Source organism: Medicago sativa, chromosome 4 (assembly GCF_051527215.1).
Source record: "Medicago sativa cultivar Bolivia chromosome 4, Bolivia_mono, whole genome shotgun sequence".
In the NCBI taxonomy this organism is placed as follows: Eukaryota; Viridiplantae; Streptophyta; class Magnoliopsida; order Fabales; family Fabaceae; genus Medicago; species Medicago sativa.
In genome coordinates, this window is record NC_140752.1 from 33,642,699 (window position 1) to 33,714,787 (window position 72,089).

Below are 72,089 nucleotides of genomic sequence, written 5' to 3' on the forward strand. Positions count from 1 at the left end.
CAAATTTTTATCCTAATCTGAATAGATTTGGAATGAGAAAACAATCATGTGAAATCTATAAAAATTGTTGCATACATTAAACTTTGGTTGACTAACTTAATGAATATCAATTTTATTTACCTTTGCAAGAAAACCTGCCCCTTGTTTTAATTAATTTGTGATTGACTAAATTTAATGTTTATTTTAACTTACCATGCTTTTTCAACCAACCGTACTACAAACAAAAATAAACGATATTCAGTAACTCAAATTCATAAAGTACATCGATATAATATAAATTTAAAGTCTGTAAAAACAAAAAGGAAGAAACTAAGAACAAACTCACAACAACTATGTTAATAGTATAAAACGACATAGTACATATGCCGACAAACATAACTATATTTCAGTCCCTGGAATATTCATGTCTCTGAATCTGCAACGTTGATGATGCCAAAGTCATTGATTGAATTTACACTTGATCAAAACTAATCTTTCAATCTAAATCAAATAAAAAAAAAAGTAAGTCGAGAAATAAAAAACACACAGCACATAGACGGGAAATCAAAACAAACAAAGGTGTGCTAAGACAACAAAATCACAAAACAAACGATAGAAGACTAAAAATATGTCGACATCACTTAGTTAACTAAAAGAGAAGGAAAAAGAATTTGGAGGGGGTGATTCCAGGACAAAATTGACACCAAATCACCTATCTTCAGTAGATCAATAATACAAATGATGACAACTAGAGTTTAGGAAGGAGAAAATATATAGAAAGAGAGGAAAAAAATTGAGTTTTACAAACATAATTACAATATTTCATTTTAATCCCTCCTTTTAAAAATTAAGTTTAACGAACATAATTATAATATGTTTTTCGGAAACAAGATTCCCAAAACAACACATTATTTTTTTCCAATAAACCAAAGTGAGTTTAAATACTAAAAAGAGACTGAGAAATCCCAACATTGTTGTCATCTCATGAAACCCTTACACTGCCACTCACTCATAATATATTAAAAAAAGAAAAATCTATACCGGGGGGGCAAATCCCTCTAAATTAAAATATCGAAAGCAAGATAAAAACTAAAAGAAAACTGCCTTAAAAAATGGAGTTGCTCATCCACCTTTCAGTTATGGAGGGAGATCGATAGATCGGGTGTGGTATGTTGCCTTGCTGATTTTCTTTTTCTGACTATTTGTAAGATAAGGCGTAAATGGCACCTCAACATTTTTCCCTTGAATCAACATATATTGAACAAGATTAATTTCCTTTCATAGAGTCGGATCAATTAGCTCCTCTGAATGTCTAAGAATAATAGTATTCGAATATGTTTCTTAAGCCGCCACCAAAGCATATTCAATGAAACAATCCTTCATCATAACAGGACAATGAAGGAGAGTAACCACATCGACATGTGTGTCTATACCAGGTGAAACCATCACAATTTTTGACTCTAACATGAATTATTCTGTTGATCTACAAGTTCCAAAATGAAAGGGTACAGCTTATCACCATTTTGTCCAATCAATCCAGATGTATCCATTATTGCATCAATGACACTTGATAATGAAAGGTGAAAAGATGTGTTTAACTTTGGGGCTTTCTCAACACGAGCCTTCTGAGGGGCATCATGCTTCTTCAATAATTCAGTATGCCTCTCTATGCCTTGGTGAAATGATGGTGATGTAGGCGAGCTATGTGTACTAACATGATCGGTATTAGACACAACATGTTATAGATTGGATGCAATATGTTTGTTGTTAGTAATAACAAGCACTTGAAATGCTTAGGAGGACCCAACACCATCTGTATTTTGTTTTCCAACATATTTTTCGCTTAGACATGTTTGGAAAAAATTAGGTTTTCATACCACGATCAAGCAGTAACATCGTGACCAATGATTTGACAATGTGAACAATAATCAGGGAGCCATACATAAAAAAAATTTAACTTGAAAGCAAATTCCTCCCACTCAACCATAATTTCTTCAAATATACGGTGTGAAAAATAAATGCCAACTAAACACGAGTGTCATGACCAAAAATTCATTCTTTTTGTTGCAGTATCAATAATCATACGTGTACCTATTGCGCTAGCAATTTCAGTAATCAATGGTATTATGTTTTTGCGTGTGTGTGCATGTGTATGTGTGTGTATGGACATAAATACATATAATGAATTGTTATTGGAAAATGCTAATGTGAACGACACCAATTGTCGTTCAAATCCTACAAATATGTTTCCATTGTATTAAGTTCACTTGTTCTCTTGTATGCCACCCACCACCTAATTCAGTTTCCTCATGGTTTACCTATAATACTATTTGGCCATGCCAGTCACCGATTCCATTGGTTTTTTACACTTACACCCCATCCTCGTGGCTAGTGGTTGAAATGTTGATACAATGAGGTGATAGTGATAGGGAACCACGAGAGATAGGCGAGGTGTTTGTGGGGAAAGATAGAGAGATAGAGAGAGAGAGAGTTGGTAAAACAACGATGGCGAGACACAACAACGACTATAATAACCATTACAAGAGGAAACAACAAAGATAGTGACGACGGTAACAACGACGAGTGGCAAGAACATCAACGATGAGAAACAACAGAAACAAAAGTTGTTTAGACAACGGTGGCAAGAAAAACCAATACCAACAATAGATGATGGAAGGTGATCTGTCCGGTGAGGATAAATGAGAGGCAACAGTGGCAGAAAGTGCTTCGGTGTAGCGGTGATGGTTTCCAGTACGGTAGCGATGAGTCTTCTTGGTGGAACGAAATGTGTCTGCAGGCACGTTAGCACTCCAACTCTCAAGTCAGTAATGGAACTGAGAAAGAAAGTGTAGAAAGTGTTGTGAAAAGTGAATCATATCGTTAGGGTGAAACAATGTCACCCTTATATAAGCACGCGTTGGGAATAACCGCCTCTAGGTTATGTGGAGTGTGATTAGGGACGGTTAGAGGACACATGTATCATGATCCTTGCATGGGGGCACAATCATATGTATTGCGCTGCATCAAAGCTAGCGTGTTCCTTAAGACGGTGTAAGTTAGGTCACGTGTCAGTGTGTGATTGGTCTTTTGATCGGTCCAGAACAGAAGGTTTTCATTTTTTGTTTTTAAGAAGCTGGAGGTTTCCATTATAGAAGAGAGTTTACATACGTAAAATACATTTGATGTTTTTTTTAAAAAAATAATGTAACATATAGAAAAGGAAGTTATAGGTGGGTAAAACTTAAAATAATAGGTGTCGTGCAATAGTCGTGCATTTGGCTGTTGTGCCATATAACATTGCTTATTGTTATTTGTATCTAGTTATAACCAATATTTATGTCGTGTGAAATATCATTATAAATTATTAAATTTGATTCCTAATTTTTTTAAGGAGATTCCTACTATTCTTTTTTATATCACTACTATTGATTCATAATTTTATTTTGATATATCACTATTATTTAATGCATATTCTAGGTGTGTATATAGACATAATTATAAATTAGTTGTATCATAATAGGAGTCGGTGTGTGTGTGTATAAGAAATCGGTACATGGGTAAAGAATTTATTGTTTTGCCCGTTTGTTAGATATTTTTCAACAATTTTTTAGTGAGTGTGTATGTATTTCTCTTAATAAGATGTCTTAGACCCATAGGTTTAACGAAACAATTAAAGCTATCCATTTTCTATCATAGTAAGCCCACACATAGCCGTAAAAATAACACAATATAAAAGAGCCATACGACAATAATCAAAATAAGACTTATGTGATAATATTTCACAATTAAGTCTAATGAAAATATAACAGTATAATCCAATATTATCATAGCAAATTAATCACGATATTTTTGGAGAATAAAGTTGACTATCGTAATCAAAATTAAAATAATCTCACAATTTTATTTTATTTTTGTAAGATTTTCATAAAAACACTCTCCAATAACCCTTTGTAATTATTATTTTATAAATTATTCTCATCCAAACACAATGAATATTTTTCAAAATTACATTACTCATTACTCAGCTTGTAATTGAGGGTATTGGACTAAGAATTTTATTGATGGGTGCCGATATTGATCAATTACCACAACCACACCTGTCAACTTGACAATAAGGAACTTTTGGAGGTGGGCAATAATAATGAATTTTTGTACAATCTTCATCTGAGTGACAACTTTTGTAGGGATCATGATCCACACTCCATGCTTGTGATTCCATGTGCAAATCTACATTGACAAACAATATTTGGATTAAAGAATTATAATGTATCCATAATATGTAATAATAGATGTTATAAGAAGTGAAAAATCAAAATATAATAGATCAAAACTCCTAAAATCATCTATTGCTTTTACACCTGATGCCAAGATAAAGAAAGCCAAAATGAATGCCACTACTAATGAAAATTTTCTTGTAGAATCCATCTTGCTTGTACAATATGTTATTTTGATGTATGTGTTTATATAGACATTGTTGAGTGCATCTTTAACATATATTTTTTTATTTGATGCATAAAATATAAATATAATAGGAATATAATTAATGTATTAAACGAAAATTCAATTATAAATAATATATATAGTTGACTACACTTTAAATAATATATATTTGAATAATGCAAATTTTTATCCTAATCTGAATAGATTTGGAATGAGAAAACAATCATGTGAAATGTATAAAAGTTGTTACATACATTAAACTTTGCTTGACTAACTTAATGCATATCAATTTTATTTACCTTTGCAAGAAAACCTGCCCCTTGTTTTAATTAATTTTTAATTGACCAAATTTAATGTTTATTTTAACTTACCATGCTTTTTCTATCAACCGTACTACAAACAAAAATAAACGATATTCAGTAACTCAAATTCATAAAGTACATCAATACAATATAAATGTAATGTCTGTAAAAACAAAAAGGAAGAAACTAAGAACAAACTCACAACAACTGCTAACAATTGTTACTCATCTTTCACTTTGCATTTGAATTTTTAATAATTGCTAATCATCTTATTTATAGAATTTTAACTTTTCTTGGAACCATTGTTTGTAACAAAATTTTGTTTAAATTTGAAGATAACAGGAAACAAACTTTGTTTAAAAAGAAAAATAAACATTAGTTTTTCTAAATAGATAGCATTAGTTAGTTTTATTGAAAAAGATAAGAGTAATTGACAAAGGGTATAATTGACAAATCGTACCGTTAAAATACCAAAAGACAGTTAAATAGAAACGAAAAATTCGCCCTAAAAAGACACTTAAAAAGGAACGGAAGGAGTACTATTAAAAAATAGGCTAAATTGCATTTTTGGTCCCTTAACTATTTAGGTAGTATCGCTTTGGTCCCTTGATTAAAATTCGATTTATTTTGGTCCCTTAACTTCTCTCAATTACACATTTTGGTCCTTTCGTTAGTTTTAATTCAAAAACGTTAGGTTTTCTTCATCTTCTTCTCCTATTTTTCATCTTCATATCATCTCTATCAATCTTCAACAGCAAGAATCCCATAAAAATTCCAGAAGAAAATGAAGAAAACGTAACATTTTTGAATTAAAACTAACGGAAATTACCAAAATGTGTAATAGAGAGAACTTAAGGGACCAAAATAAATCGAATTTTAATTAAGGGGTCAAAGCGATACTACCTAAATAGTTAAGGGACCAAAAATGCAATTTAGCCTAAAAAATATTTAATATTGTTTATGTAAATGTTAGTTCCACCATTCCTTCTTAATTGTTACTTCAATGTTGTAGACTAATACTGATGAACGTTTCTCTTTAGGCCCCCTAATATCTGTAAGACTTCCTAAATACATATATGGTAGTTATCTATCTGATGTATTTTTTTTTTTAAATGTACACTAGTAAATAACTACCGAATATGTATTTAGTGGCCCTTAGAGATATTAGGGGGTCTAAAGAGAAACACCCCATACTGATTGCAATGGTACGAGCCCAAAAGACTCGATCCAATTATCATTTAGGCCACCAAATAGTAAAACCTACTAAGAACATGTCATGAAGAACCAATAAATGGATCTAGTTCAGATTCATCGAGGCAACCACCAGGTCAAGCCACATGGTGTATCACAAGAAATGACTTCCTACACCACCTCGAGAGATAACTCGTGTCAGAATAGTGTGTGGTATATGAAAGGAAACTTCCATGATGTATCAGGAATTGATAATCCCTCGGGTGCACAATTTTATTGTCGTAATAAAAATCTTGATCAAAAGGGACTTGTGAATATCAATGGTATTTTCATAAGTGTTTATATTGAATGATTTTTAGAATTTTGAGTGCAACACCCAAGGCTGACGAGGGTGGGGAGTGGTAGCTGGTGCACATGGTACGATAATGAACGGCTCCGGACAGCTTATAGACGAACCGAATCACACCAGAATGAGAGGGATCTTAAGTCCGTTCAGGTATGAGACTGCATGATTGAAGGAAGGCTTATAAGAATTGTTTAGTACTACCTATATCAACAAGATGCATCTTCTTTTCGGTGGCTCATTCCATAAGAACTCCATAGTTAAGCGTGCTTGACTTGGAGTAGTCTTTGGATGGGTGAGCTACCGGGAAGCTTACCGGTAAGCGTGCTTCTATGCAAAACCGAATCACATCGAAATTGGAGGGATCATGAGGCCGTGCAGGTATGCGACTGCATGGTTGAAAGAAGGTTTATAAGAATTGTTTGGTACTACCTATATTAACAAGATGCATCTTCTTTTCGATAGCTCATTTCATAAGAACTCCACATTTAAGTGTGCTTGACATGGAGCAATTTTGGGATGGGTGACCTACCAGGAAGTTTCCTGGGTAATGTGTGAGTGAGGACAAAACACATTGAAAAGACTCGTGTTGGTTTGTGGGATTAGTCGGCAATCCTGAAAGCAATCTGGGGCGTTACAAATGGTATCAGAGCAGACCTTTCCCAGTACAGTGTGGTTCGAGGATGAACCAAATGGAAGCTGGTGGGCGTGTAACTGATGGCGTATTTCGCAAGTGTACGAAATCGTTCAAGTAGTAAATTTAAAACGGTAAGACCGAGTGTCGAACTCGAGGATTGCGTTATACGGTTGAATTGTATTTAGAACTTAATCGAACAAAAGGTTAAGTTGTTGCTTTGTTTTATCGCAAAATTGAAAATTAAGCAAAGTAAATAAAGTGATTAAGATTAATGGGAGAAAGATGCTAGGGATGAGTTTCGCTAGATGACCATGAAATGCTATTAACTTAGTCTCAACTATTGAATCAACTCGTATGGTTATTACCGAATTATCTAGTTTATTCTTGCCCTAATTCCTTAGTGACAAAAACTTTAAACCTAAAATAAAAACCTAATTCCTTAGTGAATTTGAAGATTAGGGTTAAGCATTAAAGAACAAGAATTCTTTAAATGATTCCAAGGGTTTGTATCTATTCCTAGATTACAAAGGCAATGATCTCTTATTTCAAAGCGTTTATCAATTCCACTTCCGTATCACAAAATAAACCTTAAATCAATTTAAAGGCGGCCGACACAATAAAAAGCATTAAGAACGGAAATAAGAGAAACAATCATATGAATTTCAATCAATAGAATAAACTAGGTCATAATAAACATGTTCATCTAGGTCTACTCATCCCCAACAAAAGAGGGTTTAGTTACACATAATCAAGCAATAGACAATAGAAGAAGAATTACAAGATGAATTCATGAATAAACCTTGTTAAAACTCCTTCAATGGTGTTCCAAGATGCTCCAAATCGCTCTACTATGTGTTTCTAGGTCTTTTGATCTCCAAAAATCGTCATACTTAAACCTGAGACCGAGTTCCTTTATATAAGCACAGTCAAAATTGGTTACCGATGCAGTCCAATCGGTAACCGATCCATCAATTAAAGCCCAGAAAGTACGATCCAAAAGCTCAGGATCGGTGGCCGATTTCACAGGATCGGTGGCCGATTTTCACAGTCTTGAAATATGGAAATTCAGCAGCAAAATCGGTGGCTGATTGGTTAATCGGTGGCCGATTTCTGATTCCCTTAAACTTGTGTTTTTGCTCCTTTGTGGCTTCTAGCTCCCAGAATTACATCAAAAATGACCCAAACATTACATAAAAAGTTCCTAATAAACTAGGATGACAGGGTGTCATCACAACCCCAAACTTGAACTATTCCTTGTCCTCAAGGAATTTACTTGCAACAGTGACAAACGACAGTAAAATAACAGGTATCTGATGAAATGATAGTACCCAAAAGTTCAATCTCCCTCTAGCTAAAGATGAGCTAGTTTGACTTGTTCGCATCCACCAATTCACAACTCCACGCAAAAATTATGAAACAGGGTTCTACCAGTCGACATGCAGGTCTACATATTACCATACGCTTGAAAAGTTTCTAAACATCAATCACAGTCGAAGTCATTACACACTTTTGAGGTCTTTTGGGTTGTAACGGGGCTTAGGTAAAAGGTGGGATATATTTGGATAAGTAGGCTACACAAAATTTGAGTTAGGCATTCCTACAAGTGATAAACAGAAATTCAATCCCCCAATTCCCCTTTGAAATAACGATTCTAGGTACCTAGAGAACATTTTCAAAACTTGGGACACTTCGAGTTTGAAGTTTACTCGGATATAGCAATGTGTGTCCCTTTTTTCAATTTCATTCTTCTTTTTTTTTTTCTCAAACTTTTTGATACACCATTTTGTGTGTATTTTTCATTCGTTTTTCTTTCTTTCTTGTTCTCTAGTACCCCACCCCAAACTTATTAGGTTACAAATTCCAAAGGCAACCCCAAACTTATCATTTAGCAACATTCTACATAGCCTAACTCAAAAATAAAATTTTGGGTTAATCATCCTAAAAGGCTCTATGCTTCATTTGTAAGTTGTCACCGAACAAAAAGTTCTAAACCTACCGGCTCAAATTGGCTTAAAATGGATAAAGCAAAAGTAAACAAAAACAGGGTAGGCTTCAAAAAGGCTCACAGGACCAAGCACTTTTGCCTCAGTGTGTAAATGACAAAGACCAATCAACAGTAAAGAAACAATGCAAGTTCTAGAAATGTAGTTGCATGGAAATCTAATCTAACATATAAGTAAATTGAAAAACAAAGTTTGACAATGAACCTTATGGCTGAGATTTCTGGGAGTTGTGACTACCTAGCAACGCTGTACGCTTTGCCTTTGAAAAACCAAGTCACTCCTCCTTTTTGAACTTTCAGAATATCATTTCATCAACTCACTGTTACTAAACTGGAATAGGTCACCTGAAACAAACAAATTCATTGATAATAAACAAGTTCAAGAACAAGTACAAAATAAGGGACACTACTCAAGTTCAAATCAAAATACAACTGACGCAAAGTACTGAATCAAATAACAAAAAAAAAACAGAAATACTGAAAAACAAGATAAAATGCTTGGGCTAGACAAGGTGCCCAAGTCAATGTGATCCTCCTGCTCCTGACGACCCTCCTGGTCCAGCTGGTGGGAATGGATAGTAGTGTGGATGCTCCTCGTTATTAGGCTGCTCAGCCTGAATCCGGTAATACTCCTCTCTGATGCTATCCTCTCTGGCGGCTCCCCTCGCCCTCTCCTCAGCAAAGTACCTCTCCATGTCCTCGGGGCTCGCAAATCTCTGATATGCATTAGTCATGGCATCAGGACCACGACGATAGGCATCAGCTGCAATAATAAACTCTTCATGGAAGGCTGGTGGTGGCATCCGATCTCGGGAGGAGATATCCATGGCCCAGTTGGCCATAGCATAAGTGTATTGTGCAAAATGAGGAGGGATGTGCCCCTGCTGCTGCATCATCTGAGGTGGTATCTGAGGTATCTCGTGTGCCTGGTCGTCCTCCATCATCTGAGGCTGACCCTGCTGCTCCCTCTATCGCGCGAGTTCGCGCTCAAACTTCTCTTGCTCTTTCTCATATTTCACCAGGGTCTTGTCTGAAATTGGAAGCTGAGATGTGAGATAGATATCAGTAGGTTCTGAAGGAACCTGTGCCGCCTTGCAGAGAGCGTTAATCAAACAGCAATGACCAGCAGTGGACCCAGTGGTGCCGATGAGGTCCTTCAAACTCCCATACATCAACCGAGCAACATCAATGTCATCATCAGAAAGCATAGCCTGCAAAATATAAAAGCGAGCACGGGTCATCTCAGCCTTAGCGGAAGTCCGCTCAATAGTGGTCAGAATAAAGTTCGCCTAAGCCTTGTACATCGGTAATAAATCCACTACATCAATCTGCTGCGGTATTCCTCCCCTTCCTTTCCAACCAGCCCCTTCTCGTACAAGACCAGCAAGTAACCCAGCCCAATAATCAGCATCTTTCTCCCCTCCTCCGGACTCCTTCCGCCGCGCAATAACACCGCACTCGTCCGGCCTAGTAAGGCTCAACACCCTAGCAATATCATCAGAAGTGTACCTCACCCTCTTGCCTCGAACTTCAGCATGTCTACTCGTTTCTCCCGCAGCAAATGCATTAGACAAAAATTCCAAAGCGATGCTCTCGTTGCTTTCAACGGTCACCATATTCACAATACCTTGCCAACCCTTCTACTCAATTGTCTCAGCATAAATAGGATACCTCGTGAGTGACTCAAAATCAAATCCCCGCTCCTTAGTAAAAGTTTTCCCTTTAATTTCCTTGTATCGTTCCTCCGCCTTCTCAGAGATAAATCATCGGTAAGGTGGTGGGTTAATGGGTTGTGGTTGGGGTGGAGGGATTGGTGGTGGTGGTTGAGAGGAGGAAGACTCTTTTCCTTTCCTCTTTCGTGTGGGTGGTGGTGGTGGTTGACCTTGGTTCCTAGTTTGGGCCATGGGTGTGTTGAGATTGAATGAAAGTTGATGAGAATTAGAAAGTTAGGTTTTGGATGAAATTTGGGGGTAAAGTTAGGGTTTGATGAAATTGAATGGAATGTGGGTTGAATTTGTTGTGGAAAAGCTTGTGGATTAGAATGTTGATAATGATTTGTGATGGCTTTGTGGTTTATGTATGATTTGTGAAGGTTTAGGAGGAATGGGTAGTGGTATTTGTGAGGTTGGAGATGAAGATTGGTGAGTTTGTGAATGTGTTTGAAGGTTAGAAATAGTGGGTAATGGTGTTTGTGAGGTTAGGGATGAAGATTGGTGAAGTTTAGAGATGGTGGGTGAAGAGAAAAATGGAGGTTTGTGGTTTTGTGTTGTTGTTAATGATGAAGATGAAGAGAGAAAGCCAATTTTCGGTACCTATGGGAGTTTGGATATTGTAATGGTAGAAATAATGAAGGCTTGGTGTTAAAGAGGAGCAGATCGGCCACCGATGTGAGTCAATCGGCCACCGATGACGCGTGTTGGTGTTCCAAATCGGCTACCGATATTGTATAATCGGCCGCCGACCAATCCAGTAGCCATCCAAAAATTTTTGATGCAAAATCGGCCACCGATGTAGATGGGTCGGCCACCGATTTTACGAATTTTTTTTTTTCGAAAAACTGTACAAAAAAAGTAGAAAATCAGTCACCGATTTATTTAAATCAGCTACCGATTTTTCCAGACTTGAAAAAAATATTTTTGGTGTCAAAAATTGGTCACCGATTATGAAAAACGACTACCGATTTTTGACATTTCCAAAAGGGAATTTCTGATTTTTTTTGTGTGGGACTTAAAATCTATAATGCCCACATTTTTCATAAAATAAATTAAAAGATAACGAAAAGAAAAATATACCTACGATGGGTTGCCTCCCATCAAGCGCTGGTTTAACGTCCTAAGCTTGACGGTCCACTTTTCTTTCTTCAAGTGGATTGTAACGAAATGGACTCCCTTGAACGCTCCGACTCTCCCCCATAGTATAGTTTGAGTCTTTGTCCATTGACCTTGAAGGTCTTGTCAGAATCCAAGTGTTGTACCTCAATAGCACCGTACGGATAAACTTTCGCCACTTTGAATGGCCCGGACCACCTTGACTTCAGCTTTCCAGGGAACAACCTCAACCTGGAATTAAAAAGTAGAACAAGTTGCCCTTCTCTAAACTCCCTAATTTGAATCTTTTTGTCATGCCATTTCTTTGTTTGTTCTTTATAAATTTTGGCATTCTCGTAGGCATAGTTCCGAAATTCATCCAACTCATGGAGTTGAAGAATCCTAGACTCACCTGCTTTAAAAAGATCAAAATTAAGGAGCTTAGTTGCCCACAAAGCCTTGTGTTCGAGCTCTAAGGGCAAATGACACAATTTTCCATAAACAATTTGAAAAGGGGACATACCTATAGGTGTTTTGAAGGTAATCCTATATGCCCATAAGGCATCATCAAGCTTAAGAGACCAATCCTTTCGGGATGAGTTCACAGTTTTTTCTAAAATTTGCTTGATTTGCCTATTGGACACTTCTACTTGTCCACTAGTCTGAGGATGGCAGGGTGTGGCAATCCGATGATGCACATTGTAATTTTTCAACAACGCCTCCATCTTTCGATTGAGGAAGTGGGTGCCTTCATCACTAATTAAAGCTTTAGGAACCCCAAAGCGTGAAAAAATGTTTTTCTTAAGGAAGGCAACCACTACTTGAGCATCATTGGTTTGCATGGCAATTGCTTCCACCCACTTAGAAACGTAGTCCACTGCCACCAAAATGTACATCTTTGAATATGAGGATGGGAATGGTCCCATGAAATCAATTCCCCACACATCAAAGATTTCCACTTCTAACACAGGATTTTGTGGCGTCTCGTTTCTTTTTGAAATATTTCCTGTGCGTTGGCAGCGGTCACATTTCTTAACATAGGTGAACACATCTTTAAAAAGAGTAGGCCAAAACAGGCCTGACTGAAGGACCTTTGCAGCAGTCCTATCCCCAATAAAGTGTCCCCCATAGCTGGAGTCATGGCAGTGCCACAACACCTTTTCTTGTTCATCTTCGGGGACACACCTTCTTAACAAACCATCAACTACCCTTTTGTATAAGAATGGTTCATCCCACACATATGATTTGCAGTCATGTAGGAATTTCTTACGTTGTTGGGAGTTAAAGTCATGAGGAATAATCTTACCCACCATGTAGTTCGCATAGTCTGCGAACCACGGCACCATCGTAAAAGCTAAGATGTGCTCATCAGCAAAGAGGTCCTTAATAGGCCTCTCCTCCTCTGTTTCATCCATCTTCTCCAGGCGAGAAAGATGGTCAGCCACCGTGTTTTCCGATCCTTTCTTGTCACGGATCTCTAAATCAAATTCCTGCAACAACAGTATCCACCTAAGAAGCCTTGGCTTAGATTCCTGCTTAGAAAACAAATACCTTAGTGCAGCATGGTCAGTGTAAACAATAACTTTAGACCCTAACAAGTAAGATCTAAATTTATCAAAAGCATAAACAACAGCCAGAAGTTCTTTTTCAGTGGTGGCATAGTTAAGTTGTGCCGGATTCAAAACATGGCTGGCATTATAGATAACATCAACAACTTATCTTTTCTTTGACCAAGCACTGCCCCAACAGCTATGTCACTTGCATCACACATAATTTCAAAAGGTAGTGACCAATCAGGTGCAATGACAATAGGGGCAGTGATCAATTTTTGCTTCAAAGTGTTAAAAGCATTCAAACACTCATCATTGAATTGGAAAGGAATGTCTTTGACAAGCAAGTTAGTGAGGGGTTTTGCTATTTTTGAAAAATCTTTAATGAACCTCCTATAAAAACCTGCATGGCCTAAAAAGCTTCGAATGCCTTTCTCATTAGTGGGAGGAGGAAGTTTTTCAATTACTTCAATTTTAGCTTGGTCAACCTCTATCCCCTTGTGGGAGATTCGGTGACCCAAAACAATTCCCTCTCTCACCATGAAATGGCATTTTTCCCAGTTTAGGACTAAATTAGCTTTTTGACATCTTTCCAATACAAGAGATAAATTATGCAAACAATTATCAAAAGAAGAGCCAAAGACAGAAAAATCATCCATAAAAACTTCGATATGTTTTTCAAGCATATCGGAGAATATGGACATGACACACCTTTGAAACGTGGCAGGGGCATTGCATAGCCCAAATGGCATTCTCCTGTAAGCAAATATCCCATAAGGACACGTGAAAGCAGTTTTCTCTTGATCTTCAGGTGCCACCGCAATTTGATTATAACCAGAGTACCCGTCCAAGAAACAGTAGTAATCATGACCCGCTAACCTCTCTAACATTTGATCAATGAAAGGTAGTGGGAAGTGATCTTTCCTTGTTGCGGTATTCAACCTCCTATAGTCAATACAAACTCTCCACCCGGTGACTGTACGTGTTGGGATCAGCTCATTCTTCTCATTTGTAACCACGGTAGTCCCACCCTTTTTAGGAACAACTTGGACGGGACTCACCCACGAACTGTCTGAAATGGGATAAATGATACCAGCTTCAAGTAACTTCACCACCTCCTTTCTAATCACCTCTTTCATGGCTGGATTTAGTCTTCTTTGAGGTTGCACCACCGGCTTGAAATTATCCTCCATCAGAATTTTGTGCATGCAAAAAGTAGGGCTAATACCTTTCAAATCCTCAATAGACCAACCCAAAGCACCCTTGTACATTCTAAGCACCCTTAACAATTTTTCTTCTTCAAGTTTGCTCAAGTTGGAACTAATAATGGCTGGGTACTTCTCTTTCTCACCAAGGAACACATACTTCAAGTGAGAAGGTAATTGTTTGAGTTCAACTACCGGTGCTTCTTTTGATTTCTCCACAACTTCGTCTTGAGGATGAAGTTCCTCCCACCTCGTAGGGGTGCGACGGTTGTGGGATGGAGAGGCCTCCAACATAGCTAAGACTTCACATTCTTTAGGATCCTCACTTTCTTGTGCAATTTCCGATGGCAAGCTTAAGACTCTTTCAAGTGGTAGGGCTGGTATCTCCTTTTGGAGTTTTTCTTTCACAAAGGTTTTGATCATGTCGACCCTATAGCATTTTTCTTTCTCTTTGGGGTGCTTCATAGCTTTAAGAACATTCAACTTCACCACCTCATCAAAGAATTTCAAAGTTAAAGTGCCATCTTCCATGTCAATTAAACACCTTCCGGTTTGCAAGAACGGTCTTCCTAGTATCAAAGGAATATCATCATCTTCTTCCATCTCAAGAACAACAAAATCTACCGGGAAGATGAATTTATCAACTTTCACAAGAACATCTTCAACTATGCCATAGGGAAATTTGTAGGACTTATCTGCAAACTGTAGAGTCATCCTTGTGTCTCTTACTCTTCCAATGCCCAACTTCTTATAAATAGACAAAGGCATCAAGCTCACACTAGCTCCAAGATCAATCAACGCCTTCTTAAAATTCTATCCCCAATGGTACAAGGAATCATAACACTACCAGGATCTTTTAGCTTCCTTGGGATTTTTCTTTGTAAAACAACACTACATTGCTCGGTTAGCATCACATCTTCATCATCAATTGTTCTCTTCCTTGAAAGGATGTCCTTCATGAATTTTGCATATGAAGGCATTTGTTGGAGGGCTTCAGCAAATGGGATGTTGATTTGTAACTTCTTGAACATCTCGATGAATTTTGCAAAGCATTTCTCATCTTTTTCTCTCTTCAACCTTTGAGGATAAGGCAGCTTGATTTGTGGCTTTGGAGGCTCATCTTTCTTCTTTTCTGGCTCTTCGACAACATGAGTGTCAACGGCATCACGCACTTCAACCGCCACTTCAATTAGTTCAGGAGATGAGTCACCTTCATCATGTTTAGCTTGAGATGATAGTGATTCATCCCTCTTCATGCTTCTTGTAGTGACCATGTTCACATTTTCATGATCCCTTGGATTGATGTCAGTGTTGCTTGGAAGGGTCCCTGGAGCTCTTTGTGTGAGTTGTTGAGCAATTTGCCCAACTTGAGTTTCAAGATTTTTGATTGACGCCCTTGTATTCTTTTGAGCCTCTCTGGTTTCTTGAGCTAAGGAATTCATGTTGGTAGCCATTGCTTCAATTGCTAACTCCCAATCCGCCTTCTTTGGTGCTTGATTTGATGGACCTCCTTGATAACCCCCTTGTTGTTGATTTTGAGAACCACCTTGTTGATTTTTCCATGAGAAATTTGGATGGTTCCTCCAGCCTGGATTATATGTACTTGCAAAAGGGTTATTTCTAAGCTGGTTCCCTTGATTGCTGAGGTAGTTCACCATCTCCACTTGGGTTGCATCCATGGGCACATCACAATGCATAGTGAAATGAGGGCGAGTGCACCAATCACATTTGACAATGTTCATTTGATTCACCGGGGCAACCTGTGGTTGAGTTAAATTAAGGGCTGCCATTCTCTTTGTAACTTCAGCGGATACTGCATCTTGAATCTGCTTACCAGTGAGTATGGCTTGAGCATTTTTGATCTCAAGTTGATTCAAGTCTATGAGTCCTCCTCTTGTACCACCAGTTCTATCATACATCTCCATTTGTTCATTAAGTGCAACAGCTTCGATAATCTTGATTATTTGAGAGGCGGTTTTGAAATTTATAGAACCACCAGAAGCTGTATCAAGAACTTGTCTAGTCGCCAAACGTAGACCATTACAGAACATCTGCATTTGAACAGTAGTATCAAAGTTGTGCTCGGGACATGCTGATAGTAGCTTCTTGTACCTTTTATAAGCTTCTCCGAAGGACTCTCCCTCTTTCTGCTGGAAACTAGAAATGTCTTGTCGCCTTCTCACAAACAAAGCGGTAGGAAAGAACTGCTCCAAGAACTTGTCTTCCATCTCATTCCATGTTGTTATGCTACCAGCCGGTAAAGAGTCAAACCACTCATAAGCGTCATCAGTCAAAGTAAACGAGAACAGTCTCAACCGTTTGGCTTCTTCAGAGTGCCCTTGCACTTTTGCTGTTTCACAGAGTATCAAGAAACTCTTCAAGTGCTTGTTAGCATCTTCATTGTACTTTCCAGCATACTCATTCTCCTTCAACTCCCGCAATAGACCGGGATTGATCTCAAACTTGTTCACCGTTACAGGCTGATTAGTAATGGTCAACCTGTTTCGGTTTCTGTCACTGGCCCCATAGTCTCCAAGAAGTTTTTCTTCAGGCTGGGCCGATGGTGGCTGTTGTCCCTCCATATCTTTGTCTACTTCGAATACCTCTTCGTCCGTGTCGATCTCCACTGTACTAGCCTCTTCCTTTTCCCAAAGTTTTCTGAGTTTTGTTTCTTTCCGGATTGCTCGGCAGAATTTTTCAACTTTTGGAATAAAGGTAAGTTCAGCTGAGGGCTGGCCTCGCATACAAGGTTAGACAAAGAGTGAGTAATAATTTAAAATAAAATAAAAGCAATAATTTTGTTGCAGAGCAAAAAATTTCAATTAAGAAAAAATAAAATTCAACAGTGATTTGACAGTCCCAGGCAACGGCGCCAAAAACTTGATGGCGTATTTCGCAAGTGTACGAAATTGTTCAAGTAGTAAATTTAAAACGGTAAGACCGAGTGTCGAACTCGAGGATTGCGTTATACGGTTGAATTGTATTTAGAACTTAATCGAACAAAAGGTTAAGTTGTTGGTTTGTTTTATCGCAAAATTGAAAATTAAGCAAAGTAAATAAAGTGATTAAGATTAATGGGAGAAAGATGCTAGGGATGAGTTTCGCTAGATGACCATGAAATACTATTAACTTAGTCTCAACTATTGAATCAACTCGTATGGTTGTTACCGAATTATCTAGTTTATTCTTGCCCAAATTCCTTAGTGACAAAAACTTTAAACCTAAAATAAAAACCTAATTCCTTAGTGAATTTGAAGATTAGGGTTAAGCATTAACGAACAAGAATTCTTTAAATGATTCCAAGGGTTTGTATCTATTCCTAGATTACAAAGGCAAGGATCTCTTATTTCAAAGCGTTTATCAATTCCACTTCCGTATCACAAAATAAACCTTAAATCAATTTAAAGGCGGCCGACACAATAAAAAGCATTAAGAACGGAAATAAGAGAAACAATCATATGAATTTCAATCAATAGAATAAACTAGGTCATAATAAACATGTTCATCTAGGTCTACTCATCCCCAACAAAGGAGGGTTTAGTTACACATAATCAAGCAATAGACAATAGAAGAAGAATTACAAGATGAATTCATGAATAAACCTTGTTAAAACTCCTTCAATGGTGTTCCAAGATGCTTCAAATCGCTCTACCATGTGTTTCTAGGTCTTTTGATCTCCAAAAATCGTCATAATTAAACCTGAGACCGAGTTCCTTTATATAAGCACAGTCAAAATCGGTTACCGATGCAGTCCAATCGGTAACCGATCCATCAATTAAAGCCCAGAAAGTACGATCCAAAAGCTCAGGATCGGTGGTCGATTTTCACAGTCTTGAAATATGGAAATTCAGCAGCAAAATCGGTGGCTGATTGGTTCAATCGGTGGCCGATTTCTGATTCCCTTAAACTTGTGTTTTTGCTCCTTTGTGGCTTCTAGCTCCCAGAATTACATCAAAAATGACCCAAACATTACATAAAAAATGCCTAATAAACTAGGATGACAGGGTGTCATCAGTAACACCCAAGGCTGCGAGGGCGGGGAGTGGTCGCCGGTGTACAAGGCATGACAATGAACGGCTCCCGACAACTTATAAACGGACCTAATCACACCGGAATGAGAGAGATCTTGAGGTCGTGCATGTATTGGACTACATGGTTGAAGGAATGATTATAAGAATTGTTTGGTACTATCTATATCAACAAGATTCATCTTCTTTTCGGTGTCTCATTCCATAAGAACTCCACAGTTAAGCGTGCTTGACTTGGAGTAGTCTTTGGATGGGTGACTTACCAGGAAGTTTACTGGTAAACATGCGAGTGAGGACAAAACACGCTGAAAAAGACTCGTGTTGGTTTGTAGGGTCAGTCGGCAATGCTTAAAGTAGTTTGGGATGTTACATTGAGAGTTTTGATGATTTATTGGGTAACAACCCGTTTTTCGTTAGGAATATTTTATTTATTTATTATATGTGTTTAATTGCTTGCTTGTGTGTTTGTTTTGAGATTATTGAATTTTAGGCGAGAAGGGTATTTTGATCATTTTAGGACTAAGAATTTTGGTAATTTGTGGAGTGAGGGTAATATAGTAATTTTAGAATTTAGATTATTTTAACGTTTTAGTGTGATTAGTTATTTTACTAAGTTAGTAGTAAATTGTGGTAAATATTTTGAAATGGTATTAAACGATGTTTTTGTGGGCAAAAGTTATGGTGCATAAGCCATAACTTATGCACCATGCATAAGTTAATCACACCCATCAGATAATTGGACACTTGTAATGATCCTATGGTTCTCACCTCACACCCCACAATCTTCTCCTACCTCACTTGTATGTTTCTTTCATCGCTTTCCTCGTCACTCGCGACTCACTGACTCGCCGATTTATCTTCCTCTTTCTTTCTTTCTTTCCTTTTCTCTTCTTCATTCAGTTCAGCGTCATTCCTCTGAAGCTTCAATCGGTGAATGATGGTGAAAGAAACAGAGTATTACAATATCCTCGAAGTATCTTCTTCTGCTTCCGATAATCAAATTCGCAAAGCTTATTATCACAAGGTTCAAAAATTCGTTTATTGTGTTTCTTTCTTTTTTCAAATTCTATATCATGAATATTGAAATCGCAATTGCGAATTTCACATACTTTCTTATTGTTACAGGCAAAGCAAGTTCATCCTGATAGAAACCAAAATGATCCTAATGCTGCACACAAATTTCAGGTATAGCAGTTACTCCTACTACTGGAGGAGTCAAAAAAACCTCACCGTTACCGTCCTGGAACCGTTGCACTTCGGTAATTTCGTTTTCCCCTAATTTTTTAGGTTTTCAGAGTTTTGAATTTGAATTTTGGATTCATAATTTTTAGGAATTTTGAATTTGCGGTTTATGATTTTTATGATTTTTAGGAATTTTTAGTTTAAATAGAAAATACTATGATCTTCAATAAGTAACAGGTCTAGTGATATTATTATATCACCGATCAGTAGTAGTAGTAGCTAACAGATACTGTAATACTAATTATTTTTCATGAGTCATAACAATAATACTCAAGTATTATTTATGAGTGTTATGCAAATAAAAGCAATTAGATTGAGAACTTTATGAGTTATTGTTGTTGGTTATATACTTGTGCCCTTCACCAGGACTAGGACCAGAATGCTTAATCACACCAAGAACTTGAACTATGTTAAGCTTATATACTTACGTAAGTTTTGTGAGATTATCTGGGAGAGTTTATGATAACTGCTTATGATAGGTGACTCTGTTCAGCTAAATTTTACAACAAGAATCAGGGGAATGTTGTAATGTTGTATCATTTATGAATAAGTTTCTCGCGATAATTGTTCGTAAGCTGTTTTTAGGTTATTTCTATTAGTTCTCCAAGGTGGCTTACGCGAACAATTTGACTTTATTTTATCTTTTGCTATAGAGATGCCTTTCATGGTGAGTGCTTATGCTATAAGTTGCAAATAAGTTGTTTATCCAAACAGAGCCTAAATATCCGTTTTGGTTTGTGGATGTAAAAGGGAATGGTAGTGGTTTTTGATTGGCTGATATAATTGATGTATTGATAATAGGTGAAGCTGACAATTGCTGGGAAAAATATTGTGAAGGAAGAGGATTTTGAGGATTTGACATCTGATTTTGTCAAAGACTATGATGTGTCAAGTATAGCTGGATCAGAAAGTAACGACGATGATGACAGTGAAAATGAGTCTCGAGGTCAAAATGTTGTGCCTAATAAATCAGGCGTAAGCTTAAAACAAAAGCTATTCATCTCTCTTCAGACAGGGCATAGAGTTTCTGTATGGAAGTCTTTGATTATGATTGTGAGTGAAAATGTGTTATATGAGGATGAGCAAGTGCAGAAGAATTTAGCGGAGAGGTTGAAATCTCTGACTGTTGAACCCCGGGATAACACCCGTTTGAGGATCGTTCTGCTTGCATCCGGTGGGCATTTTACGGGTTGTGTCTTTGATGGTGATACAATTGTGACTCATAAGACATTTCATAGGTTAGCAAATTCTTTTATTTACTAAATATTTTAAAATCAGTTAGAGTTTTGCACATTTTTCATTCCTCCAAAACTTTGAAGCTTTTGAAGGTTTTTGAGCTTGTGTCCAACACCAGGGGATGGACCAACATCTTTTAATGTCATGAAAACTCCATTTACCTCTCCAATTACACCTTCTCTGCCTTGTAGCGGACTAAGAAATGGCCTAGCTTCTGATACATTAGGAAGCAAAGAGACAAACAAAGAAGCAAGAAGAATAAAGGTGAGGAATGTGACAAAGGACTTTAGTCTTGTATCCATGTTTGAATAAAATCAAGGCTTATTTTGTGATCACACCTAGAAGGGTATCTTAGTTTTGATTTGTATTGATGAAGTGGCATCAAAGAAGTTCTATTTATAGGTAAATTCTAAAACCATGTGACACTAAAAAATAGCGAGGTTCCGCCAGATGATGTAACTCAACTCATACATTTGCTAAGGAAGCACACAAGGCAGGTTCTTTTGATTTGAAAAATTGATACTTGTGAAAGTGATGTTTCTATGTTACTAGTAATAAAGTAAATATATATGGACCACTTATAATGACATATTTGAGCAGAAGTCAGACTAATTTGTAATATTGTCACGCAGCCTTAAACTTAGATTGAAATTCCTACCAGAAATTTCCAATTGAATTAAGTTTGGATGTTAAGGTTTGTGAAATTGCTCAAGATTTCAAGGTAAATATTGTTAATTAGTTTCATAATCGAGTTTGTGTGAAATCTTGTTCCTCTTTGGTTTATTTAATTTGTAATTTTTGTTTTTGATATTGTTGTTATAGACGGATCTGAGATTCCAGAGCCATGCAGTTCTTGCACTTCAGGAAGCAGTTGAGGCTTACCTGGTTGGATTGTTTAAGGACACCAATCTGTGTGCAATTCATGCTAAGAGGGTGACAATTATGCCAAAGGACATTCAACTTGCTCGTCTCATTCGCGGTGAATGTGCTTAGGGTGGTGAAGGTGCTTTTAGGGTTATGGCGGATTAGTATTTTGGAAGGATTTAGGGTTTTATGAATTGAATTTTCTTTTATGCGTTGTATAGTTCTGAACCTATAATGTTCAATTTTTAACAACAGACATATTTTGGATTATGATTAGTTTGTACTATTATAAGTTTGTGCTAGATTTTATTGGGAATATTTTGATATGATGTAATGAAAATTATACATTTCACATTCTTTATAACATTCTTTATTTTGATATTGATGCTTATAGGTTGTTACAAAACCATTAGACAATTAGTTTGGTTTCACAAAGAACACTATCAAAACCATTAAACTATATTTATGGTTTCAACAATAGTTTTTATTTAAAACCATTTATTAATAATGATTTTCACTATTCTTTTAGGAGCACTTGTTGTGGAGCACTTGTTATTGGAAATTATAACATTCACATTCTTTGTTGTTACGTATTCATGATTATAGGTTGTTACAAAACCATTAGACAGTTAGTTTGGTTGCAGGAAAATATAGTCTATAACAACCTAAAATGACCCTCATTTTGAAACGGAAGGAGTATTATTTAATGAAATGTTTTAGCTCGTCAGATTAATCCAATGGCTGATATTTTGTCACATGTCTCCTCTTAGAAAATAAAAACTGAAAAGCGTCATATTCCGGCGCCGATATTAAAATCTGATTTGGAAACGGTGGCATAATTCCATTTTCAGACATAACTCTATTTCACCGTCATTGAGATTCACAGCGTGCACACACACACACTCTCTCTCCGGTGAACGACGACGACGGAGATTCTTTCTTCAGGTACCGATCTTGATCTCTCTTTCACTCTTTAAGCTTCTTCTTCGAACTTGTTTTACTATTTCATTTCTACAACTCAATTCAATGCTTGTTGCTACACAATCGTATTCGCTCATTATTATTAGTGTCTTGAATTTTAGCGATTCAATATCAATTATGTTTTCGCAATTTAAAAATATGATGAATGAGTCATAGGCATTGAGATACTTTGAATTTCTTGAACTTATTTTTCGAAATGCAGTGGTGTGAATGAATTGGGTTTTTTTGTATAGAATGTTATGTTATGCCTGACATTGAGAAATGTTTTAGTAAGTATGTTTAGTTGTAATTGGCGCAACCGGTAAAGTTGTTGTCATGTGACTGGAAGGTCACGGGTTCAAGTCCTGGAAACAGCCTCTTGTGTAAAAAAACAGGGTAAGGCTGCGTACAATACACCAAATGGTGGGACCCATTCCCGGACCCTGCGTATGCGGGAGCTTTAGTGCACCGGGTTGCCCTTTTTTTTTGTGGCACCGACTGATCACCACTCTTTGTTAACAAGACTCTTGGGTCCATCGCCGTGGTTTAGGATCCAAAAGTTGTTCAAGAATTCAGAATCAAGAGATGCCATTGTTGCATTCAGCTACAAATGCAAAATCAGTAACTGAAATTCAATTGCAGGAAAACTGATTTGAAATCGCTTCTACCATTGCCCTCGCTGGAATCGCTTCTGTATCATCTAATCTAACAACAATAAGGTATTTGATTCAATGTCTTTCATTTTCTCTTCTCTCTTAGGTATTTGGTTTATCTAATAATAACTTACCACCAAGTTTGAAGTGATTATTTCTGGAATTGATTTTTTCAACAAGTGATTATTATTTCTGGAATCGTTTCACATCAACCAAAGTATCTAATCCAAGCATTTTCGTTTTCTGCAGTTTCCAATTTCTTGCATTATGTCCAAGGATCCTACCAATTTGTCTCGCACCTTCAAATACCTTTTAGGTAGGTACCTTTCCTTCTTTACATTTACATTACACTCACTCACTCATTCTAAAATCATCATCTATGCTTCAAATTTAGACTTTATGTTGAATCAAATAAACCATTTTAAAAGCTCTTGTGAGTAAAGTCATGCGTTTTAAATGATTTCATTGATTGACAGTGTATACAAATTAAATCCTGCAATGTATTTACGAGTTTAATGGATATGCACTGACAGTGTAAAGTACTTTTACGACTTTAAAAGCATATTGACACATATGCTTATTTTATAACTACTTTTTCCAAAATAACTACCAAATGCTTCGTTCTTATCGGTTGTCAGTGTAAATCTAGTTTACACTGACACAACATATCCTCTTTTCTCTTTATTTATATTGTTTAAGTGCTTTAGTGTACTGAATAATGAATTTAACAGGGATGTAGAAGTTAGTTTTACAATGCCTATCCAATGAGACCTCATTATATTCCCACCACTTTGTAACTGTATGTTAAAAACCACTGCAAAATACCAAATTCTTATTGGACGTCAGTGTAAAACTAGCGTACACTGACAATGCATGTTCCCTCTTCTCTTGAATAATTTACTTTTTTTTTTTTTTTTTTTAAAATACAATGGGTGTGTGTGCCTGCTGGCATGTTTTACATAGTAAAGCTTTATGTGGTTGGCTGATGATGATATTTTTTGGGATAACATGAATCCAGCTACTCAATTCTTGTCAAGAGGAATTCCATTTATATTCAATACATGGATCGTAAGGCATCTCACAGAAGAGGACTATGCGGTAATTTTTTTTTCTTTTTCTGATCTAGTTTTAGTTTCTGTTATCACCTTCTAAGTCTGTGATTGTAACATAACACCTTAAAATGGAATTTGGTTCACTTTACCGTCTAAAGTGAGTTTCTCATTTTGGATGAGCGATGAGCCGGATCCCGTAAAAATTAAAATGAGGTGTTTTCCGCTTAAAACGAGGTCATTTTTTATTGTATGTGCTTTGTTGTCGATCTGAGTTGCATTGTAAACTTATTTGATAAAGTTTGATTAAAAAATGGTTTACCATGATGTTACCTTTTTTTCATGCAGATGTATGCGGTGCAGTTTCATCTGTTTGTCACATGTGTTTTATTTCTTAGCCGGGAAGGTTTTCGCCGAGCATGCATGCGAATGGATATGAAAAGGTGATCCTTTATACTTTGCTAATTCTATTGCATATGAATAACTAATTGTTTAGGAAATTATGTTCTACACTGCTTTGTCAAGTTAGTTTTGCTATTAGAAATATAAAGGTTAGTGCGCTCTCATTGTTCGTTAGGACATAGGCCTTCTATATTATATTGCACGCTTCTAAAGAACAGCTAATTTAGTTTTAGGGGTGTTCCTGGCTTGATTCAAGAAGAAAACTGAACCAAACCAAACAGAACCATGTCTACAGTTCGGGAAAACTTAACCGAACCATTAATGCTTTAGACTGAACCAAACCGAAATGATGTTATGGTTCGGTGAACCAGTTCTGTTTTATGGGTGCAGTTGCAAAAGCGAAGAAACCCATAAATTCAAAACAGAACAAATTAAACTTAGAAACCAAATCAGTGGCAAAAACGCGATTCTAGAATTAATCAATTATGTAGTTTAGTGCAGTAGCAAAAACAAACATATATGGTTCCGTTGCAAATTTCTGAAACGAGTTTGTGAGGAAGGAAAGAAAACAACAATCAAATGAATTCTTGTCAACTCAATATAAGTTTAATTCAAGCAATTCAAATACAATTTAAGCAATTTAAGCGTTCTTCAGTCAACAACTGAATTCAAGCGATTTAAAAATAATAAACATGGTTAAGTCAAGCTACAATATCAATTAGTTCAAGCTACATGGTTAAACGCGATTCTGAACTCATGCGTTTTAAAAATAATAAACATGGTCAAGTCAGCTTAATTTTAGAATTTTTGTCTTTGTTAAGTGTATTTAGATTTATATATTGGAATTCAGCTGAAATGATTATTGTTTTGGTTTTTCATTTGTGCGATAAGTGATTTATTTTTATTTCTTTTAAATTGCTTGAATTTAAAGTAAAATCTATAATTGACTTAATCGATTCTTGGGCCGACAACTGAATTTAAGCAATTTAAAATAAAAATAATAAACGCAATTCTAGAAATAAATGATTTGGGGTTTAAGCTTCAATTCATGAACTTATGTGATGCTGCTTGTTGGTTGTAAATCGTGATTATCTATATCAATATTGAAAGGGCTAGTGAAAATGTTAATTAAATCCCTCAATCATTGGTTATGTCTATAATTCTTTGATATCTTTGAATATTATGTATTCCAAAAATATCAGATTATTGGGATTGAGGGTTTATAACTTCTTACATAACTTTTTTAAATTGAATTTTCCTGTGCTCTTGCCTGAGCTCCATTAAAAAATATATTTTTCATATTGTAGTGATGGTACGTCTGTGGAAGAAGGTGTCGTGAAGCTATTGAAAGTAGCATGGATGAGTGTCCCGCTTGGAATACTTGTTACCATTGTAGCATGCCTTTTTGTCTTTTGGTGGCAACAAATAAGTTATTTTAGTCCATATGGGCAAGCTGTCTTGATCAATGGTAATCAAATGAAGCTTATTGTCATCCGTTTTCCTTTTCTTCTACCTTAGTGGGTAATTAATGGTATTTTCTTTGGTAAAAAAAATGGTATTTTTCTATAATATTGCCCCTGTTAAAATTATAAATCTACCAAGCTACATAATGTGATCTTTTATAAATAAAGTTCACTTATTATGCCAGGTTGTGCATGCATTTTGGAGCTATTGGCTGAGCCTTTGTATATTCTTTCACAGAACTTGGTCTTGCTGGAATTACGGTTGATGGTTGAGACAGTCGCTACATTCTCACGGTGCTTGACAATGTACTTTTTAATTGTCAAGCTAACTGGACTGGTGAGCTAAGCATATATTTCAGTCTTTTCTTTCCTTATGATTAACCAGGCAGTCAATGCTTTCTCTACTATTCTTGTGAAATGCTAATGACGCGTTAATTATTGGACCAGTTTCTAATTTTCCAGTTACTGTCATGGTTACAAATTACTGTTTTTTTTTTTTCCTTCTTTGTTTACGATCATTTGTTTTAATTTATTAAAAGTGAGGAGATGAATTATATTAATCTTTACGTCCATAAAAATAATTCAATTGTTAAACTCTTTCCTTTGTTAAATTCTTGATGAACTGAAGGCTGGTCAGATGAATTAGAAATGCAATCCAATGACCAAGAGCAATTACAGAAAGTGAAAGTTTTACAAAATAGAGAAAAAAAACTAAAATTAAAAAGTAGATTATTTACTAATGACTTAATCTAAGGGATAAAAAAGTCTTATTGAAAGATTTTTGCAGAAGAGTTCTTCTAGTACTATTACATAGTCATTGAAACCCGTGAATTCTAGCCTTTTGACCCTTGAATTGTCAAATCTTGTCTCTTTCAAGTAATTTATTTCATTAATTTTTGGAAAACATGTCGCATTTTGTTAAAATTAAGAATCTTTAGATATTCCTTTAATTGTACAACTTCCTAGACTGATTGTTATTACTCTTAGAGTATACAACTTCCTAGGCTAGTGCTTACTCATTAAGCATTCAATGCAATTATTATAAAACTACTATAAACACAAGGTGTGTGATCTCATTATTTACACCATATTTACACAAAGATTACTGAATTCTTACACATTTAAATAAAATTATACTTGTTTGTTTCATTTCCCTGTCCTGCATTTTATAAGAACTAGTTTATCAAAGTGCATTGGATTTTTATGTACTTATAATCCATAGTCCCCCCCAATAGAGTTTGGCGGACTATGGTAATTTCCATGTAAATGGAACTAATTTAGGAGGTGAATGACAATTTCCAGGAAAAATCAATCATATTTGCGCTGTCACAGGCTTCTTATGGAGCTTGCTTATTTCTTGGTTATTGGGGCTATCTGCTTCTTTATCGGAAATTTAGATACTCTTACCTTTTCCCATTCAGGTACAGTTTTTTTTCTTTTCACAGAAATATCTGTACATGGTTGATGTCTGTTTCTTCTATAACTTCCTCATTCAGAAGAAGATGAAGGGAATTTAAAAAAATCAGACTGTTCATAAATTTAGAACTAGGCAGCGGTAGCTTTATTATTTTAGCATATCTCTAGTTAACTTTCAAGCAATGGTCTGACAAGCTTGGTATTGGACTGACTATAATAGGCTAAATCTTCTTAGGTCATTACAGAGGGATCATATTTGGCAGAAGCTACTCCTTATATATGGATGTAAGCCTTTAGTATGCAGTCGGTTGAACCACGTAAAATTCCATGTCTATTTATCTTCTCCTTTTTCTGGTTTTGCATGGTAGGCCCACTAAGCATATGAAAATGGGTCCAATGAACCAGGCCTGCTACCATATGAAAATGGGGAAAAGCGTGTGGCAAGTGTAGGAATGTAGAGAAAAGAGTGAGTGATAATAGAAAAGGGACATGCAGAAGAAAGAGATTGAAGGGGAGAATCTGTGTGAATCATCAGATGGGGAATTAGAGAGGATACGAGTGACCGCCTATGAAGCACGGATACGGACACCTAACACGACACGGACACTTACACGCCGACACAGCTATTAATTTGAAAGAATCACATAATTAAGTGTAATTACAAGTGTCGGTGTCGGACACGTGTCACCGACACGACACGTGTCCGACACCGAGACACGCCTAATCCGAGGAGTGTCCGTGTTTCATAGGTGACCGCAGTGGGCAGTTTTTGAGACATTGGGTGGGTATGGTTTTGGTGTAGAGTGTAAGGAGCCAATCCTTCACTCCGGGCAGATTTCAGTTTCCTTTTCTTTTTCTGTTAAATCCATCTAGAAAGGAGTAGTACTCTACTCTACTCCATTCCATTTTCCCCTTTCATTACCGATTTCCTTCGTTTCATAACCATTATAAGAGGAAGTTTTTTCTGTTCCAGTTCAATATAGCAATCATCATTTTTTGAGCTCAATCCTAAGAGAACACTAACCTGTATTAGTCTATTGTGTTATATCAGAATGATGTCAGTACATATCTTGTCTTCTGATCACACACACACATGATTTTCTCATAATTTAATTTCTGATGTATTGAATATGCTTGGCAAGGAAATGATGGAATCTTGATAACATTTCATTTTGTTTGATATTTGCTTATTTATATCATCAGTGTGCAGTTTATAACTAACAAATTTTTGCAGAGAGGGAAGAGTTTTTGGATTTGACCAGCAACTATCGAAGATGTGTATGCTGTTCACCTTTCAATCGTTTCGAAAGTTGATCCTTCAGGAAGGAGAGAAAATAGTGCTCGTGTGGTTTGATACACCATATAATCAAGCTGTATATGGCCTCGTGGATAAATTAGGTCAGTATATATGGTTTGCATAGTTTGTGCTAGAAAGCTTAACTATTGTGTTTCTTCTAAACATATTGTCTTTTTTTTTTTTTTTTTTTTTTTTTTTTTTTTTTTATTTATTTTAAAAAAACACCTTTTCAGGTAGCTTAGTGGTGAGACTTGTCTTTTTACCATTTGAAGAAAGTTCATACACAACATTTGCAAGGTCTGCTTCAGGTTCTATTTCTTTCTTGTTTTATTTATGTTGAACCGTAAACCTGAATGTATTGCTCTCTTTTCAATTATTATTTACTTCTACTACACTCTTCTTCTTTTCTCTGTTTCTTCAGAAACCATAATGCATGTTACTTTTGGTGTGCACATATCTCTTGTTTTTATTTCTATCTTCCTCACTCACCCGAATGTGTTAGGTTTAATTGAGGACTAGTTCTGTCAATTATTGTTATTAACTTATTATTGTTTCTGTTGTTGTGGTTGTTGTTCACTTTCCGTTCTAGCTCTAAATGCTTAGTTCTTTCATGTTTAATCATAAAGCTTACTGTTTTGGCCGCGGCCATGGTGAGATTCTTTTCAATTTCACAAACTGAATAATGATTTGGCATGCCTGACAGGAGAATACCAGGGTAAACACAAGAAATTAGGAAGCTGCCTGACAGAATCCCTCAAGTTAGTTTTGTTGATTGGTATGTCTTTTGATTTAATTCTATATTTTGTGCTGGATACGTATATATTAGTTTTCCTATTGTTCAGTACCAATTATTTAACCGTGTTCCTTATTTGAATTAGATGTAAAGTTACTTGTATTTTAGTTTGTATGAATGTTTATGGTTCTGTTAAGATTGTAAAGTCACATAAACAGATCCAGTTAATGTAAATTACTGTATAACCATTTAGCATGCTGCCTGATATTATATTGGCTGTATATTACTATTCTCTTATCTTCTGTAGTAAGCAAACTTAAGCTATGTAATTATTTTCCATATTAATGTCTTTTAAGGGGCAAAAAAAAAAGAAAAGAAACTTGAATCTTACTGTTTATGAGACTGCAACTTTTTCTGTAGGGAAAATATATAGGATAGAAAAATATGGATGTAACCCTGAGTGAACTTTCCTGACAGATTGAGCTCATTTACTTAGGGCCAGTATTACATGCCTCAAGGAACAACATTTTTATGAAAAAACAATGAATATGTTGTCTGCTTGGCACTTTTCTATAGAGACAATAACAATAGTGTTAAATGACCCCTCAATGAGGATGCTGTCTAAGGCATTGATAAGCCTTTTGAGACCATAAAATTATTGGTATGAAATTGTAAGACTGTTTTGTAGTTTTATTTTTGAAGATCTGATTTGTGATTTTTTTTTTTTTTGAAGAGTCGGTATCATATTTATATTAACGATGATAACACAGTCTTTCATGTCATAAGTCACAATTACTCTGTTGTTGTTGCTCTATCCAAGCCAGATGCCTGCCTAAACTGTTCACTCTTATACACAAATTTAGTCACTTGTGCTGCTGTGATTAAGAGTTGTTTGAATATAGCCTTATTTATTTTCCACATAGGAGGGAATTTGGACATACTTTGCATTAAATTGTATATCCTATTGTCCTTCTGCGGTATAATATCTAGCTATTTGCTTTGCAGGTGTTGTTTTCATGGCATTTGGTCCAAGTTATTCTTATTCCCTCATTAGATTGTTGTATGGAAAAAAATGGAGTGATGGAGAAGCATCAACTGTCCTCCGCTATTATTGCTTTTATGTCATTGTTTTAGCTATGAATGGTAATTCACCTTGTTTTTGGTTGCTCATTTTTTAATTCGTTGACATTAATCATGGGTTAATACAAGACCATAACATCTCAGTTTTTATTCTACATATAATCTTTTTTTGAACACGATGGTTCTTGGGGATTTATTTTGTAGATGAAATAGGAAATAATAAATTGAATGTTAGATATATTGTCATGACTCTATTGCTTAGGAACAATAGAAGACTAGCCAACAAAACACGATAATTTTTAAGCATATTCCATCTATTATTAGTAACTACCAATCGAATGAAGGAAGCTGGATAGGTAAATTTGGAATGTCTGGGGTATGTTTGGAAACCTAGATAATTTTATATCTTCATTGTTCTAATTCCTCTGTCAGTGCTCTCACTAGTATCAGAGCTCAAGATGTTGGGTGTTGAACTTGAAGTTCATATTGTGCATACAAGTGGAGGGATGTTTGGAAAGGGGTTAGAAGCTTGCAGGTGAGAAGTAGAAATGGAGAAGTAGGGAAGTGGATTGACAGTACCTTTCCCTTTGGACTGTGTTTGGGACCCATTTTCTGTGGTAAATGTTGGTAAATAACCGGAAGTAGAAAAGGTAGAGAATAAGGACTTGTTACCAAAGTGGTAATTGGTTGCACCTGAATCCAGAACCTTGGAGAGACAAGCAACATAGATTTTGGAGTTATCAGTATGCACAACAAAGGCACTAGAACATGGGATTTGATGTTGCTGAGATCATTTTAAAATATCAGCAATAAACAGCGGAGGGGTATGCCACGTAAAATTCCTCGAAGTTTTTACATGAACATTGTACAATTTGAGTATATTATGAAGAGTGTTGGAACTAGGATGACCTAGTGTTAGGATCTCTTTTTTGATTAGGAAATAATTCCTATAGAACAAAACAGAATTGAGTAATCAAAAGAATGAAAATTGCAAAAGAAATACTAGAATTCCTTATTCAACAACACAAGGGGAAGAAAAGTATAAAATTCAACTATTCAGATGTATCTCCCCTCTACAAGGACTATTTAAAGACTTGCTAACAATAACTGAAATAACAACGGAATAGCACACTACTAATAATAAGCTGAACAACCACATAAGAAACTAACCAACCAACTTGAAATTCTCTAACAGCTCATAGCTACTCTAATTCCCCTTTATTTTATATACCCATTTCGTTATGCCACAAAGAAAGCAAAGTGGAGGAGTATGTGGTTACAATGTTAGTGACATTTAAAAAAGTTACAAATGATAGAAAAAGAGCTGTAGAATACACAGAATTATTGGAGAAACCAGAATCGAGATTTGAATGCTTGACTAAATTATTTGACAGCAGGTGGGAATATGTATGAAGTCCATCTGGTCCAAGATAGCCTTGTAGCAGTACTTTGTGATCACCCTGAAATTTGACTACATAATTAGATGGATCGAATCGAGATTTGATACATTTAAACTTTGCAAATTGACCTACAGTATTTAGAATCTTAGTAATGGAAGGAACACATTATAATTTTTTTACATGTAACTTAACATTAGGAGGCTGAACCAACGGGGTTTAATTAGCAGACCTTGTTCCTTGCCCAGAAAAGCATGCTCCTGGTTGCTGAGAGGGGCCTCATTTACCAGATTCTGAGGTTTGATGGCAATGTGATGAGTGGCTCGCGAATCAACATACCAATGTTGAGAGTGTTGAACTGGTTCCGTATTGGCAACGAAGACTTGGGGTTGTAGCGCATGAACCGAATAAACTACATTAGGCATCTGATAAGTTGAACCGCAATTGTGCTATTGCAAACCCTTTGTGTTTTATCGGGGAGCTGAAGATTGTGGAGGAAAAATCTTTGGCATTATTTAAATAGACAGCGGGTAACCCCATTATTCAACATAATCCATGTTGTGTATTATTTTGATATTCCAAGTTGAATTGTTCCACTAGTACTATTGCCGCTTATAGATTTGACTTACTCGAATGCTGATGTATTTGCAAAGTTAGGAATAGATCATTAGAATGACTGGGAAATTTTTCATCCAACAATCATTATGCACTTGCATATTTCCCTTGTTTATAACTAGCGACCCTGGTGGATTAAATTCTTCATCTGTTTTATAATGTTTATGTTTCGCCTCGTTTCAGGAACATCTGAAGCCTTTATGCATGCAGTTGCAACAGAGAACCAACTCAAGCGTTCAAATGATTCACTACTTGTATTCTCTTTGATCTCTGTAGTTCTGAATGTCCTGCTAATAAAGCTTTATGGGTCAGTTGGCTTGATCGTGGCAAATTCTCTTAGTATCCTTTATACCTTCTGGTTGCATGTGTGACAATCCTAACAGTTGGTTATTTTATGCTATTGAGTATTCACTTTTTCATTACTTATGGAAACCGCGTCGATGCTCAACATATTAGTTATTGTTTATAACCTGGAGGTCACATGAAGGTCAAAGGAAAACTAAGATATAAATGCAAAAGATATCACGAGGGGAAATATATAAAGAAATTCCCTTGATCACAGGAAAGAAAATGAAAATAAAGCAGAGGAAATACTTTATCTCTTCTCTGTTGGTGTATTTCACTGCCATAGTTATTACTTTAAAATCGTCATCAACATGCTGAATTGAATTTCTATTTTCTATTTCACGTTCTTCTCAATATCAATAAAACTCAACCGGCATCCCCCCTCATATACTGAAAAGTTAAAGAAATAAAAAAAAAAAAAAAGGTCCAGCATTATGCTGATTTTGTTCCTTGCTAGAGCAATGTCTGAGAAGTTGTGTATGGTATTATTGGCACTGATTTTGCAAATCTTGATTATGATGTTGAACCAACTACTATCCCAGTGATATAAGAAAATTTCCCATCACTAAATATTTTGTATGATCTTTCTGGTCTGTATTAGAGAGAGACACATTAACTTAAATGGCTGCAAGATTGGCTAATGGCATGACCTGCTGGTAACACTGATAATATACCAATTTTTTTTAGATTATATCAGATGTAACAGTGCCTAGACAAGTAACATTACTTGCATACCATTTTGTTACTTCCGCAGAGTCCTAACCTAGATACTTCTTTCTAAACAGCTGGAATCTAATGTGGTTGTTAGTTCAACCTTTGATTTCTCATATTTAATTTACATCATTTGTTAGTGCAAAGTTTTCTTTGGATCCTTCACTTGACTAAAGATATGACATTGAGGATTTTATATTCTGCATTGTTCATAAAGGAATACTTCAAGGTATGACAATTGGCATTTGATTTGGTTTACCATAATTTGATGCAAATATTGAGAATGGTTTTCATATTTAAAAGTTATTATTTCCACAGGGATTTTCCTCCTTTTCTTTTCATGGCTGCTTGCCTTCCGGATGGATTATTCTGTTATTTTCAGGTGTATTCACTCTTGTTTCTGAGAATGTATTTTTGGACCAAGATAATTTCTGGCCAACATTTATGATCCATTTCTCTGTTGGACTGGCTTGCTTCTGTGTGTCGTCATATGTGATGTATATATTCTTTCCATTGATTTCAACTTCTATGATATTTTTGTTGATTACAATTGTTTATTATCACTTCCTTCTTTGTTAACATACTTGTTTTTGGTCTTTTAGTTACTGCCGGGAAAAACCTTTCATCAAAAAAATTATTCGCTTTCGCGATCACTCGGACTGATGAATTCTGTAAGTTAACTGTGAGGTGAGTTTTGTTCTTTTCAAGCCAGCTAATTTCTAAGATTCATCCATAGATATGATAAATTAGCATTTTTTTTTTTTTTTTGCAGACAATGGAAGATGATGGATTAGCACTTAGTTTTGTAGGGAGGATTCAAAATTTTGTAACATGCATAATACTGCATCCGTATTTTTGTAAATTAAACTTTATTACTCCATCAATACAAAATGACAGTGAATTCTTCTTAATTTCTGTCGTGTCTACTCATTTGAAAGTTGAGCACACTGTCAATGGTGAGCTGTACACATGATGTGTACAAGTGCAGAAAATATTGTTTTCTGATTTTTTTTCTTCCTTAATACAATATCTCTTTAATTCTTTTGCTAGTAAGGTTTCATATTTCCATCTACAAAGGAAATTCTGTACATTTGTTATACATTTTATTTTTTTAAGAAGCTGCATGTTACATTTCATGCGTCGTGTTATAAAGTTGAGACTGCTGTTGAATTTTCCGCATTTTGTATTAACCCCGTATCTTAAATCAACTTATGGTTGTTTAAGTGGTAAGAAGTTTGATTCTTAAGCAAAGTCTTGAGGTCTAAGCATTTTAAATTATAAAAAACTCCTTGTGTGAGTCTTAACTCAATTTGTACGGGTAAGAAAAATACTCTGATCATAAGTTCATATTAATTTTGGACAGAAGCACTGTACCCCTTTATTTTGGGTTCAACTGGAGTGGTTTTCCTAAAGCATGTATTCCCTATGACATTATAATGTCACAAAACTAGGGTATCAGAAAATTCTAAGAGCTTTCCTGTCTACTTGTTTTATACATTTCAATTTTTGGAAATTCAATAGGTAATAAAGATTCCTTCAAAAATAGGTAATAAAGATGATAAGAGGTGGGGAGAATCTGTACAATGATTGTAGAAAATGCCCTAGAACTGGAAATTCTGCATTAGTACAAATTAGCAAATTGTCTGGATGTAATTGGGAAAATTGTGCTGTTTATATTACAAGTTTGGCATAATGTGATTTGACCTTAGAAACAATGTTTTAAAATTGAAATGAATTTGACAGATTAGTCCTGAGTTCAGCATAATGAGCAGTTTGATTGAGGTTTCCTCCTGGTTTGAGTTTGAACATATATTGCAGTTTGATATTATTTATAAAACATTGGTCAGAAGGGATAAATTAGATTACAACTAACTATTAATATTGACCATTTTAAAAAAAGGATAAAATATATTACAATTATACATATAAGCAAACATTTAATAAAATAATAATAATCAATTAGAGTTAAGCCATGTTTTAACTTGCAATTCAATAGATATAATACATGAAAAATATGACGAGGTTGCTTCCTATAGGCTATAGATAAGATGAAATTTCACAATGCATTAAAAATAAATAATCACTAATTCCTCAAAATGATAAATAAAAATTTGAAACTAACAAATAAAATCTGGAAAATGTTACTAGATTTATACAGAACTTATTTTGTTAATGAACCTGTCTAATGGATGAGACAGAAATGTCAAAAGTCAAAACCAATTCACAAAAAGCAATAACGGTGATGGAAAATGAGAAGAAAGCAACAAAGGGTTATGATTCATATTGCCACGAGTATGTTGGTTGGCCTCCAATATCACTAGAAATGACCAAGAATGGTAATTATAATCTTTGAAAACTTATAAAAAGTAGGAAAAAGGAGAAAAGAAGAAAAATAGGAAACTTATGATTAAAATGTAGACTATGATTTTAGACGAGTATCCAATTAAGAGTGTGCATAAAGTGTACTCCATCTTCTAAAACCAAATGATTTCATTTGTTGAGTTTTGCTTAAGAGGTTGGATTCCTTGATGGATTTTTACAACTTTTTTTGTCTTTTGCTTTATATTGCAGTATTGCATGGCTGCCTCTTGGTACATCTTCAAGGAAGAAACAAACATGATTTAAATCAAGCATAGAAAAAGATAACTAAACTTTTGGTTCTAATTGATGAACTTTATCATGAGAATATATATTAGATAATGTGGTAGCGCTCATATATATATATATATATATATATATATATATATATATATATATATATATATATATATATATATATATATATATATATGTTTATGTCATTGATTAAAATTATGCTTTATGCATCATATCAGAATTAATTTCATATCATATCAAAGGTGATTGTAGTGAAAAACATAGATGTTTGTTTGTATTAGAGATGTAATTTAGTTCCATGTTAGTGCTATTCAATTTTGTCATTGTGTTATAATAAAAATTGAAACCAATTTATGGGTCGTTAGCTTAGACATTATTGACCAAATATATCAAATATAAGGAAACTTGAAAAGATGACATTTTTTTTAACTTCATTGAGAGTTGGCAATTTTCAAATTCCACACAAACTCTTAGATTCCTTTACAATTATTCTATGTCCTATTACTTTAGAAGGTCTAAATTATTTGATTGTCTAACTCTTCCTATTCTAGCAAAGAACTAACGGTGCTCTCTCATTTCATGTCTTGTGTGTTTTGTTGACATATCATATCTTGTGTTAAAGTATCTTTTCTTCAAGCAGCACCATATGAATATGATAAAACATGACATGTAATGATTATTTTTGGGTCCCTGTAATCTTAAATTCTCTTGATTACCTTGCTTTTAATTAAATTCTCTTAAGATCTCATAAAGGATCACCAACAAACAAAGCTTAAAGGTTTCAAATTCCTGAGTCTTTGATCACATGGATCTATAAGTATTTACCTCTCATAATTATCCATTTTTTTAGTATTCTCCCCGTCATAAATTATATGACATAATTGACTATGTTACGTATGTCAATACATAATTTTAATCTTTAATATCTTTAATAATCTATTAAAAACAATAATAAAAATTTGATATTTTAAAAACATTTCTTCGAGACAAATCCAACAACATCTTATATGCTATAATTTAACCTTTTATATTAGTAAAAATTATGGTCAAAGTATATTATATGAATAGTACACACTTTTAAATTAGGTCATTTAAAATGAAACCGATAGAGCTAACATTTTTTCTAAGAGTTTAACGTACATACATTGTCAAGGTAAAATAATTTTTGTTTTATTTTTAAAGATCAGGGTAAAATAATTCTACTCTTACATTCAATATGAGTCCACAATGTTCTCGTGAGCTTAGCTCAGTTGGTTGGGACAATGCATAAAATATGTAAGGTCCGGGGTTCAAACCCCGACCACTACCAAAAAAAATAAAAAATAATATAATATGAGTCCACAATTTCTTCATGCCACACCATATGCCACACCATCAATTTTAAAATAATATGAGTCCACAATTTCTTCATGCCACACCATCAATTTTAAAATATCATAACAAAAGTGGTGTGATGTGATTAAATAATAATTTTTCATCGGATGTTGGCATAAAAATGTGACAATGCATATTCATAAATATTTTTTGTAATTTATGAAGAATTTTTTTTTTTTTTTGAATGAAGGAAGAAAAGTTTATTTTTACATGATATACTATAAATTTGTCGCTGATTAGCAAGTGAAATGATTTTTTTTCCCTTTCCTTTTTGAGAATTCGTGATAATTAGTTAAGCAGGATGTTGCTTCCATCCTTTTCAATGTGACCCTTCTTTGTCCTCGTGAGCTTAGCTTAGTATGGACAATGCATAAAATATGCAAGGTCGGGGGTTCAAACTATGACCATCACCAAACAAAAAATGCGACCCTTCTTTTTGTTTCTCTTGTTTTAGTTTTTTTATATTATTTCGAGGTGAGTTGGTGGTGGCAAAGGAAGCTCATAGGCATGGCTGTATCAAAGCCTTTGGTTCAAAATTTTTGGCTAATTTAAATTTACTTCTCTTTTAAGTATAAATAATAAATTCACATTGGTTTTATTTATGAGAAATGATTGTTACCAAAAGAAATTATGAGAAATAATAATAACATACTACCTTTGCCATTAATATAAAACCGGATTTAAAATCAATTTTTATAAGTGTATGTCGCTTTTTAAAATGCTAAATCTTCGTTTAAGAATAGATTTTTTTTTTTTGGTGGTGTTCGAAGTTTGAACCTCAGACCTTTATGCATTGTCCTTACCAACTGAGTTAAGCTCACGGGGACAAATTGTTTAAGGATAGATTATTCAAAAGAATCAGAGTTCAATTGTTGAGTGCAACAATTATTAGCTTATTTTTAATTACCTCCTTAATATTGGAATATCAGAACCATTTCCTTTAAAATCCGAAGAGTTAAGAAGAAAAATTACTAGATCTATTAATTTGTTTTATATAAAAATATCCTTATAAGAACTAAATATCCTTGTTAATTTATGCAAAATTTTAAATGATAGATACTAAGTACTACTATCCATACATAGATTAAATCAAATATTTGACATTCTGAGGTAAAAAGACTAGAACCCTTCACAAGTCCATCCTAATTGTTGAGGAAACCTATATTCCAAAATAAAGTCCATGCTAAAAAAAGGCTGTTGCTTGGGACTTGGGAGGGTTACACAGCTCTCCTGTTGTGCAAACATCTAAAATTTATAAAACTTTTTCAAACACTAGTGGTTGAATTTACTGATTACTATATGAGATAAACGATATAGTTTACTATAACTAGTCATAATAATTAGGAGAACTAGTTATAGTAAACTATCGTTTATCTCATTACTTTATCTCATTACTGAGAACTAGTTATAGTAAACTATATTGTTTATCTCATAATAATTTACTGATAAACGATATAGTTTACTATAATTAGTCATAATAATAGACCTTTCACTCTATATAACAAGAACTATCTTTTTTAAATAACTGACTTGATTATATTTATACTCTCAGTAACAACCCAGTAACATTTTTTTCACTCTTCAATTTTAGTCCCTTTAAAAGATCTTACCATTTTTAATGCCTGAAATATTAAAGAAAATGTTCTCAAGTCCACTAATCCATTTAACACTAATAATATGTGGATCATTTAATTTTATGTTATAGAATATGACTGCCATAATTTTATCGTAGACTTTATAGTAAAATTATTAGAGAAATTGAAAATTTCATGTAATTAGTGATATGATCATATAGTTATGCATGATTGAAATTGAAGAGTGGAACACACTTTCCCGAAGGGGTATATAAGCAAATTATAAACTTAAGTTAAATTAAGTGATTTGATAAAATCTTGACTTAGGGGAAAAGTGTCACATGCTCTTACTTCACTCCTCTTCAATCCCTCATAATTCTGTTCTCCACTTTCATTACAACCAAAAAAAAAAATACTATTATTAAAAACTATAATGCAAACTCAAATCAAAACAGACAAAATGTGAGAAAGTGAAGAGATAAAACAACTATTTTAAGTCAAAGACTAATAAATATTTTTAGGTTTGAAATGCATAATATTCTCTGCAAAAAGAATGTAAGTGGGACTGTGGATGGACCCCAAACCCCATCAAGTCTTTGCTTTTACCACCCACCTCTTATTCCTTTCAACTATACTTTTTCATCATTCCCTTGTAGACCTCTATATTCATTTTATTTTTTTAACTATTTCCATAACACACACCATTTTGTTACTTTTTGCATATGTTTGTCTTGTCCTTCTGCAGCCTTGGGGACTTCTTTGTTGCTCTGATAGGTAACCTTAACTTTCCCTTCCTCTCTCCCTATTAGGCATGGGTTTCTTATGTTAGAATTAATTATAAATTGAGACAACACATAATTAATTGTTTAACCACATGTTTCCTTCATGTTGAGAATTCAAATTTCAGAAGACGAGAGAAGAGTGAAAAAGAAGCAAAAAAAAAAAAACTTTCACATTAAATCATATACTTCTTTTGGACTTGAATATAAGTTAAAAAATTGCTTATATTTAAGGATTTAAATATAAATCAATTTAACTATCTTTCACTCTATTTAATGATAACATTTCAATGGCATGAAGCAACATTGGTACCTTTTTCGCTATATCTCATGCGGTCTTTAAGTTAGATGTTTATAATAAGTTAGTTATATAATATTTACACTCTTATCTATTTTTTAGCTAACTTCGTTAAAAAATGTTTATGGACTATTTAACATTGAAGTGCTGGGTCCAAAAGTGATTATGACGTCAAACATAATTACTTACACACATTTTCTTCTTCTTGTTTTTTAATTCAAAAGCTTAATATTTCGTCAACAACATTATAAATCAAGTAATCGATCAATTTTCTTTCAAATCAAAATTGATTAATACACCTATGAACCATAGTTTTAAGAACGGTAAATTTAGACATATCAGTTCAATATTGAATGTCCATATAAATACTTTTTAATTGAGTTTGATGAAAGTAGGATAATTGTGCATATATTTTATGAATTAAATGATTAATTTGTAATAAAAAAAACCTTAAAGGACTAATTTGTTATAAACATCTAACTTAATAAACCGCGGATAGTATTTGACCTAATTTTTTTTAACATTCTCTTTCTTGTTGGGTATTTTGAACATAGGAACGCGCATGATTCTCTGTGCATTCAGTACACTTGTTGGTGAAATTAAAATCTCATTTTGAATGTGCCTATGTGAATTATAGATAATAATTGGCTAAATTGTATTTTTGGTCTCTTAACTATTTAGGTAGTATCGCTTTGGTCCCTTAATTAAAATTCGATTTATTTTGGTCCCTTAACTTCTCTCTGTTATACATTTTGGTCCTTTCCGTTAGTTTTGATTAAAAAACGTTAGGTTTTCTTCATCTTCTTCTCGTTTTTTTCATCTTCATATCATCTCCATCAACCTTCAATAACAAGAATCTCAGAAAAATTTCAGAAGAAAATGAATAAAGAAAAATAAATGTAAAATAATTTAGTTACATCATTCAATTAATTTTTCCTTTAATTTTTTGATGTGTGTCTAATTATATTATATTTGTGTTTATGATGAAATAAGTATTTCTCTATTATTGAAGACCTCGTAACCCCCAAATATAAGCTTTTTTTTTTGTTTTTTGTTAATTCTTATAAATATTGATGATGATCTTTTTTGAAGGGATATTGATGATCATGGCACTGTAGTTTTAGCTCTTAATCATTAACTTAGTATTGTTCAAAAAAAAAAAAAAAACTTAGTATTTTTGTCAAGTGGTATAAAGTTTATTTGCTTGTTGCCTCACTTATAGGCAAGTTTATTTGCGTGTGACCACATAATTTTTTCAGCATAATTTTTCAGTATGTAACGAACATACCTATTTTTCATTTTTTTTCTTTTCAAAAATACATACCCAATTTTTTGTCTAGGCTGACAAAACCTAGCAAAAAGCCTGATAGGCGACCTACATATGGATATCCAAAATGAATTAAAAGACTTAGGTTATTCCCTAATAAAACTTGAAATATGTTGCATTATTCTTGAAACTTATTTGAAACATGGTCATTCTTATGATACTGATCGTAAGGAGGTGTCTCAAATCTTGCAAGAGCGTGAGTTGAACTCTCATTATTGATGCGAGTATCTCGTTCATGAATAACTTATAGGTACCTTTGTTAGTGTGAGTAATGGTCTCGAGCATGGCCGAGATGTGCAACTCTCAAGAGCCTCATATTACGAGGGTTGCCAATACTTATTTTTTGTATTGAAGTATTGTATATGAAATGTCAAATTCAAGGAAAAAATACTAATGAAAATTCATTTGAATGGACACAAAAGAACATTGAGTGTACTTGGTACTCCCTCCGTCTCTAAATAATAGTCGTTTAAGGTTTGTGCACGATTATTAAGAAAATGATTAATTGTGTTGATTTCAATGGTAAAATTAGTATCATTTACTAAAACACTCTTATTAATTGTTGTTAGTGGAGTAATTAAGTTGGTTGAAATTCAATAAATAAGGGAAAATAATAATAAATGTTGCATTAGTATTCTAAAGTGACAATTATTTTGAGAAAAAAAAGCTGAAGAGACAATTATTGTTAGACGGAGGGAGTAATTTTTTATTATTATTGAGAAAATTGGAGGCAGATCCCTACTCAAGTTGCTTGTGTTGATTTTTATACCTGGATCAATGCTAATTCGCTGTTTCATAATGATACCAAAGGGGTGAAATTGCACTTAGAATAGTCTTTAGAATTGGTGGTGCTTTCATTGCTTAGAGGTTGGATAGAGCTCTTTGAAATGAAAATTGGTTTGACTTTTGGCACTCTATTAGACATAACACTTTGACTAGATCATGTTCTCATCATTTTCTCTTGATGCTCCACACATGGGCGGAGCCACATACAACTCAGGGATTCAACTGAACCCCCTCAATTCTATAATCTCTACAGATTTTTCTATACTATTCATATGTTGAATCCCTTGAAGTTTAATACTTGCACCTCCTATGAACCAATTAGCTCTCCATAATTAAACAACATGCACTATCTTCTCTTTCCAAATCCCACTATCTCCAAATTTAATTCCAAATCCCACTATCTCCAAATTTAATGCACGTCCACTATTCTCTAGAAGAATTTAAATTTAAAGCCAGCGTGAATTAAATAGTACAAACTACAAAGTAATAGTACAAAACATTCAACTAAAATGGATATGGCGGGAAACATATACTCCCTCCGTCTCAAAATGTAACAAAAGGACTCACTTTCTTTGTCTCAAAATATAAGCAAGAAAGACAGACTTTTATTCTATTTAATCTTGTTTTTTTTTAAAAACCATTTTTTCCAAGAAAAACTTTTGTTTATTCTCATGAAATTAAATGCAAATTACATTCCATTTTTTCTCTCTTTCATTTTCTCTATAACCAATAGCCAATGAAAATTATTTTACACATTCCTATAAATCTTATTCTAAAGAAAACACAAAAAACTATATTCCAAATTCTTATGTTTTAATTTTCTTAATAAATGTGATTTTACTTTTTTTGCTTACAATTTGGGACGGAGGGAGTATATAGTTAACATGATTTTCACAAGTTATAATAAATACTCTAAGATAAATAAATTATAATTAATACTACCTCCGTCCCTAATTATAGGGCCCTTTTGAAAAAATAACGGGAATTAAGATAGTGGATATTTGTATTAAATATGTTTGTAATTACTATTGTTTTTACAATTTTATCCCTAATTTTATGTTTTCAACATGTTATTTATTGTTGATTGAAGAAAAAGATGTATAATAAATAGGGGCATGTATGTAAAGAAATAATTAATGTAGTTGGAAATAGCAAAAGGGTCTTATAAAAAGGGACAAAAAAAATTCTCAAAAGGGTCTTATAATTAAGGACGGAGGTAGTATATTTAAATTATATTTCATCTTGTCTCTATTATAAGTTAAAAAAAATATTTTTAGATTCATTGAAACCACATATAGAGGACAATCATATATATATATATATATATATATATATATATATATATATATATATATATATATATATATATATATCTGTGTGTGTGCGCGCTTGCGCCAAAATTTAAAAGTTTGAACCCCCTGACCTAGGGTCCTGGCAACGCCGCTGGCTCCACATGCACAAAGTTCCTCCTATTAATATTGTCCCAAGGTTTAAGTTCTTTAAAACTTGGAACACCAATCCCAATTGTGAGGATTTGATAGCTTCTAGTTGGAACATCTTAGTTTCTATTTCTCTTATGCATAAGCTTCACAAAAAGCTCAAGAACTTAAAAGTTTTTTCTTAAAGCTTGCAACAAGGATGTTTTTGGAAATATACATAGAAGAGTAGATTTAGTTTGCAGTTTACTAACCCACTTGGGTTGGCCTAGTGGTATTGGCTTGGGACCTGGGAGTGTGCTCCTCCTCGAGGTCTCAGGTTTGATTCTCCCAGTACCAATTTAGGTGGGCTAATTTAGCTTCTTCAAAAAAAAAAAAAGTTAGCAGTTTACTATGATCAAAATGGTTATAACAGTTTACTTTGCAGAAAAAGAAATCAATTGTTTATTACAATTTACTTCTTCTCTCAATGTTGAAATTCTTTTATTCCTGAGTTATCACTCATTGGTCCATAAACTATATAAATATAAATGTTAATTATCATTTTGATCTATAAATGTATGAATCGCTATCAGGGGCGGATCCAGACTTTATGTTTATCTGGAGCTAAAATTTCAAATAAATAATAATGCAAACTAAATGAATTTTTTTTAATCGACAAATATTATTCACATCGAGATTGTGTAAGAAACACAAAAACTCGCAGATCAAATAGTCAACATACCTCATTGTTTGCACTTATTTGTTTCCAAAAGTTTTGCACAAATATCTGAAAGCCCTTTCAGCTTGGCAAATTTTGGGTCAGATAGAACATTTGTAACACAATTCTTAAGTTGAGTGTGTAACGCCACTTCCGACACATCTATAAAATCATTTGGATAAAATTCAGTAATCCTCAATAATTCTTTCACATTAAAAGTTGCATATGACTTTGCAGGACTAAGAGGGAAGGAGAAAAGAGAGAGTTATTTACCAAGTCATTTCTTTTATGTTTTATCAATTATAACGAAAAAAAAAAGGAAAAAACATGTGGAGCTATAGCTCCACATATCTCCTAAGTGGATCCGCCCCTGATCGCTATTATTTAATATAGTCTGTGAATATATTGAAATTACAAAAAAAAAAGTATCTTTTGTCAGTTAAATTTGAATCTTCAAACGTGTCTTTAATTAGTTAATTTAATTCTTAAATGTGTTTTTTTGTTAATCAATTTAATCCATAAAATTACTAACGAATTAAACACTTGAGGACATGTTTTAAATTTCTAAACATTCAGAAACTATAATTTTTTTTTGACAAGAACATTCAGAAACTATAATAAAACGTCTCATTAGGAATAATTTAAAAGTCAACTATTTTTTTTTTTATTGATTTTGTCCTTCTAAATGCAGTTCTATTCCATCAACCAAAAGAAAAGTGACAAACACATTTTAGTTGTTTCTATTTCTTCTATATCAGTCACTATAATATATAAGCCCATACAGGGTGTATCAAGTGAGAGGAGTTTTAAAATGAGAGATGAGAGGAATAAATATAAACCACACGATCAAAATGGACGGTTGATAAGAGCTCTTGGCTTTAAAGTGCACGTTACTATTCCCTTACCTACACCTACACTCTTCGTCTCCCCCTTTCTCTTTAGACCATTTACAATGGTTCAACACATTCAACACCCTTCAACACTCACTTTTTCAATTCCCAACACTCCACATCATCTTCTCTCTCTTAGAGCCCGTTTGTTATAGCTTTTTTAAGGAAAAAATCACTTTTTTTTAAAAAAATAATCACTTTTAAGAGTTTTGCATCCGTTTGTTACAGTTTTTTAAAAAAATCAGAATCTAAAAATAATCTAAAAACAGCTTCAAATGAGAAGCTATTGAGAACAGCTTCTCAAAAAATAGATTTTTTTTAGAGGAGAAAGAAAATATGATTTAAAAGATTGAACTAATTTTGTAACAAAAAATCCCTTTTGTATAGTTGTATCCAAACAAACTAGATTATTTGTTTAAAAAAAGTGATTTTTATTACGGTAAACAAACGCAAAATAGATTCTGATTTTTCACACAATCTCTAAAATATAATCTCTAAATTATTTTATGTCAAAATCACTTTTATTTTAATCTGTAACAAACGGGCCCTTAATTCAACACTCATTCAACTTTTACCTCTCCAATGATTTTTTTCATTCAACACTCTACCCCACCACTTTTTATTTATTTATTATTCTTATTTAATTTTTGTTTTATAATTACATAAAATTATAATTATCGATTATAATTAAATTAAAATAATACAATTAACTATTTATTTTTTAGTATTTTTGGAAAAACAAAATAATTCACTAAAAATAAGATTAAAACTTCACTTAGTTTGCTAATAGAAAGATAATAATAAGATGAAGATAGTGAAAAACTTGTTTTTTTTTCTGTGTCCAAATCAAATGAACCAAGTCTCTTTTTATAGAGAAAAAAAAATATGAATTTTGGTAAAAAAACAAAAAACAAAAAAATTAATTTCGGGTGAAATAATTGAGTTGAAATTATTAAGATGATAAAAAATTCAGACAACCAATCAGAATCAGCCACGTGCACTTATATTCACACAGAATCTTCTCTCTCTGCCTCTCCTGCACCACACTCGCGCGTGTTGCACATGCGCCATGCTTGGCCAACAGCTTGATTCCGCGTGTCCCTGTGTCAGCAGTTAAACAATGTTGAATGGGTTCAACACTTCTCTCCTCCATGTCATCTCTCAACACCATTCAACATGCCATTGGAGCTTCTTCACTTGTTGAATGTCAGATTCAACACAACCATTGCTGCTGGTCTTACTCATTCACAATTCTGAGTTCTCCAATTCATAATGCATGGTGACAACTATACTTGTTTCTTATATCTTTCTTGAAATTAATTGAATTTCTTATAACAAAACCTAAAAATCTAGTTTTTTATGTTCTTAATAAGAATCGGTTTTATCCCTATCCTTAATTTCTAAACTGTATAAGGTTTTGACAATTTTCTTTAAACCAGTAATGTTTTGACAATTAGTATCAAATTATGGAATTATAGTTCGATTAATTTTGGTTTCTCAGATTCTAAAAACCACTCCTCTTGTACAACCCAGAAGCTCTCGAAACAGTCATCAATGGCTCCAAATATCAAAGAGAGACGAAACATATAAAAAATCCTCGCTTAATTTTTTGAATTGCTCACTCAGTCATTAGATTTTATTAGAGATACATAGTTTAGTTACAAGGAGCACTAGTCCTATTAGTATATATAGGTGTAACCTCCCCATAAGTGGGTTAACTTTCTCACATTGTAATTTTCATTTTCCATCAATAGAAAGAATTTCATAAGCTTTTCTCTCCTTCATCAATAGATGCCATGTTTCATAACATGGTATCAGAGCAAAGTTGGTATCCTCCTTGAAGGATTTTCCGCTGCATTTTGCTCGAGAAAATTATTTTCTCAGCTTTGTTCCATTTTCCTTTTCTGTTCTTCCTTTCTTATTCCTTTTTTCTTTTCCTTTCTTTTCTGAATCAGTTTCCTCTGCGTCCTGTTCTTGCTTTTTCGTTTTTTTCCTGCTATTCAGTTCTTCATCCTTCAATCTTCAAATTCGGTTACGATTTCTTGATCGAAATCCTGTTCTCATTCAATTTCATAATTGATCTGTGTTCGTTTTTGTCATTTTCCCCCAAATCCTAGGGTTTCGAAATTTCTTGATCAATTTCAACTTCGATTTCACGTGCGATTCGTATGTCTTGTTCGAATTCTCCATCGATTGCAATTTCCTGTTTCTGAATATCGCGATTTCGCAATTTGATTTCTCATGTTCTTGCGATCGCGACTCTGTTTACATCGCATTCCATTACAGTTTGTGGTTTTGCTTCAGTTTGCAATTCGGTCTTGATTTTCGATCCGATCGTCCTTGATTCGATTTGAATCTGCTTTCGCACGTGTATGTATGTTGTTTGAAGGATTTCTTTGAATCTGGATTTGCTTCATGCTTCTATTATTTCTTGCACAAGCTGTTCAGAAGCTGTTTTTTGTGTTCAGAAGCTGTTTGGTTCAGAAGCAGTTTGGTTCAGCAGCTGTTTGGTTCAGAAGCTGTTTGGTTCAGAAGCTGTTTGGTTCAGAATCTGTTTGGTTCAGAAGCTGTTTGGTTCAGAAACTGTTTGGTTCAGAAGTTGCTTTGGTTACCTAGTAAGAATCAATTGCACTTTTCATTGTTTTTCAAACTCAAATTGGTAAACTTTCCCACTTTGAGGGGGACTATTAGTACTCATTCATCATCTTTGGATATTGACTTTGAGACTTTCAATATTGTTTTTTGAGATGGTTTTGAGGCTCACTTTTCAAATTCATTGTTTGAGGGCATTAGAGATTCATAAAACAAGATATTCTGATTCTATACAATTCTTGAGCACATTGTTGAATGCTGCTCTTAGTTGTTGTTTGTTGATTGAATATGATTTAGAGGCTTGCTTCTGGCTTTCTTCATTAGTAGTTTTGTGGATGCACAATTGTGCTAGTTTTTGGCAGATTGTCTTTACCACTCGACTCCCTTCCTTTATGAGCTCTACATGGCACTTTCATGCCATTGGTTTTGTATTTGGTGAGGTTTATGATTTTGGCTCAGTTTTGGATTGTTGGAAGATTCTTGGATTGATTACTTTTCCTCGGTTTCTTTGTCCTGGATCGTTATTTGGAGTGCTTCATTATTGGAAGCATTGGTTTTGGCCTATGGTTTGAATGCATCAACATGGTTTTGTTTTCTATGATTTGAAGACACATCACATGGCTATGCATCTCTATTGGCTTGCTTTTGGTTTTTCTTGTCTCGGCTTGGCATTGGAAGGGCATCACTTTTATCTTTGGAACCTTGGTCTTGTATATGACCTTCTTCCATTGTAGACTATGGCTCTTCCTTGCACTTCTTTTTGGATATCATCATTGTTTTTTGGATATCCTTGTATTTCTTGTCTTGTGCTTCTATCTTGAGTGATTGAACACTCTTGATGGTTAAGCGTTGTGCCTTAATTGGCTTTGTTGATATTGGCTTCTACCGGATGGTGGTTAAACGTTGCCTTGATGCTCCTTCCTTCAATTGGTTCAACCTTGAGTTGTGGTTGCTTCTTTTTTTTTTTTTGACAGTAAAAATGCTTCATTCATTAAATTAAACCACAAACATTACATATAGATTGACACAGTTGAATTGGGGCATTCCCCATCCATTGTCGAAGGACAAATTTTAAAGAAAAACCAACATACAGACACACATAATTGACAATACAAATAGCTAGTTCAAAAGCTAAAAGACCATAACCAATCCAAGAACAACAAGCTAGCATCCGCTCAATCAATCTCTTACGAACCCGAACTTTGGCAATATAAGAATGAGAATCCACAATCTTTTTTCCAATCCAATTACGGATAATTTCTTTGACTTGTGTTCGCACAATTCGACTATCATTGGTCTCAAAATTGTCCAATTTTCTCGGATGTTTGAAAGTAGATTGCTGATTAGAGAGACTGTTGCAATGGGAGTCAGCCTCGTAAGCTTCTTCAGTCACTAAGGAAAGCCAAATTACACCAACTAACTTATTCCAAAAAACAGAATCCCTTAGAGGCATTTTGACAAACACCAACAGAGCATCCTTCACACAGAAAAAGAAAAGACACATACTAGAAGTAAAACAAACATCAAAAGCCAGATCTGAAGGGGCCAAGAGCAACAAACCGTGGAACCACCATGGTGGCTTTGGAGATGGACGGATGAGTGCCAAAAGTGAAGGTGTAGCAGCATTAATGAAGGCATCAATTTTTTGAAGCTTCTCAAAGTTCGGTGGCGGTGGCTCAGGTGGAGGCCGCTTCATTGAAAGAGGAAGCCTGTGTTTGGCTTGCGGTGAGCAGAGAAGATCTCCACTTGAGGCAGATAAGATGGAGACCGTGGATGTTGTTGTTGGAAGGGTCATAGTGAGATGAGGTGGTATCAGGTTGAGGTGTGATGGCAGTGGGGTAGTTATGGAGAAACAGGGCCTTGGTAGGAAGGGGAGAGGATGAGGATGCAGCGAACCATATGGCCGGGGAAGACAGATCACAGAGATCTGGGTTGAAAACATGTTAAGTTTAGAGAGAGAAGGTCTACCTTCTCTCTAAAAACACATGGGTTGTGGTTGCTTCTTGTTGGATGAGCACTTGTTTGATATTTTTCTTAGCCGATGTATTTCCGGCATCTTTCCTTGTATTTTCTCATTTCAAGTTGGATGTGTTTTTGAACACCTTCCAACTTGAGGGGGACTATTAGAGATACATAGTTTAGTTACAAGGAGTACTAGTCCTATTAGTATATATAGGTGTAACCTCCCCATAAGTGGGTTAACTTTCTCACATTGTAATTTTCATTTTCCATCAATAGAAAGAATTTCATAAGCTTTTCTCTCCTTCATCAATGGATGCCATGTTTCATAACAGATTTGATTCTCTGAAGCCAATTCGGTGGTGACCTTCAGCGGTGGCCGTAAACAAAGCACCGAAATTCATCACGGTGGATCTGCGCGCATTTTTTTCGATCCTTCAGAGAAACGAAACAGAACCATAATTGAGGTTTTAGGTGTAGAGGAAGGATTTGAAGTGTTGGAACTTGGAAGCTGGTGAGTGGTGAATTCAGAGTTTGTGAGGAACTGGAGAGGTCTCTGAGAGAAGAAGGAATACGAGTAAGTAGATGAAGTTGATAACATTCCTCTGCAGCAATCAAAGTTAGATGTCATGGTATAGATTGATCCAATGGTTAGGATTTAACCCTCTCATCTCTCACAATAAACACTCCTCTCACTTGATACACTCTCTAAGCCCATATCCATAATGAAGTTAAATGTGAGAATTTATGAAAAATTAACACATCTCTTTCTCTCTTCCACAGTATATGATTTGTCACTCTCTGAAGAATTCTATTCAACTTTGATTGACATCAAGTGTGCCATCGAAATGGAAAACGTGGCGGTGATATGTCAGAGCTGTTAACACTGTTGCAGTACCACTTATAAGTGGATGTGGCTATAACAAGCTCATACAGTTTACACACCTTTTGTCACTCCACGGCATATGGAAAACACTTACGTACCATAGTAGTTGGGTACCATTGTACCATTGGCCAGTAAAATTTTGACACATGTCAGAAATCTTTTAAAACCAGTTCTTATAAAAACCGGCTTTAAAAGTCTAAAACAAAATAAAATAATTTGGATAATATCTAAAATTAAATATTTTATGGAAGGTCTTATAAACCCATTTGGGAAAGTAATACCCCAACCATTTATATTAGAACCCAATTATAATAATATAATTAGAATGAGAAACCAAATTAATTGGTTAAGAGAAACAGCATATTGGTTTCTAATATTTGAAAATAATTACACTACATACTGGGAGTATGAAAATTTTGCAAATCTTTTAAGCCTTAAAATACAAAAGTTTATACATGGCTAGTAAAGGAGTAAGTGAAAATATACAAGATATTTTTGAAAACCTAACAGTACTTCAGAAACAGTTAGATAAAATAGTAGAAGTTCTACTAGAAAAAGAGTTTGAAGAAAAACTCAATGAAAAATTATCTAACTTAGAAGAAAACCAAAAATTGTTAGATGAAAAACTTTGTGTTAAAATAGATGATTTGATCGATCTATTAAAACTTTTACCTATAAGAGATAAATGTTTAACCCTAGAAGAATTACAAACTTTTGTCAAAAAAGAAGGGGGAGATATGGTAGAAATTTCAGAAAAAATTGAAAAATCAGAAAAAGAAATTAACTTTTTCGCGCCATTGCCCTAAAAATGGACGAAACAGAAGAAGAAATAGCTAATCAGCTAAATGAATTACAAACATTAATGGCTTCTTTAGACATTAATAGAAAAAACCAAATGACCGAAGAATCTGATGACGGATACAAATTTGTCTACGACTTTGATTCAGATAGTTCTTTTAGTATGGAAGAAGAACCACAAGTAGGACTTGTGAAAACTAATGAACAACCTAAAACATCAGAACAAGGACGTAAGAGGGGACGTCAAGAGGGTAAAGAAGAATTCATCGACCAACAAATCATTCAAAATAAAATGGATGAAAGAAAATTCAAACAAATACCATCTAAATATATACCTATAATAAATCGTCACAAAGAAGATAATGTTTTAAACATTGATTGTAGTGAAGATACTAAAAAGGAACTAAGAAGTTGGTATCATGATCACATGGTAACAATCCAATTAGATCCTACATTAGGAAAACTAAGTTCAAAAAGTATTTTCAATTATTTAAAAACAAAAACCATAGGAAATGCTTGGAGCTTTATGTCTGAACAATCAGACTCAGAACTTCCATCAACAACCGAAGAAGTTATAAATCATGTCTATTCAATTCTGAAAAAAGAATTCGTAGGTTTTGATGCGCCAGAAGCAGAAGCAGACCTAATGAATACAAACATCCATAGAATCTTTAATCTAAGAATCTGTGATATGTGTTATGTTGAACCATTTATATGTGAGTTTAGCAAATATTATTATGCAATAAATCCTCAAAAAAGATTACAATACAATCTTTTAGGATTATTTTACAATAAACTTCCATCATCTGTAGGGACAATAATGGAAAAAGAAATTCAACAACACCTAGAAATGTTTGTAGGTTTAGAAGATACACTAGGAACAAGAATAACTGCATTGAGGAAGTGGATATCCGAAAAATGCATGGAAAAAACTGCTAAAAGAGAAGCAAAAATAAATGTTTGCTGTGATAGAATTCAAAATAAAGTAGGAAACTATGGTTGTAGTAAACCTAGAAGAAAGAAAAAGAAAAAAGTTTTTAGGAAAATTAATCATTCTGAATATAAAAGAAAAAGGAAATTTCCTAAAAAATTTAATAAACAAAAATACTTTAGGAGAAATAAAAAATATCCTAAAAAGAATTCATGTCCCAAAGGGAAGAAAACATGCACATGTTGGTTGTGTAATGAAGAAGGACATTATGCAAATGAATGTCCTAAAAAGAAAGATTCAAAAAAAGAAACTTTGAAATTAATTTGGGAAGTAGGTTTCGAACCAATAGAATCAGATATAGATTCTGATGAAAGTAGTATTTTTGAATATACTACTGAAGAAGAAATTGAAGAATGAGTAGAAAAATTTTAAAAAATGGAAACCCTAATGCAACATTTATCCAGGTAACACTGAACAAAAAGAAAATCATGGGTTATATTGATACCGGTGCTACTTTATGTTTTGGTAGGAAATCCATAATTAAGGAAGGATGGATTAGACTACAAAAACCAAAAGAAATTATATTTGCTGATAAAAAGAAACACCAAATATGGTTTGTTCTAAAACATGTTTTTATAAAAATTGAACATAGATACTTCTATGTAAAATCAATCTATGAACATGATTCTGGAATAGATTTGATAATAGGAAATAACTTTTTAAAGTTATATAATCCTTTTATTCAAAAAACTGATACCATAACATTAAATTGGTTTGATGTCAATAATCCAAAAGAAAGTGAATTTATTACAACGAACATTATAACAAAAAATGAATTTTTAAAGGCAATTTCAGAAAATCTTAACATACTTAGATGTATGTGGGATAAAAGAAAGTTTTACTTAACAACTGAACAAAATCTAGAACATCATCTAGATCAAGTTTGTTCTGAAAATCCATTGGATACTATAGTAAACAAAATACAAGATTTAATTGTTGTAAGACTTAAAGATCCTAAAAAGGAAGTCAAAGCCTTATACAAAATCCCTTACTCAGGAGAAGATAAGGAAGAATTTAAAAAAGAAATAGCAGAACTATTAGAAAAAGAATTAATAAGTCCTTCAATTAGTCCACATTCAGCGCCAGCTTTTTATGTCAGAAAACACAATGAAATAAAAAGAGGAAAAGCTCGAATGGTAATCAATTATAAAAAACTTAATGAGGAAACTATAAGTGACTCATATAAGTTACCAAGAAAAGATTACATTTTTGAAAAAAATAAGAGGATGTAATTGGTTTTCATCTTTAGATGCAAAATCTGGGTACTGGCAGTTAAGGTTATCAGAAGAAACTAAACCTTTAACAGCTTTCAGTTGTCCAGAAGGACATTTTGAATGGAATGTTTTACCATTTGGTTTAAAACAAGCACCATCAATATATCAAAGATTTATGGACAACACTCTTAAGGGTCTTGATCATATTTGTTTTGTATATATCGATGACATATTAATTTTTACTAAAGGAAGTAAAGAACAACATGTTAAAGATGTTATGACTGTTTTAAACAGAATAAAAGATAGAGGAATTGTTCTATCCAGAAAAAAGTCAATACTTTTGAAACAAGAAATCGAATTCCTTGGTCTTATCATAAGAGAAGGAGGAAAACTCGATTTATCACCACATGTTCAAGAAAAGATTTTACTTTTTCCTGATCAATTAGCAGATAGAAAACAAATCCAAAGATTTTTGGGATGTTTAAATTATGTTGCTAACGAAGGATTTCTCCAAGACTTAGCAAATGATAGAAAAATTTTACAGAGGAAGATATCTGAAAAAGTGCTATGGTCATGGACACAAAAGGATACTGAGGCTGTAAAATCTTTAAAAGAAAAATTAAAAATTTTACCACAACTATAAAACCCAACAGAAAATGATTTTTTGGTTGTAAATGTTGATGCAAACCAGTTTACTTGGGCTGGAGTTATGAGAGCTCTACCTAATGGTAAACAAAAATTGGGATTAAATCTCAACGGATATGTTGAGGATGAAACCCCACAACAATCCTATACCATTGTGGGCGCAACCCCACAGTTAAAATCAGATATCCCTAACGGGCGATCAGATAAAACATCAGTTTCAACTGATTCAAAACTTGATTATTCAAGTAATAATATCCGAATTAAGGATAAAGATCTTGTTTTATGCAAGTATGTTTCAGGTTCTTTTAAAGATGCTGAAACAAGATATCATATCAATGAGAAAGAAACTCTTTCTTGTTTAAATGTTTTAGAAAAATGGAGAATGGATTTAATTCCATCAAGATTTTTATTACGAACTGATTCAACTTATGCTAGCGGATTTTGGCGCTACAATTTAAAAGTTGATCATAAACAAGGAAGACTTGTTAGATGGCAAATGCGCATCCAACAATTCTATCCTTATATTTAACTAATAAAATCAGAAAACAATTGTTTTGCAGATACTCTGACAAGAGAATGGAGCAAGCTCTAAAAGTTCTCTACAATAGCTTGAAGCAAAAAGATGAACATATTGAAATTCATAGCCAAAAGCTAAAACAACTCTCTTCAGAGAGGGGGGAGATGATTAAAATGATCGAAAGCCTAACCAAGATCATAAATGTTGAAACTCCAACAACAACAGAAGAACCAACAAAAAAGACTTTGAATGAACAACAAAGTTTTTTATCAACATCTTCAGCAGGTTCTATGCCAGAGGAAGATACGAAAAAGTCATGGGCAGAAAAAGTTGAACAAGAAGATGAAGAGTCAAAAAATGGTTTAGACCAACCAAACGATGCTGTCGATCTACAACCAGAAAAGAATGTGTATGTCATTTTTGATGGTCCAATGAAAGGCATCTACAACAATTGGGCAATTGCAAGCCTCCACATCAATGGCAAAAATGTCAGACACAAAGCTTATCCAACAATGGAGAAAGCAAAAGAAGCTTACAAGGCCTCCTACAAGGAAATGGCCATAGCAAAGGATATTGGCCAGCCATCAAAAATGGAATCTAAAAAGAAGGTTTCAGTAGGATCAATTATAAACCTCCAAAAAGAAAAAAACAAGATAAAAACCATTGATGATTTCATGGGAAAGTGGAGATGGCTAGCCAACTTCAAGGAAGAACTAGCAATTGAATGTTTTTATCCAGTTAATACTAAACATGGGGTAAAAGCTAATACAGTTCCAGGAATATCCAAGGAATTACTTAAAGAATTCTATGACTATGGAATGCTCAAGACTGTATATCTTGAGGAAAAAGAAGGTTATAGATTTCAAGAATTGGCTGATCTTCCAAAAGAGATCGGTGATACAGCAAAAAGATTTAATGACTTCCTTGCCAAAGGAAGAGAAATATTTCTCCAATTCGAACAAACATATCCATGGTTCGAAGAAGAAAATAATCAGATGGCTGTAAGACCAAGAACAGCTATAAAGATAGGTATCTCAAATAAAACCTATCTAGAACCAAATGCAACAAGTGTTGGATGGACATTAATCTCATTTGTTCAACAAATGAAGCGTTTTTATGACTATTTAATCAAATATGGGTCATCCATTACCAATTATAAAGTCTTATATGTCTCAGATTATTGTTTCATGGTCTGTGACTCAAAGAAAAAGGTCTCTACAGAGCACCTCAAACAAACACTTCAATTCGAAGAATTATTCTCAGGATTCGAAAATGGTCTCCATAGAATTCCAGACGAAGTACAACAGGAATGTTGCCAATACTTCTCAACCTACAAAGGGCATATCTGTAAATGGTGTGCAAAAGACAAAGTGTCGGCAGAAAAAGACAAAATACCGACAACTTCAGCAACAAAAGATAAGGCTACAGAAAAAGCCTAGACACGCGTCATATAATTATCATGATGTAATAGTATAACCTTATCATCTGAGTCAGATGGGGTCCACTTAGAGATAAGAATATTATCACTTTAGGTGATAATGCGTTTTCTTTTTCTTTGCGTGTTTCAATTGTTTTTCTTTTTTGCTGTCATGGATAAGGACAGATGAACCACTTGTAAGTCCTTTCCTCCTATAAATAAGAGCCTCGATGCTCACTTGTAAATTACAACTTAAATCAATGAAGTAAGTACCTTAGTTTATGAAAAACATTGTGGGAAAGGGCTTCGCAGGATTTGAGATTGTCATAACCAAATCAAAAGATTTTAATTCTCAATATCAATAATCGAAAGATTATTTCAAATCCAAAGGATCGAAAGATCAGAATTATCAAAAATCCAAGACAAAGTCAGGTATGATTTTAAATATTTTAAATACTTTATAATTTTTACATTTCATAATGGAATATAGTATGATAAAAGAAAATTCATCTGGTTTTATGGCAGATGTATTAATAGATCATATAGAAAAGGTAGATTTTACCCTAAAACCTGAAGAAAACTTCAAACAAAAAAGTATTTTTTCTTTAATAAAAGAAAAACTATCCAGAGAAAACATTCTAAAATACGGAATGATGATAGGAGAAGTTCCCATACCAATGGAATCAACAGATGGATCTGTTGTAATATCTATGATTGATGATGAACAAATAAACGAAAGGTTAAAACACTTATCATTAGAAAAAAAGACAGAAGATAGGATATATTCATATATCGACTATCCAAATAATCATAAAAAGTACTTTTATGAAAGGAATAAATTCAGAACTAGAACTTCTTATAGAAGATGCTAGATTGAACAAAAAACATTCACTAATAACCAAAGGTGAAGGAAATCTAAAAGGTGGAAAAATAAAATTCGATATAAATTTACAAATAGGCTTGAGTCTAAATGATATAGATCTAAATAGATCTTTAGTAATACATTATAAACTCAAGGACCAAAAACTTATGAGACCAGGAAATCATCCTTTTAGTATAAGTTATAAGATGAATTATGCACTAAGTAACTCTCATTATAGTGTAGAGTTTAGTGGAAGAGAAAAAATACAAATAGATGAACTATTTGCACCATTAGTAAAACTAGAATCACCAATTCTAAAACCATTAAAAAGATCAAAGTCTATTATGACAATAGAAAGAACACCTCTCTTAGAGCAAGAGGAAAATACTAGTGAACCAAGGTTCCTACCACCAAGAACTTCATTAGACAGTATAAAGTTTGATAAAAATTTATCAGAAATAAAAACTGAACTTTTAAAAATTAATAAAAAATTATAATGCCAGGAATAACAATAAAAAATGAACTAAAATTATTCAGAATAAAACTAGATGCCCTAGTTAACAAAATAGAAGAAAATTTCTTTAGAATAGAAATGAAGAACACAATTTGGGGAATCCATGATTTAATGATTCTACAAATTTCATATGTAGATGAAGTAATAGAAGAATTAGAAGAAACAGAAAATGTTTCTATTACACAAAAAGAAAGAGCCACAACCCTGTTATGGCCATCCCAAAAACTAATTGAATTTGAACAATCTTTAGAAATTTTTTTAGAAGGTTCCTCAAGCATATAATGCCTGGGTTAACAATTAAAAAAGAATTAGAAGTCTTGAAAGAAAGACTAAAAATCATAGTCAGTGATATTGAATGGTATTATGATTTAATAGTATTCAAACAAATTTGTTATAAGACTCAAACTATAACAATGGTTCACATAAATTTAATTGAAAATCTATTAGAAGAAATTCAAGAAAATAATCTCACCGAGATTCAAAAAACAAGAGCGAAAATTCTTTTAGAACCTTTCCAAGCTCTAACACAAATCGAATCACTCTTAAAAGAAGCCAAAGATTTGGAAAACTTCGTGACCAATTAATAATGCCCGGATTAAATCTTAAAATAGAAGTAGAACTCTTTAAAAAGAGATTAGAAAAAATAATTTTTGATATAAACTTTTATAATGAAAGAATTGTGCTAAAACAAATTCTTTTTTGTGCTCAAGATTTAGTAAAATATCATATAGAGTATATTGATGATTTCCTAAAAGAAACAGAAGATTTAGAAAATCTTACAATTATACAAAGAGAAAGAGCTAAAACACTCTTAAAACCATTTCAAGGTTTAAATAAAATCGAACAAATGTTAAATCAAGTTCGAGAAAATTCCGCTGGCGACCCTGCCCTCAACTTGGTATCAGAGCCTGTAATACAATCCTAGGGGATAAAAATGAAACTAAAAATAAAAATAAAAATTTTATTTTTCCAGAAAAGACAAAAGTCTTTTAAAATCGCTTTTCTATTTAACCGATTTAACAGGTTAAAGGGACAAAATCCACGTGTCACACACTGATTGGATAATGTTATATAACATAGAGATCCACTATGTTACACAAGTGGAGTCCCACGGCATATATGATTGTATATGTCTCTTCTTTATTTTTTTCTTCATGTGGTTCGAAAGTATAGAGACAAATTAAATTTTGAATTGAAAGTGAACTGTAGAGGAAAGAAATCATGTGAGCCAGGCTGAAAAATTAATGATTGAACAAATATTTAAATAACAGACCATCAATTTGGGCTATAAATTATTATTCTCTTCTTAATTTAGTCTCTAAATTACAAGAGAAAATAGTATATATACATTTTACTAAGCATGTTCAAAAACACTTATTTTAATATTTACTTTCATTAATTAATTTTCACATATATATAGCTGCTATCAATTATCTGAGGAATCGTGCTTCTACAGAGGAGCCCTTCACTGAAGTGGTTGAAGAAAGGTATTCCGGTTCACAATACCTGATTGACTTGTTTTTTCTTGCTCTTTTTAGTTTCCTTTTGGCTTCTGTTCTTTTTATTTTCTTGTTTTCTTTTAGCTTTCTTTCGCTTGAGAGGGTTTTGGTTTTGATCCCCCTTCTCCTTTTGTACTGGCTTCCTTTTTTATTTATCTAGGTGTTGTAGTGGTTCTACATCTACACCCATTTTGCTTTAAAAAAAAAAGAATTTTGGTAGTCATTGTTAAAAAAGAATGTGTTAGCATAATTCTTAATTTATTTGTTAACACATCCATCATGGCATATGAGACAATCCAAATGTTAGGTAGGGCCAAGTAACTAGTCATGCTAGCTAGCTTTATCACTCCTATATTCATAAATACACATACCCTATACTTTTGTATATCACTAGAGACTAGAGTATGGACCTCATATAAGACTTTTACCTATTGGCTACTGCATTTGGCAATTTGCACCCATTGAGTGTGTTACATTACATACACATGCCTCTTACTCTTAATTTGTCCCCTCCCATCTACATTTTTTGTGCCATGCTAATATTATTTTTCTTTTTCCAAATCATGCCTACTCAAAATGCACTTCAAATTGAGTACTCATGAGTTCAAATTTCTTACTTTAGAGATAAATGTATTGAAATGTGTGATTCATGGAGGCTATTGTATTTGTTAATTGTAAATTATTAACGTGCCACCTTTTTGTTATGTGCCGTATGTATACATTTTAATGTTGGTCCAATTTCGTCATCACATGTCATGAGTCATGTTGAATGAGATCGTCATATATAGTCATGATATACTTATTCAGTTCCTGAATTGGGAGCAAAATCAAATTGCTTTCTGTATTGATTCGTTAAATTTGTCTCCTAAATTCATTTTTTATTTTTATTTTTACCAAAATATCTTATATTATATATGAGTACTGCTATATGTCTGTTTGCCCGTCATTTCGGCAAATGGGGGTTAGTTCTGATTATTACAAGCGAGATCGAACTAGAAATCTCAAGACCGTTGTGCAAAGGTTTTTTTTTTTTATAGGAAAATGTTTTAAAAAAGGTCACGAAATGCACTCAGGTTGCTTAGAGAGCAGGACGTGTTTGAATGCAAAAGCACTGTCTCTCGGCAGGTTTGAGTTTGCAAGTAAAAAGCTTAAAATGAAGCAAGATAAAAAGTAAGTTTACGCACGTAAACTCAAGGAAAAGGTAAAATGCAATGCATTAAAATAAAAGGGGTGGTCTATAAATCAGTTTACATACATTATGTATAACTCGTTTCCCTAGACGCCGGTAGTTTGAGTGTTGTAGAATTCTGTATATGATTTGCGACCCACTTTCCAGCTTGGAAACTACTATTTATACTAAAAAACTAGATGGTGAACCACTAAGCCCATGATCAGCACTTCCTCCTTCTTGGACAACTACTTGTCCCACGTTTTCCACTAAAAGGAAACCGTTTCCTTGCTTGAAATCGTCCTTTCCCGCCTTTTGCTTGTCTTCGACGCGAAACATCCTTTCAGCCTTGCTTTGTCGAGATTCTGACCATACGCTCTAGGCTTGATGCTTTGTCAAAACTCTTCAATTCATATGCGAAAGCTCTTCGATTCCTGCAAAGTAAAAGGTCAAACAAATGTTGACCATATTAAATGAGCCTGTCAAATTTACAAGCTAACAATGTCGTGACGGAATTCCTCGCAAATCGATCATGGATCAATGTTACATGGCTATTAATTCTCAACAAAGTATTCAAATCAATTACCAAATGAATTAAAGTTAATCTGACACACTACAAGACTTATCCAGTTTGTCCATCCAAAGCTTTTCACCACCTACCCTGGCTTTGGACAAACAAAAATCTTCATGTTTAAAACCAATTTTATTATTTCCAATCATTTTTAATAACTACCATATTAATTTTCATCAAATATTAATAACTCAGTTGTTAAGGACATTACATTATATATACACACGGGTCAGAGTTGATTTCTCATCTTGTTTCAATGTTCATTTGGTTTTTACTGAAAGTGCGGTTATTCAATCAATGATTTGAATGTCAACGTTACATATCCGGAGGTATGAGTATTCCGGTCACTATAATTTTATCATATTAATTGCAAGTATCATGTTGTTGTATGTTATTAACTTAAATGTTGTGGGTTTGTTTGCATATTTATCCTTTACGTTTTTTAAGATGTTGAAGGATGTATTCTATCCATCTTAACGAATGTATATCATTTTTGTAAAAATGAAAATATACAAACATGAATTTTGATTATGAACGGTGAAAGAAAGTGTGAAGGGTATAAGGGAGACAAAATAAAGAAGATGCAGTGCCCACGAGAGCACTCACCACAAGACTCATGTCCCAAATGGGTCCCAATTTCTGCCACTGTTGGCTATGGCGTGATGTCTCATAAAACTGTTTATTAACCCCACTCATTCCACTGTGTCATGTGCCTATCTGAACCTTACTTTCTGTTTTAGTTGTTTCAACAAAACCTTCATAATCCTCATTTTTCAAGTTTCAAAATGTCCTGAATCCAATGTCTTAAAACAAATGTTTCCTCTTATTCTGCTGCATTTAGTCAGTCACTAAGACAGAATAACAATGGCAGATTTATTTGAGTTTTTCATCTTACATAAATTTTACTAGGCTATTTGAAAGAACTTATGAAACCAGTTTAAGTATGACAATTTTCACATGCTTTTTTAGTTTATTTTCGATAATTCTCCAATATAATTTGTGAAAAATAGATTTTAGCATATAGAAGAATAATACTATAACTTTATTTTGTCTTTTACTATAAAAATGGCTCATGTAAGTTTATATATAAACGTTTATCATGACAAGTTTTTGTGATATAAGTTGCAAATATGTTGTTTATCAAAACATACCCCAAATAGTTTTTTTTTTTATAAGCTCAGAAAACCAAATTGAAACTAGTATATAATCTAAGTTAATTTTCATTTTATACTTATAATTTGATTTTTCCATTTCTTATCAAAACCAACTATTGTTCTGTTAACTTGTAATTTCAACAGGCTCAATTAATACAGTCAATGATATATAGTTGACTTTTGTTCTTTTAAGAATTAAATATGTTATCTTTAGCATGAAGATTTCGACGTAGGCCGAGACTGAGCATTTTGAAGAGTTTTAAGACCTTTGAAGTTCGACAAAAGGTGACTCAGAGAGAAGATTGGTCGAAATCAAGCAGTTGCTGTCGAAGGGAAAATAACTCAAATTCAAAAGCAGCAGTTTCTTATTTAGACGTGGGGGACATGCAGTTTCTAGTCGAGGAAGTGCGGTGTTTAGCAATTTAGTTTATGTAGTTATTTTCACTATGTATATATAGTAGTTTTTCATATGAAAAACAGGTCGCAAATTATTTATAGAAATTCTAGCACTCGAAGTACCAGCGTCCAGAGAAAAGAGTCATACATAATGTATGTAAACTGATTTGTCGAACCACCTTTACATTTAAATGCAATGAAATTTACATTTCTTTAAGTTTCTGCGTTTAAACTTTTAAGCCTTTTTACTTGCATTTTTCTTTACTTCTTTCCGTCGAAAGACTTTTACTTTCATACAAAAAACTGTTATATTCATAAAACAACCTATGAATATGATGAACTCTCATGTATTTTCTGAAAAAAGATCGCACAACATGTCCTAGGATTTCTGGTTTGATCCTGCTTATAATAATCAAAACTAGCCCTGATATTACCAAAAACGCCGGTAAACAAGTTCTCAATTTATCATGGAATTAAAAAGGTCAAAGACATGAATAGTTGAATTTGTTTCAAAAGTTTAATAACCCTAAGTTCTTTTATTCAAACATTACATCATATCTCATTATTATGCTTGTGGTATTATTTTCTAAAATTATTTGAATAAGATTTATAGGGCAATGTTAACATGTTAGGGAAAAAACAACTGTACCAAAAATAACACTTTTAAGAGAGATTATTTTAAACGGCAAAATTTATTAATAATCGAGTCTTTGATAAGACGAATAAAGACTGACCAGACGTAAACAACAAATAAAGGGCGCCATATATAGACGGGTTGCCCAGGAGAAAATTCACACACCTCAAACGATTCGAAGATGGTCTTATTATATTGTGTTCCTTATTAACCATGCAAGGACGCTTTGAATTGTGTGCAATTTTTTTTTTAATCAAACAATACATACGAATATGAAATTCTTAGTATTTCATTAAGGTTCATTCTAACATTTGCTGTGATGATTCTACAAATAACAAGTATTTATTGAGAAAAGTTAGTTCTTAACTTTTTGACGAATAAATTCGTACAATCTCAAAAACATAATCTATATTTTTTGATATATGGCACGTTTACATTTTCCTTTCACTAAACCTCAAATTTTATATGCACATTTTACTTCAAAAAATGTATTTTTTTTTTATTTTTATATATTATCAAATCTTAGATCGTCCATTATTTTATTTGTCTCTTCCCTTGCACACATGTGAATTTTTCCCCTTGAAATATATATATTACTAGCATAAAAAACTTTTTGAGTAGCAAATTATCTTAGAAAAGATCAATTTATAAATTAAACTGACTAAAAAAAACACATTTGAACTTTTTTTTTTTTGGAGTAAAAAACACATTTGAACTATTGTATAGTTTTAAAATAGGAAACGATTATAGAGACACTGCATGACACATTCGTCAAACCATATATCATTTATTTCTTGTGATGTAATCCGTAAGACCGTAACCCTTTCTATTTTTTTTGTATAGTACTTTGATCTTGATTTTATTACAGATGCTCTCTGCTTAGGCTATAATAGAAAATGACAAAAGCTCTTTCGATTCATATCTCTTGAACCATGAAAGCGTCCATCTCCACTCTACAAATTGAATCCCGTGCTACATTAAAGGAAAATACAAAGTATGCAAAAGGCAACAAAGATTTCAACTATGTTGGCACCTCTTAACCGCTATTTATAAGCTGTAACACAAGACAAATTTATAAGTTATCTCAATATATATCATTCATCATCCCATTAAGCTTAGTTCAAAAGCATATAGTGATATGAAAATTGACCGCAAAACTACCTATAGTAATTAACATCCTTATCCTTGAAAATCCATAAACAAGCTGCAGGATCGGGACAACCCTAAGCACAGCCACAACCATCAATATTACACTTGACCTAATTAAGGATGGGTGACTGCCACAACATATCCTTAATGCAAGAAGCAAGGACCTAGACAGAGAAAAATGTTAGCATATTTTCAGAACTACTCCCTTCGTTCACTATTATAAACAAAAATTCACTTTTTAGATTCATTCAATAAATGATGTATGTGGTCTATCATTTATTGAATGAACCTAAAACATCAACTTTTCTTATAATAGTGACCGGATGGAGTATATACATACATATAGATCCTATTTAAAAGATAATGTGATAAAATTAGTGATGATAAAGTGATAAGTAAGATTGTCTCTACAAGAATTGTCGTTTCAACTAGGTAACTAGCATTACTTATTAAACAAACAATAAAAAGCAAATAAATAAATAAAAGTAGTAAATTGGGGGTAGTTTACAAATTTGATTTGATTGTGCAAAGTAGCAGCGATTTAGTAACCTGATTTGATTGCAGAATTTCAGCGGTGGTTATAATTCTTCAAATCCCCTCTATTTCCTTCTTGGATTAAAAGACAAGTAAAGATTAAGTTATAAGATAAAAGTTCTATTTAATTGATGAGTTTGTGGGATTATTACGTCCCTACAGTTGTTGAGTTTCATCTGCTGATCACAATAAGGTTATACACGCTTTATGGGTGTAGAGTTGTCAATCCTATAGTTGAGCAAAATATGACAAATGATGAATGTCAACAATAATGTACATAATTTATTCAACAGTAAAAATAAAAATTGTGTGTGTGAGAGAGAGAGAGAGGGAGGGAGGGAGAGAGGGAGAGAGAAAGAGAGAGAGAGAGAGAGAGAGAGAGAGAGAGAGAAAGAGAGAGAGAGAGGTTGCTAATGTGAGAGATGACAGGAGCAAACAATTACTTAGGTTTCGACCATTCACAAGCTGAGAAAGGGTTTAAAAACATGTTTTTCTATTTTATGACACAATAATTACACTGTTCATGCAGTAATTACTATTTGGTCACATCATCTCTTAGTTCAGCTTAACAAATAATGTGACACCGAGAATTTATTTACACCTAAAAAAACAATTCGCTTAGGTTTAGTTGATCTCTAGGTAGTCGATTAAAGGGAAATCAAACTATGGACAAGCAAATTTGAGTGAGGCAAATATTTGTCGATTCCTAATGGTCTCAAAGAAGGATGGGAATTGATAATTTAGTTTCATGACTTGTGTTCCACATTTTTATGAACTAATAACAACTATTTTGTCAAAGCATGATCATAAGTGAAAATCATGTGTTGATAGGGGGGATTGGAAATGCCACGAAACAAAGAAAACTCAAGCCAAATGTGGGGCACCACATACACCATGTAATGGGGAAAACACACGCTACCCGTGAAAAAAGTTGAATATTACAATCAGGGCAATATTTTGTTGGTTGTAATGTTTTAGCCAATAAGATTTGACCTCTACCTATAAATACTTGTACTTGAACAAAGTGCATAAATTTCTACCATGGTAGCAGTGTGCTTTTGCAGATTAAGAGCAATAGGTTGCATGTTTAGGTCTTGAGTTTTCCAGAGCTATACAGATGGTATTTATAGGGTGGGAACCCTAGAAGAAAACGGGGTGATTCGTACCATGCTCCCCTCTTTTACGGCCTACTCGTTCGTCTTTTCCTCCTTGACTCTTGGCACGCGTCACATAGGTGTGGACCACGTAAGAGTGAATTTTAGACTTGAATATTTTAGGTTGATGGGTCAAGGAACCGCTCACCAGGCCCAATTATTTATTCTCGAGTATGACGGGAACAGGTCACCCAGCCACGTGGTGGGCACATGACTGGTTGCAACATAAATAGCTTGATGGGGCCCATGTGGCATTCCCCTAATGGTATATAACCCCCCAAGTACGAGTCCTTAGAGAGGGCGAAGTGCTTGAAATGGAGGAAAGGTGAAACTATGGTGGTACACATCCCCCTAAGTACGAGTCACTGGATAAGGCGAGGTGCTTGAGGTGCAACGATATCTTTGCGGATGATGTTGCCGCTCTTATCAAGGTGTCTTCCTATCTTTTATGCTTCCCACGTAAGTTAAATGCCTGAAGGTACAATGAACATTATTGTGGTCTTTCAGTAATCTGGGTCGTTGAACCCAAGGATCAGCCATTCTGAGCTCTCTAATGAATCATGACAAGTGGAGTGCTAGATTTAAAAGGCACCGAAAGCACCCATTGGTATTATGATTTTGAGCAGGGGCTATCGTGTGTATCAAAGCTAGAAATCCGTATAAATGGACCTTTTGTCTTAAGTTTCTCACCATATTTATTTCTTGCGTGTTTGTGCTTAACCGCTTTTTCCACAAGTTTGAGCCAACAATTTCTTCCCTCTTTACTCAAGTACTGCACTTTTCATTGTAACTTAGTCTAGCATAGCATTTCTCTAAGAATGGTTCTGATTCGGGATTGTGATGATGAGGGAAATTTAGGCATTACCTCTGACCCAAGTGAAGAGAAGTTGGTATGGGACGCGTGTTTTAGACATGCTCGTATGGCGGATAGTTTCATGTACTAGGTGAGACTTGAAGAAAGCTACTTTGTCATAAGGTCTTAGGATCTCTTAGTGGCGACTCTAGTAGTAGCAAAGCTAGTAGTGATAGTGACGTCATTATTGTTTCTTCTTCAGTCCCCGACGAGGAGTGATAATCTTCTAGTTATGGCGTCCTTTAGAGAGTCTCAACCGCCTATGAGCGAGGAAGTTGCCGCCTATGTCTCCATGTTTGGATCAATGAAACGAGTTAACAACCTTAGGAGGGAATGTAAGGTGTCCTCCACGGGCCAAAAGGAAGACGTCATCATAGATCTGTGTGCCATTAGGGAGCGAGTCTACATGTGGTATCCTCAGGGGGTCTCTCAGGAGGGCTTCTACATGTACTCATGCGTCCTAGCTGATTCGGGTGTTAGGATTCTCTTTACTGGATTCAAGTGCGAGGTCTTGAAAACAATCAACATGACACCCTCCCAAATACATCCAAACAGCTGGGCGTACATAAGGGTGTATGAGATCTTGTGCTAGGGCTTTGGGTTGGTTCCCACAATGGGGAAAGGGTCACATGTTTCCATCAAATCAAAACAAGGGCGTGGTTTGTTTGAGTTATTTATTGATAATTACAAGAACTGAAAGCGCAAGTTCTTCAGGGTGAGGGAGAAAGACTACTCCATTGGTGCCTATTATGACAGCGATGAGGTGGTCAAATTCCCTCCTTAATGGACAAGTGACCTTGATTCAATAATTGGTTTTGATTATAAAAAGCTCACTGGGGTAGAGAAATACGTGGTTGATTTCCATGATTATAGACACGATCTTCCTGAAGGAATTGCAGAGGAGGGAGGATTCGCTTGCTGAACTTAAGGAGTAACAAGGTGAGGCTCCCCCATTCTATAAAGCCTTGATTTTATTCATGTCCTTTATCATTTACTTTGTTTTAGCGATGTTCATGCTTCACTTTGATGCACTAAACTACCCCTTTTCTTATTTGTTTAACAGATTCAATGGTCCCAATGTCAGCTGCAGATAAGAAGGCGACCCTAGAGCGCGCCAAGAAGCGGAGACCCGCCGATGGATATACTTTAGGGAAAAAATGACCCCACCGCCACCGCTATCCTAATACACCCATTAGAAGGAGAGACACTTGTTTTTGTATCTGTCGGTGTCCGAAAATGCCTTAAGCTCATTACTGGTGCAAGAAAGTGTGGACGGGGAGAAGCTTGTGTACTTCCTTAGCAAAGTTTTCAAGGGGGTAGAGCTGCAATATCAAAAGATCGAGAAGAACACACTAGCTTTGGTCGTCACCGCCAGAAAACTACGACCCTACTTCCAGGGACACAAAATAGCGGTCACGTCCTAAAGAAGCCATACTTGGCGGGGAGGATGGTGGCGTGGTCAATAGAGCTTTAAGAATATGACATCATGTTTATCCCAAGAGGAAGCATCAAGTTACAAGTCCTAGTTGACTTCTTGATCATCCTCACTGTTCCTGCTAGCCGTTTACACTTCAGTGGGTCTCTTGCTCCGATGATGGCCATCTGAGTGTTGAATGTTGTTATGTGCTAAGTTGGGTTCGTCTTCATGTCAAAGGCAGATAGAGGCAACAATTTGAAATTCTCTAGGACATATGCATTTTAGATCTCAGTTGCTAGAGGCTGGGGATCTTCCTATTAAACCCTTTCTGGACAGTTGTTGTGATCATGTTGGTATTGGTGTACATGTTGGACAGCTTGGGATAGAGCTTGATTCTAATGAATGAGTGCGGCGATCTGCTACTGCATGGCGGTGATCACGATTCTTGGATAGGTGGACTGGGCTAGTATTACCGAGGCCCCACGGTGGGTGCTAATTTTTCTTGAACGAAGTACAATAGTTTAAACCCTCGGTAGCAATGTGATTTTCCAAAGTCAGAGCAATAGGTTGTGTGTTTAGGTCATGAGTTCGCCAGAGCTATGTAGATGATATTTATAGGGTGGGAACCCTAGAAGAAATCGGGGTGATTCGTCCCACAAACCCCTCTTTTTTGGCCTACTCGTTTATCTTTTCCTAGTTGACTCTTGACACACATCACACAAGCGTGAACCACGTAAGAGGGGATTTTGGACTTGAAGGTTCCAGGTTGATGGGTAAAGGAACCGCTCATCAGGCCCAATTACTTATTCTCGAGTTTGGCAGGAATAGGCCACCTGCCACGTGGCGGGCACGTGACTGGTTGCACTGTGAATAGCTGGATGGAGCCCAAGTGGAATTCCCCTGATGGTACAATACTCATTATACTTAATATTTTGGACACACAATCAATAAAACTTGTCTTTTTTTTTTTTTTTTTATCTTCTTGCCATTTACCTTTATCTTTTCTGTTTTGCAATTTATCTATTTTGATTACTTTAGTAGCTCAATAAAAATCAAACATAAGTACTTAACACTCTTTGGAGGAGTTAAGTAACTTCACATTCGAGGAATAAAGTTCATTTCTAAGCGTAATCGTTTGAAGTTAATTAAAACTTTTTAGAGGAGTTAAGTAACTTCACATTCGAGAAATAAAGTTTATTTCTAAGTGTAATCGTTTGAGATTGAGAGCTATTAGCTAACTTTCGAGCTCAACAACATAATTTATAGTCTTTCTATTTCGTAAATTATTTATTTATTAAAAGCTTTTAGTCTTTATTCTATCATAGTAAGAGATTCAAAGTTTTGTGTAAGAGATTCAAAGTTTTGTAAAAGCAAAGCATCTCATTTAGAATCTATATTGTGTTTCCAAAATTAAGGCAAAACCCTTGACAAACTAACACATGATTGCATTTTTGTTTTGGAGTATAAGTTCAGTAACCACGATATACTTACCAGTTGTGTAATCAAAGTGTTTATAGTAAAAAATATATTTTGGAATAGAATGGCTACCAGATCGGTAGTGAATTAGAAGAATAAATCTTTATATTCCTCTTCTTTATGTTCTCATTATCTGGCCTCGTATCAGGGCCGGACCTTGGGGGTACAAACAGCTCAATGGAGCTGAGTCTAAAAAAAAAATTATAGCCCAGTACTACTAAGTACTACCCCACTATTAACAATGTTACTTTTGCAGTGAGTTGCCATGTCGTTACACTTGTATACCGCTCCTGAATCTATCATTAAAGTAGTTCTTATGACAATCTATAATTATTGTTGGTTTGAAATTGTACAATATAATTTAATTTTTCATCTCAAAACGAATACAAACCATTCATTTGTGCAGGTTCCCCATGTATACGGTAGTGATTTTCACCTTTGGGTGTATGACATATATACGCCACTTTGTAGAACATTGTTCTTAAAAAAAATAAAACGTTTTTATTTTATGACAGACCTCTTTTCACTTACTGAACCGAGCCTCCGGATTTGTAGGAACGGCCATGTCTCATATATATATATATATATATATATATATATATATATATATATATATATATATATATATATGCTTATCATCCGATTAAATGAAATTTATGCTTCTGGTCTTTAAACCTATTTTTTCTAGTTCCCGCAAGCATAAGTCAGTTAACATCATATGCATTACTACGAAAGTAGGTACCCTCTAATATGTGTTTCATGCATCGTCTTTTGGAAATTGTTTTCATTAATTCAATTCCTCTTCTTGTGTTTACTTTTTTTTACTTTCAATTTCTTGTCTTATGCATACATACCACTCCTAATATCTTTGCCACCTAAAGGGAGCTCACACGAGCCACGCCTGAAGGAATAATCCCCACTTACACACCATGATAAGTAGTATCGTCCTCTATAGGTATGACCATTGTTCCCACTAATTCTCTCATTTTTTCTATGTTCAATACCAACTTAATTGGCTGTCAAAGTATCTTTGTAGATACTCACCTAGTAACCTTTGTACTCTGTCGTACTCAACTATTTTATCGAAGTTGACACAAGTGGTAGATGTTTGAGCCTCTTGATATGTTTCAAAGTTCGATTTCTAGTCGATACGTATGAAAAAACATATGTTATAAAAGATGTTAATTCTTTAAATGGATCTCAGTCACTCTAAGAGATGAGTTTCTCTAGTTATCTGCTGGATTTACCAAAAATATATATCAACAAACTAAGTATTAAGATAACAATCATAAAACTTAATGAATTGAACGAGTTAGGTTTAAAGGAAGATGCTAGACTATCACACTGTGATGAATCATAGTTCGAATTTTGGTTTAGAGGTACTCACATTTAATATCTGATGTGTCTCGAATAAGAAGGAATATATGACTAAGAAATGATTAAATAAAAACTACTCAAACGAATTGACAACATTAACCATGCATGACAAAAAAGATAATGGAACATAATATTAAGAGTAAGAAAAAGATGTTGGATGGCAGCATGCATATGTTCGTGACAAATTGGGATGGGGATGATTGTGCTTGAAGCTTTATTCATATCTTAAGATATACTTTATCAACACTAATGATACAAAGTAGTTATTGCTCATAATAGTATTGCTTTAATTTAGTGACGTCAAAACGGTGCTTGCAAAAGCGACAAAATTTAAGCATATTCGGTATAGTATTAGTTAAACATCATCAACAATCAAATCATCATTGTTATAATATTCTTTTTCACATATGCTTAATTTGAAATTAATAGATAAAATCATATTCTTGAATTTCAAACAACCCCGCCAATTTAGGTAAAACTATATGATTAAGTTGTTTTTTCTTCACTTAGAATTTTGTTTTCTTGTAAAGCAAAATTATTTGTTAAGTTAAATTCAATAAAACCATCACCAATTACTTATTATGA

General features: G+C 34.0%; 3 protein-coding genes and 2 long non-coding RNA genes across 7 annotated transcripts; 3 read left to right on the forward strand and 2 right to left on the reverse strand.

Moving 5' to 3' along the window:
* Window positions 1-3,920: 3,920 nt before the first annotated feature.
* LOC146928902 (uncharacterized) lies at window positions 3,921-4,429 on the reverse strand. Its single transcript, XR_015008220.1, has 2 exons — window positions 4,338-4,429; window positions 3,921-4,206 (listed from the first exon to the last, which is right to left on the reverse strand). It is a non-coding gene; the product is annotated as an uncharacterized LOC146928902 (long non-coding RNA).
* Window positions 4,430-15,250: 10,821 nt separating this feature from the next.
* On the reverse strand, window positions 15,251-17,200 carry LOC146928903 (uncharacterized). The gene has a single exon (XM_085707158.1). The coding sequence runs from the start codon at window positions 17,198-17,200 to the stop codon at window positions 15,251-15,253; it is 1,950 nt and encodes a 649-aa protein (XP_085563284.1).
* Window positions 17,201-20,381: 3,181 nt separating this feature from the next.
* LOC146928904 (uncharacterized) lies at window positions 20,382-20,989 on the forward strand. Its single transcript, XM_085707159.1, has 2 exons — window positions 20,382-20,393; window positions 20,528-20,989. Exons 1-2 carry the CDS (start codon window positions 20,382-20,384, stop codon window positions 20,987-20,989), a joined length of 474 nt encoding a protein of 157 aa, XP_085563285.1.
* A 614-nt stretch (window positions 20,990-21,603) lies between these two features.
* On the forward strand, window positions 21,604-22,096 carry LOC146928905 (uncharacterized). The gene is made up of 2 exons (XR_015008221.1): window positions 21,604-21,683; window positions 21,785-22,096. It is a non-coding gene; the product is annotated as an uncharacterized LOC146928905 (long non-coding RNA).
* A 532-nt stretch (window positions 22,097-22,628) lies between these two features.
* LOC146928906 (lipid transporter) lies at window positions 22,629-34,991 on the forward strand. Of its 3 annotated transcripts, none has more exons than XM_085701080.1 (17): window positions 22,629-22,771; window positions 23,310-23,505; window positions 23,689-23,755; window positions 24,458-24,537; window positions 24,837-24,931; window positions 26,198-26,358; window positions 26,539-26,690; window positions 27,656-27,774; window positions 29,004-29,167; window positions 29,300-29,374; window positions 29,770-29,841; window positions 30,805-30,942; window positions 33,075-33,230; window positions 34,124-34,176; window positions 34,266-34,444; window positions 34,550-34,634; window positions 34,720-34,991. In XM_085701080.1, exons 3-16 carry the CDS (start codon window positions 23,707-23,709, stop codon window positions 34,608-34,610), a joined length of 1,554 nt encoding a protein of 517 aa, XP_085557206.1. In that variant the 5' UTR covers window positions 22,629-22,771; window positions 23,310-23,505; window positions 23,689-23,706; the 3' UTR covers window positions 34,611-34,634; window positions 34,720-34,991. The 3 variants fall into 3 exon arrangements, with proteins under 3 accessions (XP_085557206.1, XP_085557205.1, XP_085557204.1); XM_085701079.1 differs by having other exon boundaries at window positions 23,337-23,505; XM_085701078.1 differs by having other exon boundaries at window positions 23,429-23,505.
* The last annotated feature ends 37,098 nt before the right edge of the window (window positions 34,992-72,089 follow it).

Coding starts and splice junctions, on each gene's coding strand:
- LOC146928906 (XM_085701080.1), top strand. CDS start 23,707: ATGTCCAAGGATCCTACCAATTTGTCTCGCACCTTCAAATACCTTTTA. Junction 26,691..27,655: donor TTGTCAAGCTAACTGGACTG/GTGAGCTAAGCA, acceptor GACAATTTCCAG/GAAAAATCAATCATATTTGC. Junction 29,842..30,804: donor CAAGTTAGTTTTGTTGATTG/GTATGTCTTTTG, acceptor TTTGCTTTGCAG/GTGTTGTTTTCATGGCATTT.
- LOC146928903 (XM_085707158.1), bottom strand. CDS start 17,200: ATGCGAGGCCAGCCCTCAGCTGAACTTACCTTTATTCCAAAAGTTGAA.